The sequence below is a fragment of the Nyctibius grandis genome, chromosome 1 (genome assembly GCF_013368605.1).
Source record: "Nyctibius grandis isolate bNycGra1 chromosome 1, bNycGra1.pri, whole genome shotgun sequence".
NCBI lineage: Eukaryota > Metazoa > Chordata > Aves > Nyctibiiformes > Nyctibiidae > Nyctibius > Nyctibius grandis.
The window spans coordinates 21,119,443-21,191,531 of record NC_090658.1 but is presented as its reverse complement, the minus strand read 5'-3'; the positions used below and the strand labels follow the sequence as shown (position 1 = coordinate 21,191,531).

At 46.5% G+C, this 72,089-nt stretch overlaps 1 protein-coding gene across 2 annotated transcripts; it reads right to left on the bottom strand.

The window, feature by feature from the left end:
• Nucleotides 1–34,451: 34,451 nt before the first annotated feature.
• DUSP10 (dual specificity phosphatase 10) lies at nucleotides 34,452–60,880 on the bottom strand. 2 transcript variants are annotated; one of them, XM_068414854.1, is made up of 4 exons: nucleotides 60,784–60,880; nucleotides 58,324–59,169; nucleotides 39,151–39,528; nucleotides 34,452–35,759 (listed from the first exon to the last, which is right to left on the bottom strand). In XM_068414854.1, the coding sequence occupies exons 2-4, from the start codon at nucleotides 59,123–59,125 to the stop codon at nucleotides 35,494–35,496; spliced, it is 1,446 nt and encodes a 481-aa protein (XP_068270955.1). In that variant the 5' UTR covers nucleotides 59,126–59,169; nucleotides 60,784–60,880; the 3' UTR covers nucleotides 34,452–35,493. The 2 variants fall into 2 exon arrangements, with proteins under 2 accessions (XP_068270955.1, XP_068270962.1); XM_068414861.1 differs by lacking the exon at nucleotides 60,784–60,880 and adding an exon at nucleotides 60,624–60,663.
• Nucleotides 60,881–72,089: the final 11,209 nt, after the last annotated feature.

Genomic DNA, 72,089 nt, shown 5'->3' with positions numbered 1-72,089 from the left:
CAGGATTACACGATGATCTTCATGTAAATCATCCCGTGTAAAAATAAGGGTGTTTCATCCAGTTTTTGGAAACAATGCAGTCCGTTTTAGCTATGGCGATTGTTTGGATGGCTGAGAAAGTTTCTTGTGTCGGGCCCGTGGGTGGAAGCGTGGACAGAGGTGGGATTACAGGGTATTGTTTGCACTGCATTCAGCATAACCTCACCATGGACATCCACCTGTGCATGGATGCTTGGCTGAGTAGCATCCCATAGGGATCTCGGTTCAGTCTCTCTGTAATGCTGATTAAATACAACAAGCACCTGTGCCGGATCAAACCACCTCTCCTTTGCTCCAGGTAGCCAGTCTTCATCAAAATCCCTTCCCCCACAAAAAAATTCACAGTCAGCACCTGCACGCAGCAAACCACATCCCTCCTCCACACTCACACCTCAGCATTCAGCCCCAGGGACAGCTTTTCCCCATTTTCTAAAGGACAAAATGTTCAGGTGCTGGCAGACCAGGAAAAAAATGGAAATGCCAAAGCTGAGCATAAAATGGATGACATCATATGCCCGAGACGCATTACATTTTCACTGACTCCTTTGTCCGTTTTGAAAGGCCAAACTATAAAAATATTCACTTGGAAGAGATATCATGGAAGAGAGAGGAAAACTCTCTCTGCCTGGTTTAAAGCCTGGCTTTCCCTGGAGCTGGAAACCCTTTTTGAAATGGAATTGCATCATGCTAGAAAATAAACATCAGGGGATTCAAAGGCCAAGACATAGGATTACCATCTGGAGATCCTTTTATGAATCCCATAAACACTTGACAAGGTGGGCAAAAGTTACTGTCCTTTTCTGCTGTATGGCATTTCACAGCTACATTACATGCCCACACATCTACCAAAAGGCACTGAGGCTAAAAAAAGTGAAGTGTTCAGAAAGCTGTTTGGAGGGAGAAATTAAGGTAATCTTGTCTGCTATAACAGAGTCTTTAATTATACGATGCCACACTATTTTTTTCCCTAGCCTCTGTTTTGTTCAATATGTAGCTATTGACACAAACCTTCCTCTTCTCCCACACACCACGTGCCCCAGATCTCATCTACCAAACGATGTGACTGTTCACTTGTGATGCCCTGCACCAGGTCTCTTCAGTGAGAGTCAGAAGGATGCAGGCACCCAAGAAGGAGATCTCTGCCCATCAGCTGTAGAGGGGCACCAGTGGGTCACCTCATGGGGTTCAGCTAGCAGAGGATGCTAAGGCCCAGATCTTCACACTAGGCTCTGCAGCTGCTTTGTGGAAGCAGAGGATGAAGGCTTAGCCCCATTTCAGACCCTGTGGAAGACAGGCTTCCATGCTCAGGTCCTTCTGCCCTGTTCTTTCCCAGCGTCTTTCTAGAGCAGGTCTCTTTACCCTCTGCCTCTCACTTGCTGACTCCTTGCTTATCTTGGCTCTTTTCCAGTCTCAGTTCTGCCCCAACACACTTGGCTCCCTCCAAAGCCTCTCCTTATCCTCCAAGTTCACCATTCCTGTGCCATCATCCTCCTTTCCCCACTGAATCCTGGTCTCAGTGCCTTCCCCACCAGATCGTTGCCCCAGACTACCTACACCAGTTTTCCTAGAGGAAGAATTTGCCCCCCGTGAATATACATATACTCAGCCTATAGCTTATAAAAAGAGAAATCAAAAAGTGTTGTTTTGGGGTGCTTTTTTGAGGACCTTTGCTTGGGTAATATGGCAAGCATGGGCAGCTGCAGCTGTCCCTCAGCCAGTACTGCACGAAATAGCCTTCCCTTTATCCTCAAAGGTTCACATGGGGGATATCTTGTAAGCTGGCATCCCTTGAAGTCCCTACCAATAATAGGTGCAATGTGTTCCCCTTCCCAGAGCACTGCACAAGGCCAGGCGTGCTGGGGTCTACCTTCAACATGAGAGGTGGATCAGAGTTCAGCCGTTCCCCAGACGATAGGGGTTCTTGTTTTAGCAGCACCAGCCAGCGCTCCCACCGACTGCAACAGCTGCAGAAGGAGCCCACAGGAGCTGCGCCGAGCTCCGACGGGCATAATTAGCTTCACTCAGAGCACAGTGCTCTGCGCTGCATATCCCAGCGCATGCAAGGTACACGCTGGGTGAATGCTCAGCGTTCAGGGAATCTACGCCCACACAAAATCTGAGCATTTTCTAACCTGTTAATATGGCATATTTCACCCAGGAAACATATGAAATATTGGTGTTTCAATTAATCACTTTTCACCACCTCTGTTGCTATGAAGCAGCTGTGAAGGTGTCTGGCTGGACTGTGCAAGCCCACACATCAGGTTTTTGTTCAGCTTCGAGTCCAGAGACACAATATAAAAGAAGCAGTTGAGGATTAAAATGAGTGTATCACTGCAGACAGAGAATTTCCCTTAAGTGGCCAGATCACATCCTTTTCTTTCTCCCTCCACTCAGTTTCCTCATGCAGGCAGAAACAAAAGACCTCATTTCTCCAAGCACCAGCCTCACCTGCTTCTGCATTTCACAGAACACAAAAGCAAGAACCTCCATAACCATACAATCCATGCTTTTTTTCCCCCAAGACTGATTTTATTTGGAGGTTTGACTTCCAAAACCCCTAGTGTACTCCCTGTAGGCTAGAGTGTCTTGGGAAAAACTTTTTTTTTTTTTTTTGAGAAACTCCTGTAAGCATCTGCTAAATGTCTCCATGGCAGCACTCTCTTGCCAAGTTACCCACAGACAGCCTGACAGCTCCCAGGTTGCCAATCACCCTAGGTCCTCTGTGATGCTGACTAGCACCCTTTCATTATTTCCTTGTTGTCTCCTGCATGTCTTGGAACATTTTGTCTCAGACTATGGAGTTTCTTGGGAGTGAGGGGTTCATCCACACAGCACCCAGCACTGCCACGCTCTGGGTAGGAAGGGGGCAGTGACGTTACATCTCCTCCCCAGGTTTCGCATGGAAAATCTATAAGGGAACGTTGCAACTCTTCATTACTGCAAAAGTGACACCTCTCCATCGATATATTTCATATTTCATATTCAATTCCATCCAAGAGCTCATTGACACAGAGGGGCAGGCAACAAACCACTGTCCTCTTGACGTCAGGTGACGCAGCAAAGCTGGGTTGCTCCCAGGAGGGAGTGTCGCGCGAAGCAGCTCCCACCTTACCTGCGCTTTGTTATCAGAGCTGTCTGTTGACACTGCACCTGCTGCTTCTAAAAAGTGGTAGAGGAAATCTTATAATATACCCAGCTATTACATTACAACACGTGTGGCATGTAGCAAAGAATTGCACAAAGGCCCCAGCGACAGATTGCTAAGTTATAAATAGGTGCAGGACCTACATAACTGGAGTGACTTGTAGCTACAGAGCAGGCCTCCAAATTAATGACATTTATGAAGTTTCTTGCTGCAGCTGGCTTGCTGGCTGCCAAAGAACTAGCTTTGTGGACTGGGCAGCAGCAGCTTCCCTCCAAGTGCTGGCAGAGCAAAGCGAGCCGGTAACAAGCACATCCAGTCAAGAAAACTTGGTGGAACATGTGGAAACAGAATTGAAGGCATACAGGTGGGGGAAAACGATTTTATGTAAAACTCTCCACTTACAGTGAGTGTCACTTTCACAGCACAGCCTGTACGCAGTGCCAAAGCTTCTGTTATTTGTCTACATAAAGCCATGCAATGAGATAGTCCCAAAAGCAATATGAACAGAAAATGAAGGAGTTTGATCTATTTACTCAATCCAATTATCATCTCATTTGCCTGCTTCACATGATTCTGACTCCTCCTCATAAATGATTAAAAAAGGAAAAAAAAAAAAGTGATTTCTCCATAGAGTTTTAAGTATGTTTATATCATTGTTTATAGCAGAAATACCCACAACCCATGTCCAGGGCATGCATTCCCTGAATCGTTGCTCTGAGCCACAGCTCAGTACACCCTTCAAGCACTCCCAGAAGCACATTTACAGAATCACAGAATCACAGAATGTTAGGGATTGGAAGGGACCTCGAAAGATCATCTAGTCCAATCCCCCTGCTGGAGCAGGATTACCTAGATCATGTCACACAGGAACTCGTCCAGGCGGGTTTTGAATGTCTCCAGAGAAGGAGACTCCACAACCTCTCTGGGCAGCCTGTTCCAGTGTTCAGTCACCCTCACCGTAAAGAAGTTCTTCCTCATATTTAAGTGGAACCTCCTGTGTTCCAGCTTGCACCCATTGCCCCTTGTCCTGTCAAGGGATGTCACTGAGAAGAGCCTGGCTCCATCCTCATGACACATTTGTCACCCCCTGCACGGTGGCTGGGCTGGGAGAGCAAACCCATCCCCTCCACGAGGCTGGGCACATTGATTGGGAAGCCACCTACTCTAATCGACTGGTTTGTTTTCACATGAAGAGTCACTAGAGACTGAGCAACAATTACATCCACTGGATTCTTTTTTTTTTTCCAGAATGACAAAAACAGAATGTTGTTTTAAATATCAGTATTGTCACATTTCAGAGTTTATAATCCACTAAAACAGGGATTATTTTATGCCCGATGAGCTTCTCTGAGCAACCTGCAGACTCCAACACATACAGTACAGCATGCTAGCTGTTTGGCAGTACCTTTCCTTGGGCACACTCTCACCTCAAACAGCACACAGTGACTGAACTAGTTTAACTCTCCCTTAAAAAACAAAACAAACCTCCCCCAAAACCCCACTAAACTAACTTAAACCAGCTTGTATTTGCTGTGAGACAAGAGCAAGCCAGCAGACGGCTATGACAGATTAGCTGAGGAGAGGCAATCTGCAGTTTTCCAAACCTTATGCAATAAAACCTCACCCAAAAGATAAAGTTGTAACACCTTCCTAACTCCAAGAGTTTGCAGTAGCATTTTCCCCTTCATGGGGGGCACCCCTCAAAGCCGATTCTCTGCCCAGGGGAAGTAGAAATTTATACTGACATAGTAGTTGAAAGTCTCAGAGAGGATTTGGTCACGTTATGCTGTGTCCGTACATCTTTATCTTCCTGGCTATAGTCCATATCTTTATATTCTTGCTCTGAAATATTGATTGTCTAAATAGCATGCCAAATATACTCTGGTTTCTAAGAAAGTCTTTCTTAGGCATTTAATTTTCACATATGTTACGCAGGGACTATAGATAGCCGAATCATGCACAGAGATTTCCCATATGCCATGGATACATCCACTGCAAAAGGCAGATAAGGGTACTTAAGTCTCTTTAAAATTATGGGCCTTACTGACCTGGTAATGACCTATTGCAGGAACTTTTATGCCCCCTACATATTTGTATCCTATTTTACGCGATCATGGATATTACATCATACACATGCAGCCTGATCCCTTTTTTTGGATTACCCCAAACTCTTGGTTATGAGTCCTTCCTTTAGCAGGAATTGCCCTACAATGGACAGTGTCATAAAAACAAATGTAACAAATTCTTAGTTTCCCGAGTAATCAAAAACTAAAGAGGCTGCAAACTAACTCAGTTTCGTATCTCTGGTCTAGGAGAGAAATTGTGCTGCTTTTCCTTTTCGTAGCCTTTTCCCTTTTCCTTGCTTTTAATCCTCTTTTAACGTAAAATCCCTTCCTCTCTATACCCTCCTTGCCCACAGCTAATCCTTTTACCATTCTCTGTATCCTTCCAGCACTACCCCGCCCTATTTCTTTTTCGACTTCAAATTCAGGCTCAAATACCTGATCCTCTCTCTTTCTCTCTCTCTGCTTTCCATTTTCCTCCTGGCTCCCCCAGAAATGTTTTTTCTCTGGACGGACCCAGTGCTTTCAGCTTCCCAATCACCTCCCAAAGCCCCCACCACACATCTCCTGCCCTTTCCAACCCGCCTGCCCTTGGCTGGGTGCAAGATGCCTAGTAAAAGCCAGGACATATTTATTGAGTATTTTGAGTCGCCTACCAACTTTGGCTGTGTCCAGCTGGTTGCGTTAGAGGAGACGGAGCAGAGCTTGGCATTGCACACAGCGAGGGTGCCTGGAGGAGCTGTGCTGGGGGCATGCTTGGCCAGTCGTCCCAGGAGCTGGGCACACCAAGCCAAGTACCTCACTGGGCTTGTGAAGCCAACACACAACCAGTTTTCAGAAAAGCTTAAATGCCCGCTAGACAGTTGACAGGCTAAAGCTTGCAGTGTTAATGGCAGGCCTAAAAATACCCGCCCTGGGAATTCAGAGTGCATGGTATAATCATTAGGACTTCTGACTTCCAATAAAGTCGGAAGGTGTTTTATCTATAAAAAACACCTGATCTCATGAAAGTTTTCAAAGAAATCTTCTGGCAGTTCCAGCTGTTACTGAAGTGCTTTAGATTAGGTTTCATACAGAAGGTAAGAATAGAAATACACAAACAAACTCCAACCCTTTCCACAGAAATAACACCTGCAATGTCCCATGATAAATGTTGTCCTTCAGCAGCCTCAGCTCCTCATTCAATTCCTGCACGTACAACAAAACCGCCAGTGATCAGGGACTGGGAGTTGTGGAAATACCACACAATGCAATTTTTGGAAAGGTTAGGACAGGGCAGATAGAGTTTTGCATCCTGACTTTCCCCACAGCGATCAGCATCGCCTGGCAGCAGCCGAACACATCCTACAGTGGCTGGGCCTTTGCCTCCCTGTAGCTTGCTGGAGAGCAGCTCTCGGTAGCATGAGGAGCTGAAGATACTGACACTGTTTGGCATACATTAGGTTAGCAAAATAGCTTTTAACCTGCTATATCAACGTAGCATTTTAGACACTGGGATTAGAACACTTGGCCCTATTTCCAGTTCTTTCACTCATCTGCTGTCTGAAGTTGTCCATTTGGTGACTCGGCTTCCCTGCTGGTGACATTTCTCTTCTCTCTTAAAATCCCTGAAGTGCTGAGAAAAGTATGCGATAAGAGTGAGTGAGCTGCTAACTGGAACTAATACCAGAAAAAAGACGTAAATATTTCATTCATTACTATTTGCCCTGTTCTTTTAAGGCAACCTTATCTCACACATCTTGAAAAAGATGCAAAGATGCTGAAGTGAAATTGTTGTCTTAATCTGCAGCTAAAATATTCAGTGGGAAAAACCAGCTCTTTCAGGAGTGATTGCTGCTAACATCTCAGTGAAATCTTAAGCAGATATGCCCCAGTGAATAGCCCACCTCAAAAATACAAATTTATAATCATTTGGGCCTCGGGCAATGCAGGCTACAAATCTGGTGGCAAGAGCTGACAGAAAACATCATGCTGCTCTGTGTATGGAGGACAACTAAAAATAAAGTAGTATCAAAGCTGAGATGACAGTGTCATGCTCTTTGGACATTATTTCAATCTTTCAGTGCACTGGAAGTAAGGCTTATAAATTATAGATGTTATCGGGAGCGGCATGTAAATATCACAAGACAGAAACAGGTTATTTAGAGAGAAAGTAAGGAATAAAGAAAGATGGAAAAAAATTTGAGACAGCCTGAGTAAAATCTGTTCTTGGCTACAATTGTGTACACAGAGAGGTTTTAATTGGAAGAAGTTGCTTTTTCTGTCAAATACGGCATTATGTTGTCATCGACACCCCAGCAACTAATACAAATATATGAGTCAATGCTCTGAAAAAAAACAGAACAGATTAATGAGTCATTATCTCCTACAGACCTCCAAATCATGCGGGTGAACAAGGCGACGAGCTCCTAAAGCATCCCTCTCTAATACAGCTTTCTCATTCAGCATTACGACCAGGATTTCAATGTGAGGATCTTGTTTTGAAGGTGTCAAACTGCCAGAACTAAAATATACCCATATTTTTTAAATTATTGACAACAATTTCAACCATTTCCTGACTCAAAAAGGCAGTATCTTGACTTGATCTGGCAGATAACAAGGAAACACAAAACGAAAAGAGAAACCAAGTGGTTACACTTTGGTACACGCGAGCGCTTTGGCGATTCATTTTGAACATCACAAATGCACAGCCCAAACCACTATCTAACTCTACTTCCTGCCATTTCACACAGCTAAAAATATTTGACAGTGAGATGGAAAAAAGACATATAAAAACATGAGTTATCATTATTTAAGAGGATGTTACTAAATAACCTAGAAATAACATGCAAGAAAAAAAACCATTCAATAATTTTAAAAGCTCTCAGCTTAAAGAGAAGTGAGCAACTGCACACTTGAAACAACATCAAAACCCAAGCTATAACACATAGCCAAGTGCAGAAGTTGTTAACGGATAATACGGATTTAAATAGAAAATAATAGATGATTGAAAAAAGAAACTGAATTTAGCACTAAATAAAGAGGATTGGGGTTTTCTGAGGATGCTAAGAAAAGCAAATGATACAGAAACAGCAGAGTTATCAGTCGTAATGAAGAAAACATAGTAGTAGTCGATAGATATTTCTCTGCTACAGAAATAGGTAAAAGAGCAGCGGCTCATATCATATGGTGATGAAATACCCTGTGTTACAAAAATAACAGGAGAAGGTTTAATGAAAGCTAACATGGATTTAAGTTTCAAAAAGAGTCCCCTAAAGGGTTATTTAGATCACGGAGGCTGAATCTTTAAATCTCTGAATGCTGGGAAAGCTCCAGGAGAGTACAAGAGCATGTATATTGTACCAGAGAGGCTTGATTTTGGCCAAGACAAGAGGGTGGCTGGTGAGGGACTTCATAACAGAGTTAAAATAGTTTCTACCCTTCTGCAAACAGCTTGCTTTCTGGACCAATACAAACCCATGTGGCACACATCAAGTGTCTATCAACCTGGATAGCGGTCAGATCTCCAGCTGCAGCAGTAAAGAAAGGATCATTTCCTAACACGGGTGGGTTTTTGTGGGTTTCTGTAGGAACAGGTCCTCAACCTGGTGTTATTTACTACTTTTTGTCAGTGATCTCGCAGCACAAGCAAAACCACACTTGATCCAGGGTTACAAATGACAGAGAGATCTGAAGACTATTAAACAAGGAGGACAGGTACTGATGCTGAGTGGCCTGAATTGCTGGTGAACCGAGAACAAGAAAACAGCTCCTACTCCAGGAGAGTCAACCGAGCGGCTCTGTGTCCTGGAGGGAGGAACCCAGGCCACACTCACCTGGGAACCAGCAACTTTTAAAAAAGGCTTATGTTTATGGCAATAATCAATCCACTGTGACATACTGTGGTCAGCATATTTAAAGCATGCAAACAGAGGAATATCAAGAAGCCAAACAACCTCTCATTTGTTTCTGTTGCAACTACTGCTGTACTCCATTCTGGTATCCACATGTCTAGAAAGCAGCTGAAAAACTGTAAAGGGATCAATGAATAATGAAAACGGTTAAAGAAGGAGGAATGTACACAATTCAGTCTATTTAATTTATGGAAAAGAACATTACAAATGTTTTAATCGCAGTTTAATCACCAACTTCCTCAATTACCATAACTAACAGCTCTTACATTCAGCAACCAAAAATATAGTGGGAATCAACTGATGGAAGATGAAGCTAGGCAAATTCATCCTAGAAATAAAACACAAAGCGAGAGTGGAATAACTGATCATTGGGATTACATATCCCATACCTTGTGATGGATCTTCCCTTACCAGGAATCTTAGATCAAGAAAAAAAAATACCAAAACGTCGTCTGAAAGCCATGTTCCAGATCAACTATAAAGTAGACTTTGTGTTATAGTTAATTCTGAGCAATTGTTACGACCTTTGCAACACAAGAGCTGATCACTTACATCCCTATGTATTCTCCAAACAATTCTGCTTGTAACTGAAATTTAAAAATGGAAATTAACATAATTCCGCAAAATATATACTTTTAATCCATTTTGAGGCTTCTGTGCTATCCTCTGACCTCACAGTAGCTCCATATAGATATATCTTTCTGTGTCTGTTATGCTGATTGCTGAAAGAGTAGTTGGAAGCAGCAGACGTCAGAATTAGAATTCAATACTTGGCTCAACTCCATCTCAGCAACTGTATCTGAAAAGGCCAGGGCAAAAGAAAAAGGTGAACTGACACACATCATAAAATGGTCTTTCTACCAGTCTTTGATATTTTTTGAGAGCAAGTGGGGCAGATCTTTGAAACCACTATGGGCTGCTCTCTCTGAAGACAAGAGGCAGCTGTGTGCCTATGGCTCCTCACAAGCGAGACTGTGGTCCATGGCCAGCAGTTAGACTGTGCCATGGACTTCAGCAGAGTTGGTCCCAGCACCCTGTGAGCATGCTGTCCTGTCCTACTTCCCCACACCACCGTGCTGTGAAGCTGGGTGCTTGTGGCAGCATTGCTATCCATTCCCCCTGCTCTCGCAGGTTTTGCTGACGAAGTGGCCACTGCCCACATCTCCATTGCTCCCTAGTAGGGTGTAATAGAGGATTTAAGCTGCTAGACCCATTTTGGGCTCTGAAACTCTCCCTCTTTGCTCTGTGTTGATGGATGAAGCACAAAGGAAGTGACATCCCACTCTGATTGTGCATTTTCCCACCAAAGTGATTTTTCAGGACAAAAATCTTTTGGAGACTGGGGAGCACAGGAACAACAAGCTGTGCACCTGAGAGACAGCCTATATGTTAACTTGTTTATTGTAGCCTGGTCGCCCTTAACCTACAATCCAGCAGAAATGGTAACATCAGGGAAATGCTGGCAACAAAATTTCCTTTTTTTCTGTCCTTTCACAAGGCTGCAGTTTGTGCTGGAACATCTCCTTTCCTCCAGAGGGAATCCAGCAAACTGGCTTTATCGTGCCAGCCTGCCCAACTCAGGTTCTGCTCCCTCAATAAATCTCTAAGATTTGGTGCTTTCTTTTCTTGGGTACCTGAAGGAGACCCCTAAAGCTCACCGGAGACATTAAACACACTCAGGGCATTTCTGAGAGCTAAAGGCAAGCCCAGGGTTGCTGGGATTGATGCTCTGCTATCTTCTCCTCTCTGATGAGCCGAACACTTTGCTCTCCAAACAGCTGAACTCACCCTCTTGCACAATACTCATTTTTCCTCCCCCCCGCCAAGGTGAACAGCAGAGGAAGAACTGCTGCCTCTTGGTGGGAATTAGGGCACTCTAAACTCAACTGCGATAAAGGAGCTGGGGGAGAACTCCAGAAGCCTCCTGCCAGCTCTATCACTCACTCCTAGCATTTCCCCACATAAACCATTAACACTTTGTGTCTCCCTTTAGTCGTCTTTGAAACACAACTGGAAGGCGCCATGAGTTTGCCTCTAAATATTTACACAATGCTATGTAAAACTGAGGGACTCTCAGAGAGAAATTATTGCAGAACTCTTATCACTGACTGCCTCAATGACTGTAGAGTCAATAAGTCATTCAAAGTTAAGCATGAAATATTCAAATGGAGGTATCTTGGAAACAGCAGTCTCTAAAACATTAACAGCAAAGCAGATCATGATAAATACCACAGGAAGACAAATTTTCATACAAACAGTTGTCTTATTTAAACACGAGACTAACAAAAAATCAGAGGTAAGAGGTCTGGCAGAGAGACGGAAAGAAAGATCTTACCATTTTCTGAAGGACAAGCATGCGATAAAGAAAAAAAGCTCTAGGACAGCCCAAAAGACTACAGTTTGACTTCTGAAGGGACTTAGGCTGGAAAATGCCTTTATTATTGTCTCTAATCTATCACATTCTTCAGTGAGATGATGAAAAGAGCAAATTGATTTTGGAGCTTGAGAAAATGCTGTCGGTGTTTATCAAACCTCACCCATAATTGCTACTGTCTATAGCATGTCTATGTGGTTATTCTAAGGAGCGGGTGAATAAACTACTTTGTAGGAGGAAAGGGCTCATCACCAGTCTATTGGAGGTGGACCGACTCTGAGAAAGGTACATGGAAATGAGGACACACTTAGCAATTCCAGCCAGACAATGCCCAGGTTCAGGTTAGAGTCAAGAGCCAGAAAGCACATGGAAAGAAGTCGGTGAGCATCTATCCTCCAAAAGTGCCACAAGGGCACTGCCAAGACAGTTACGTTTCCACTGTTACAGACTGAAGGATTTCTCCTCTTTGTCAGTGGCAGCCCCATGTCCCAGACAGAGTTTGCACCTCTTTAGGTCTGATTCTCTGTTGAAATAATTCAGCTGAGCATTTGTTTTTGAGTTGCTGCAGAAAATAAAAGAGTAAAGCTATGGTATAATTGTAATCAGTAAAAAAAAAAATTGTCAGGATTATTACTTGCTTCTAAAGGGATAATTGGACATCTTAAAAATCAAGGCTTAGCTGGCAGGAAAAATAATATAGAAAACAAGACTCTAATTGCTTTATTTCTATGTGTTGAAGGGATAGCAGTGTCTTTAAGGCAGCCTTTTTAAGAGGGGTAGGTTCACTGATATGTATATGATGCACTGCTACTGTAGGTCACGTATGTACAGTCTGAATGTCAAGGGTAGAGGTTTCAGGTACACACCTAGCCTACTGCTTAAAAGACTTCTTGGACAGTGCAAAAAATGGGAAGGGACAGAGTGTATAAGTGACCACTGATCTCTTCTTGCCCTATTAATTCAAGATCATCCATCATGTTGGGTCTTTTTTCTTTAAAAAAGTGCATATAACTATGTATTTTATACACCCAAGTATGCTGTTTCCTCTTATCGTGTTGAATTCTTCTTAGTCACTTAAACACTGGGAGTGATTTGCTGTGAATGACCCAGCAGAGTTTTCTGTAGCCTGAAGAGGAAGAAACTTGCAAGAAGATCAGGATTCCAGTCTCCATTTTATAGTGGTGCTTCTGCTGTGTTTTGGGGATGAGGAAGTGCTATATTATTTTCTAATAGACTTTGAGGCCCAATATTGCAAAAGATGACCATAAGCAGAACTCTTCTCCAAGTTTTTGTGGAGTCCTCCCCTGTTCTTGCTGCGAAACCAGAACAGCCACTGCCATTTTTTATATCTGTTGTATATCCTCTGATAGTTGAAGTGAATTAAGTGCCATTTTGGGCAAATGGCATATACAGCAGTCAGCAAAAAAATAAAGCTTGCATCTTTATATAAAGCTTCATTTAATGTCCTTTGAAATCAACATAAAGCCTTGCATTGACGTCAGTGAGCTTTCAGTTAGACTCATACCACTGTAAATGTAAATTCAAGCTTTCCAGTAGTAGAACTCATGTGTTAAAACATTTTTGATGTATTGAACAGTGCAATCAGACTTTCCTTTGATCATCCACAACAATCTTCTTCTGTGGGTTTTAAAGTGTGTTACAAAGGGAGGCAAGCATCATCAGCCTCAATTTATAAGCGAGAAAGAGGAGGCAGGAGGAGATGAAATTATTAACAAGGCTGCCTAATACATCAGTACAGCGATGAGAATACAGCATATGCTTCCCAACACCAACCACTGTCTTAATCTAATAAATCACACTGATAGAGGATCTAGTTTATTACTGAGATATCAAAACAATCCTTCCTCTTTATCTTCCCAGGCAGAGCTTTCAGAAGGAATGAGCTCCAAAAGCTTCAGACAGAAATTCCAATCAATACGGAGGTTTAAAAAATCCAACCAACCAAGGAAAAAGCACCCAAAATTCAGAAACAAAAACGAAAAGGTGCAAAGTCCCTGTAACAACCTCATGTGACCTCTGCATGAAACAGGCTCATGTTCTCAGTGAAGTTTCACATATGAGCCTTACCTTTAACTGGGCAAAGGTTCATGGGAGCTATAATTTGGGTGTCTCCTGGCTCCTTTCTCCTCCTGGGGGTGGGCTCCCTGGCCGCACAAAACCTTCCATCACACACCACTATGTCCCTTCTTGCTGAACGGGTCATGTCCGTGCCTCATCACACATTCTCCCAAGAGGAGGTGGTCCCCAGTTCCAGCCAGCTGGCACTGCAGGGCAGCCATGGCTCTAATTTCCACCCAGAGGTTAACTAAAAGTCAGAGTGGGCAATAGCTCTGTGCACAGCCTTAGCCCTGCCCAGCTGTGGGGTCACCCGTCCCCACGTTCAGCTCCCCCAGCAATTAATGGCTCCTCTGTGGGCTTGTCTGCATGATGCTCTACCCATTGGGCACAAAAACCTGCCATTGGGCTAGTCAGCTACAGCACCCCACCTCGGGGACTGCCAGGGCCCTGCATGCCCTCAAAGTGGGGAAAATTAACAAACAAATAAAAGTAAAAATCCAGCTTCATAGTTGAAATTTTTCATATTGCTGTGGTCAGGTATAACACCATGTGCTGACCTTACCAGTGCACAAGTGGAAAAAGGAAGAAAGTCTGATCAATTCGTGTTAGGTCAAGCAATCACATAATTACTCAGTTTAAAAAGAAAAAAATCTAATTACTTCAAGTAAAGCACCTACCTAATGTTTTACACATCATTTCCTCTGCTCAAAACCTGCAGCACTGTCTTGCATCACTCTTAGACATTTGCAAGTACTTTGCTTTCCCTAAATATCAATGGACAGCATAAAGATAGCAAGATCAGATTTCTTGCCAGAAATCCTCATCATTTATGCAGAGAAGAGCCTGATTAATTAATCAGTCTTTATTTGAGCACGGCATTTAAGCACGTAACAGGAAGGGAAAGCGGAGATACAGAGCCACTCCAAAAGAGACTCTGTAAGGAAATGCTATTTTTAATACAAAAGATTGGCTCGCAGTGCAGTGTTCAGAGTCAGAAGGACTTAAAAACTGTTTGCTATTTCTGCTAGCAGAGCAGTCACGGTTAGGAAAGCTGGAGCCCACTGCTGCTGGTGCATCAGCAGCAAGCCCATTTATGTAAGCTGCCAAGTATGAATATATACAAAATCACAGCGCGCTCAGTTTGTAAACAGGCAGACAACGCCGGAGCACCAGGGACACAAACATGCACACGCTTCACCTCCCCTCCCGGAGGAGCGTGAAACGCCGTGCGCTGAAACTACCTGAGCTTTGCGTTCAGAGGCGCCTCTGCGAGTCAGATCTGAAGCTGCCAGATAAATGTTCCCTCGAACGTGTCCGCGCACATCAGTGTGACATCCCATGGCAGGATCAGTTAGTCTCAAGCGCTTGCTCTTACCTATGTTTCCCCCACACAGTACCACAGCTTTGGTCCTTGCCCTCCTTTCCCAGCCCCGGGGAGAACGGTGGGTGCAGGCGGCTGCTTCGTCACAGTGTGCCGTGCTCGAGGCCAGAACGAGCAAGAGGGCTTTGTTTTAATCAGCTCCTGTGTGAATTAACACTTTTCTGTCTTTTCTCTCTTTGTGGTCAGCGTTGCACCCCTTTTATCTTCTCCCTTGCTGGGGGATGAAGACAGCACCCTGAGCCCTCCTCTTATCTTCTCCCGCTTCCCTGCGAGAGCACAGGTTCTGCCGGGGGACGTGGGGCACTGCCACGCTGTTCGCTGCACATCACATCGCCTTTTAATGTTTCAGGCATGGATCCAGGAACTGCAGTGCATTTTTCTGTGTCACAGCACATAGACCACATGGCCAAGCTACCGTTACAGCCCCCTGTCTCCAGCAACCTGTGTTCCTCTAGAGTGCTGTTACGTTTGATCTTAAAATCCAGTCCCTCTCCTTAGGTGTTCCCCATTCATCTAGAGGACCATAAGCAATAGCTTTCCTCTGTGTCAGAGGAAAACCTTTGTTTTAGGTTTTTCAGACATGCCTCTCCCCAGAGGAGGTCTCAGAGGGCTTGGAGACCTGGCTAGCATCTTCACTGACATGAAATACATGAGGATCCTTTATGCAGATGGCATCTAGTATACCTCAGTCAGGTTGACTAAGTCTTTCCTAAGGAGGTCAAAACCTTAAAATATCTTAGAGTCTGTTGAGACGCAGCTAATGAACTAACAAAGTCTGGGGAGCAGGGCTGTGTCCCTTTCTCGCCAGGTGGTGGCGATGGTGGTGATAGGACCTGTTCACACCTCACGGATGAACAGTTTTTCCATTAAAAAAAAGGCATCTGTATTTATTTGTAGCAGCACTTTCATGAGAGCTGCCTGAAGCCATATTAGGTCTGTGTCTCCATGGAATTTACTAATCATGCATGAAATACACGTGTTCTTCTCCTGGGACTCGTTAACAGGGCTGGGGGCAGATGGAGCTGAGACCACACTACTTGGTGGCTAGGTGGGAAAGGGAGCTCTGCCTACTGGAAAGGATTGAGAATCGCTGCCGTAATGGGCTGTGATTTAATGCTAGGAAAAACTGCATCCCCTCAGTAAATGTACTTGGACTATATTTTATGTAAGTAAATGCAGAAAAACCTTACTCATTCTTATGTCACTAATCCACGCACCTCATAATTTGCATGGGGTTGGGGGAGGAGAGGAAAATCAGCACACTGCTGCTTTCCAGCCAAAATATAACTCCGATTTCTCACTACTCAGATTTCATTAGTTTTCTACAAGACAACAGCACAGTATTTACTAACACACACAAAACCACACACAAAAGGTATTTATTGCCTTTGCTCTTCAATATCTACTATGGATAACTAGATGTCTATGCACAGGCAGACGTATAGGCACAGCGTTTTTTTGGCGTGTTACATTTTAACAGCCATAATGAAATGAAAGTACGCCAGTGGCTGTTGTTTGGGGGCATCGTCCCTCTTTTCCTGTATGGTGGAAGCGAAATATTTTACAGATCAGTACTTTAAAATACATTAAGACACTACGTAAAGTCAGTCTTTCAGACAGCACAGTCATCATCTCCTCCGCTTTTCCATCCTTCCCTCTACCCACAAACACTTCAGAGGCATCGAGTAATTCAGTCACTGCTTGCTCACACCTGCCTCCTTACCCACTGCAAGAGTGCACATCTAAATGGGAGCAAATAATGGAAGAGAGCCTTTGAGGATGTAAGGGAGCCTGAATGCACAAAGTGTGGGGTCCCTTGATCAGCAGGAATACACACACGCTGAGCCCCACGTACCCCAACACACATCAGATCAACTGCGTCATACGCAGGGACTTGGTAAGCTTCCACTTCACAAAGCAATGGATGTGCTTTAATCACCCATTCACAGTACCCAAAGAGTGTCTGCATAAGCAGAAAAAGAAAATTAATTAGTTGCTAAACCTTTCCCAGGAACCACATTAGCCTCAGACTTAATGATCTCATCCGCTGGTTGCTGGCTTTGGGGTTCTTCTTAACAACTTCCAATTCTCTTGGTCCTCTTTCCCTGGGAACGCTGCTTTTTTCATACACAGGCACATAATTGTCAAGGCCAAATGGTAACATCCACTCTGTTCAAAGTTATTGCTCCACAAGTACACCATCATGTTATGAAAAAGTCCCAGCACCCACAAATCTGTCTCGTTCCTCCTTAATTGGGTTCTACAAGATTTTAGGACTACAGATAGCAAGAAGGAACTGAACAAACATATCCACCAAACAAGCCAAAATAGAAATATTTACCAACAAGTTTCTAACCATTCTTGCCCTTGGAAATTTTGCTACCAAGTACCTTGTGGAAAGACAAAGATAATGTCCTGACCTTACTGCCCTATCACTTCGTGTTTGGTTGGAGAGTCTCCCTGCCTTTTCAGCAAAGAGCAGCCAACCACCCAAATTTTGCTCTAGTGATCTCCTGCACATGGAGCTCCCTCCCACCAGCATCTGTCTCACCCTACCCAGCCATGGGAAATGGCCCGTACCGTCAGTCCTGACAGGTCCTGTTCAGAGCAGCGCTTTCACTCAATACAGACATTGCCATACTCATGCCATTGACCCAGAGGCAACCATGGCATTTCAGTTGGCAACAGTACTGCACTGCTGCACGAATAGCAAGATCTCCTCCCTCCGAGGAAAGGGGAAGAGGAGGACAAGGACTCCTTGCTCTGTGGTCATACTCTGTTGTAAACCCCCAGGAAAACACAGTATAAGCTTAGGGGAGCTTCAGCCTGCATGTTTAGCCATTTGGTCTCCACAAAGCTGGGGAAAATGTGGATTCAGGATCATGAGAACTTGCAGGAACATGACCAATGCTCACAGCTCTACCTAGCCACAGCCAAAAACTCATGTTTTGGAAGAGAATGAGTCATTTTGGAGACCCTCCTGAGGAAGCCAGCTCATTGTTTTCTGAAAACATGGCACTGGTGTATAATTACAACCCCAAACCCAGACACCTATGAGTAGCCCACACCTACCAGTCAGGCAGCTCTAAGAGATCTGTGTTTCACCACAGCTGCTGCTTCAGCCACTTCTAGCAATGCATGCATGAAGACCAACACCAAGTTTCCTGAGTTTTAGCCATGCTATAATTCACACTCTCCTGCAATTATTGTAATTTTATGATTTTTAATTGCAATATTTTGATCCTATTAAATTTAATTAGATAAGACATGATTTTATGAGACTGTACTTCACACCAGTCGCTGGCTATTTAGTTTTATGTGATAGAGCATTTTATGAATTTTAATTCCTTTTTAATTTCAGCTTTACTCCAAGTTCATGCCACAATTATAACGAAAGGCTGGATTCCCATATACCCTTGGGGCTTCCAGCCTGTAGGCTTGGGGAACACAGCTCACTGAGCGCAGAGGCAGGGTGGAAGCTGCATCTCATCATCCTTATGTCACTGAGGTTCAAGTCAGGAGTGCCTGCAAACTTGCCACAGGGACAGGAGGCAAAGCACAGGACAACAGACTTCTCTAACTTCATACTCGCATGAAACAGTATCTCACCCTCCATGAGCAGCTCCCTTTCCAAGGGAAAGCATTGGGAATGTCAGGATCTCTTGGCAAAGCTCACTCTTAAGTTAGGATGAACTAGAACAGTTATCACAGTATTTGGTGTAGACATTTTTGGGCAAGGTGCAGATGTCCTGGACTCAAGATCACTTCCAAGTCCCTTTCTAAGCACTGTGTAACAATTGTATTAACACATCACTCCTCTGGTGGAGATTCTCATTCCCAGCTGCCTATTTCCACCCTTTCTAATCAGTTAGAAAATGCTATTTCTTGTGCAAGCCCTGTCCTAACCTATGTCCTCTTAACCAAGTCCCTCCTTCATGATCAACCAGGAGCAGATGTGGAGGGGGGACCGTGGTTGTGCTTATTATTCAGAAAGCTATTTCTTTTTAAAATGTCTTAAATTTCCTTCATTCAAGACACTTAATTCAACCCTTTCTCACCCCAAATTTTATACCGTTCAGAAACAGTATTCAGCCCCGCCTGGTGGCAATTAGTGTGGCCCGAGTTTGTTTCAGGATTTATGAAAAGGCTTCTATAGATTCTGGCAGCAGATTTGTTTGTTATTTTTATGTAACATTCATAGACTGCAAGTGATCACTGAGGGCGAGAGTGTTATTGCCAAAGAACTTCCTCCAGGTTGTCAGTAGCACTATATTACTTTAAAACAAATAAAAGGAAAGGTAGCTCAGATTCCCTGCCCATGCACACAGACCAAGAACAACAATATCTTTGAATGGAAACTATGCAGGCTGACCCAGCACTCATTAAATGGCTTACATCGTAAAAAAGCAGGTTTTAACGGAGGACTGCAAGTTCCAACCTACAACTGGATTTCACTGATGCTGAAGTCCATTCAGAACTAACTGAGGCATTTCGCATATGCCACAGGTAACTCTCAGCTTTTGGAAACTACCTGGCTGGGCTGGATTTGATAAGTGACCTGACAATACAAATGGACTTACTTACCCCATCACTCTTCCACCATCTGATCACCACAAGCTACACAGTTAACACTCAAAGTCAAATTAGATTCTCAAGTAGAAACTTAAAGATCATGCTGTCCATTAGGAAGGGAGTAGATCACAGGAACACGGTGCTTCAGAAATTGAATTAGTCAGGTCAGAATAGCTTAGAAGCAAGGAATGAGGTTTACTTCTTTCTGACTTAAAAGTTAATTTAAGTTTTTCATTGAAATGTCAAAACCCAGTGCTGCTATCAGGATTGTAATGCAGTAAGGATACAAAAATCTCAACACAATTAAGGTAAAAAACAACATAACATTAATGAAATAATTACATTAAATAAATATCCCCTTATTTGCATTCAAAAAGAAATTCTTTGAAGGATTACTGAATAAGCTTGAAATAAAATTAGTCAATCAACCATCTAGCATGCAGTTAGGATGACAGAAAGCAGGCTAGCTAATTGTTTGTGGAAAGTTATTGCTGTAGCATTCAACCTCAGGGTCAGTTAAGGAGAAGACGATGAAGGAGGAAAGCTGAGCAAAGAGCAAAATAAACAGCATGAACTACCAGTAGTGGGAAAAATGTACTGTTGGTGGATTGAGGTGGGTCAAATTGTAAGCATGACCAATGGTCACCACCATCCTTGCAGTCAGGGAGTAAGTAAGCAAGTGATAAAAAGCTGGTGCTAAACATGACGCAGCTTGAAAATCTGGATTTGTAAGTAGCTACTTTCAAATAGGTACACAGATTTTTGCCTGAACTGCCAAAATCAGTGAGTAATTTTAAAAGCATGGGTACAGAGAGGCAGACTTATTTTGTAATTGCTCCCACATTGTGGTTTTGATAACTAGACTGGAATGTGAACTTTCACTGATTTATTTTCTGGGTTAGAGTGGGGCTGATAAGGAAGAAAAAAGGACCATCTTTTCTGAGAAATATTGCATTCTGTCTGGAACAGTGTAACTGAGTGTTCAAAACATAATAAGAGGGGGGGATCTAGAAAAAAAACCCAACAAATATTTTTCTTTACAAATTATCTCTAAGTTTCCATTTACAGAACACAACTAGAACCTGAGGAGATGAGCAACAGGAACCAGGTGTGTGGAAGGAGCATCAAAGCCTCTGACTCCCTGAGAGCTTCAGCTTCAGGCAACGTTCACAGGGCTTTTGAGAGGGTTTCGCTTTGCAGGAGCTTAGAAGCTTTGGGGACTTCAGCCCCAAGGCAGTCAAAAAGGAAAATAAGATGGTTAAAAGTAGGTTTGCAAACTCATCAGTCACCTGGACTTTGGACATGGAGCTATAAATGTAGAAGCACTAGACAGTCTCCCTAGCTACATCACTTCCCACCACTGAGTCTCACTGGGGTGAGAAATCATCTCTCTTGGAGAGCTAAGGATGCCCGTGCTCCCTTCGCTGGGTCACCAGCCCAACAGAAGGGACATCTCAGCCATATCCTCCATTTTCCTTGTTTCTGAACTTGTGTTTGCTCAGCTATGCCACACTGAGTATTTGGACAAGCTCTAACTGGGGTCTTCCAAGAAACCACACAGATCTTTCCTGAGGCCGCTGTTCAAAAACATGCAGAAAATGCCATGGCACTAAGACTGTGTGTCTCTCACTTTCTTAAAAATTTACTCAAACTGCTAATTGCAAGGATGCTTTATATTGCTAATGCTGTGATCACAGGTCCGCAAAAGTTTTGCTAGCAACTTCCAAAAAAATGCTATAAACTTCTATAAAATAAATCAGAGAAGGGGACCCTAGTTTCATCCACATAAAACCAAAACTGGTGCAAAAAAGACACGAAATTCTGAAATTTACATTTTAATAGAGAAATGTGGCTGGAAAATTATTTTAAATGATACCTTTTACCTCATCAGTGGAATTATCTGTATGAAATGAAACAAATGCCCCTGGCAGCTGTCTGGCAAACAATATGCAAATGCTTTTTAAAGAAATAAGAAGTAAATTACCAACTAAAGAATATATATCTGAATTATCAAGATATTAAAATCTCTTTTTGGCATAATTTGCTTGCTTCTAGCTTGACCTTAAATGAGACCTTCTCCACAGGACTGGTTTCATCATAATTATGAGCAATTTTGTTCTTTTCAGCACATTTTCAGCTAATTTTCTTATATTGTGTTGCAGGTCTTTGTACCAGCTTTTACCGCTTGTTCTCTTTTACCACACAGAAATCAACTTCAACATGTTGCTTTCTTCCTTTCACAATTTTCTTGACTACACTAAATATCAAGCCTTCTTTAGTTTAGCACTAATCATCCCTAGTGAATGCATCTCTGAATGACCCAAGATAATTATGCACAAAATCACGGGGGTCATATAGCTGAAAAGACAACAGGAACTTTTTTTCCCCAAGATGAATTAAATGCGCTGAATTATAAAAGCCATGTGTTGCCTTTATCTCTAGCCGATATTCAGGCACACCTTGATTTCTTACTAGCATCTTGCAATAGGAGAAATATGCTTTCACTCAAGCTCAGAACAAGCACGGCACTTCAGGCACAGGGCTGTCGGCACAGCCAAGCACTAGGAAAGCGGAGCCGAACGAGTTGATCGTGGGCAACGTGAGGCCCTTGGCTTTCAAGCGTATGAACTTTGATACTCCCTACTTCTTGGATTGCTCTTTGGCAATTCAAAGAACTATCATTGACTTCAGTTGCATAATATTGCTTCACAAACATATTAATGTTCTTGCTCTCGTTAATAAGCATTCCAATCCCATTACCACATGCAGCATCAAGTGCTCTTCAAGGGCTTTCAGGATGAATCCAGAGAAGTGCACCGGCATTTACTCCTTAGGCCACAGCTCTTCTTTGAGGACCCCCAACGTAGTTTCTTCCATGCACACTTTCTGCAAGGAGCACTGAGCCCCGAGACGTAAGCAATTCCCTCCCCTCATTTTACAGGCAAGGATGCTACGGATGAGAATGAAGATCACACTTCAGCACATAAACATCTGCCTGCCTGGAAAGAGGAACATAAACAAGGAAACCTCTCCTGACATAGCTGTCAGGCGAGATTGTAGATCAGGGAGAGCAGCCCCTGCTGTAACCCCTGCACCAGCTGATGATCAGCCTTGAGTCGGGATGTGCTCCAGGAAAGGACTGAAGGTGCTCGTACCCCTCAGAGTGGGAACACGGCATCACCCTTGGCAGCATGGTTTCTTCTTGATGTTGGCTGGGAGTCAACAGTTTCCAGGGGTCCCAGCTGGGCTGGACCTTCTCATGGAGATCCAACACAACGCCCAGCTCAAACACATGCCCAGAGCCAATAGCAGAGGAGGAGTCGCACTTCCCAAGACTACTAACTTAAAACCCGTGTAAGGCCTTCTCCTACTACTTTCAAAATATCAAGTGAAGGCTTTTCCTGGTAAACATAGCTGAGTGCTTCTAGCCTGAGTGCTCCAAAAGGGATCAGGCAAACATTAGGAAGGAAGACAAGAAATACCTGCATAGAGTATATTGTTAGAAAATGCCATCTAGAAGAAAAGCTTCACTTCCCTCTAAGTCTGGAAGTAGTAGTTTGGGAAAGCTTGAAACTCTGGGGACCCTCTGTAAGTCAATATTTTGTAAGAGGAACGTAAGAATATGTTGTTATTTTCTATAAAGCGAACTTCACCTTCACATTAAGACCCAATTCAGGGAGACATGTCTATTTGCCCCCTACCTTTGCAACCACATAGTCTTGGTAGAACAAAGATACTGTCAACATCTGCCCTCCAGGCAAGATGCAGCAGTCTTGCAAGTGCTGTCAGCTGTTGAGATGGACATTTCCCTTTCCCAACCATAGCCCCATAAAGTCTGGCTTAGCAGTAGCATGACTAGGAGTTCATGCCACAGAACAAACTGCCTGAAGACAATACAAATAGGACACAGGAGCCTCTTTCTGTTTTCTCTCTTCCACCAAGGCCAGGCTGGACCCTTCTCCTACCTGGCTCTAACCACAAGTGAACTCTTGGACTTACTGTAAGAGCAGTAGCCACATTTCAGGATGTCAGCACACCACTCTGACATCATTAACAGATCTGGGTCACACTCATGACACAGGCAGTGGAGGCAGGTGCCATGCACCAGCGGTTTCACCGGTGACCCACACAGACCCTGCACCAGCCCCCGGGGAGGCATCTCCACAGCCTCAAGGAGCTTCTAAGTCTGTAAAACAAATGAGGCAGTCAGTCAAAGCTCCTCTCTCTGCTCACATTTACTATTTGGGATTATTATCCACTGTGAAATATTAACATTCCTTATTGGAAGAAACACCATCATTTCAAAAACTGCCTGCACCGACCCATTTAAAAAATGGTTCATTTACAGATGACTGAAAAGTTTTGACAAAAGTCAAAGCATTTCTTTCCAACAGCTACTTTACTTCGTTTTAGATATGCATTCAGAAGATGAAGTCCTTTTTTGGGACGAGCAATTGACGGGTTTCATTGCTTAAAAGGTCAAAGTGACACACTCTGACCTTATCAAAAGGGTTTCTATCCAATTATTTTCTAAACAAAAACCTTATTAGAATTACGCATTCCATGCAATGCCTTGCTGTTAGTGAAACAAATCATTTTCCTAATGAAAATGACATTATTTTCATTTTCCTAATGATTGAAATCAGAACATCTTATTCCAAAATTTCTCTTCAGTTCAAGTTAAAAGACAATTACCTAAGAACACAATGGAAATAGAGTAAATCAGCTTCAGGTGACCACAAAGGGGTGCTTAGCCTCGACACCCACCCAGCATGGAAAATTTTAGCTCCAAATAGCTCTAGTTCAGCAAAGTTATACGGAACTGAAACCTGAGACTTCTCATGATAAGTGCAAAGAAACCACAACGAGACTGACAGAGTCAACAGGGTAATGACAAAGTGCCCAAGTCCCCTCTGTGAGGCAACAGAATTTAACCTTCGCAGTGAAAGGGTTGCAGGGAAACCAAGATGGTTTTCAGGTGGGCAAAGCTGCCAGCAGGCTGGACGTCCAGGCTTGTCTCCCAGCATTAGGATGACAATTGGATCCAACTGGCTTTCAGTCACCACGTTGCAGCTAGCCCCAGGTGCTCCCTGGGAAGCTGAAGACTCCAGGGGGATCTCAAACCCCTGGATGGGCACACAGTGTCTCCATTGCCTTCTGCAGGTATCCTATCTCAACCCAGCTCTCCCTGCTGCCCAGAGAGAGGGACTAATGTGGACTTTTGGGCACGTAGAAACTCCCTTGCTATCTGTGTCACTGTTTCCATCTCTCTGAAACATGCCAATGATATCATAAAGAAATGCATGAAGCAAGATTATTGTTTTTCTCCAGCCCAGCTCCCAGGACCCATTTCTTTCCCTGGTCAGCAGCTCATCTCAAAAGGTCCAGCCACTGACTGACAGAGGTGGTGTTCCTGATTCCCCACCACTCAGCAAAGATCACGCATCATCCCTCAAACTCAGGTGAGGACAGACTCTCACTTTTGCACCCAGTTTTCCCTGCGTGTGCCATCCTCTGTTTCTTAACATCTCCCATGCGTGGTACTTTTCAGCAAGGTGGTTATGCCTTTTCCACCCTATGATCATTAAAAGCCATAGTTTTTTTTCACCTAAAAGGTGAAAAAGGAAGCAAAAAGAAATACCATCTCCAGCTGAAACAAAAAGGAGAATTTTAATAGGCAGAAAATCATTATTCTGTGGATGTAGACCATGTGCCTGGAGTGCTACTGAAGGCATCTGGCAGACAGAAACATAGAATGGGAGAGGTTAAAGCAGCAAAAATACTATAGTATATTTCCTTGGGACCTTATGATGATCCAGAAATCCTTTTGCCCAGTTTCTCCATACGTGACCCTTACTCTGACAGATGGCAGTAAGTCATGGTTCCTCTGCTTCCTCATGTACAATGTGTGGTCATCCTAGCGAAAGCAAGGCAAAGGTAGCAGAAGTTTATTTACTTCATTCCCCAGTGGTTTATCTAGCCATGTCCAGCCCAGTCACCCCAGGAATTCAGCCAGAAGGAACATTAGGTCCAGCGTACCCTGGATTGGGTGGCTTGCAAGAAGCAGCTCTTTGCAAGGTGGTGAGTGGGAAAGGGCCCAGCCCTGCAGAAGCCTGCTTTGAAAGTGGGCTGGTACCGACTGAGTGGCTGGAGCTGGCTGCCAGCATTCAGCTGACGTTCCCACCACGTCAGGGTGTGCTGTAAGATGCTGCTGTCTAGCAGTTCAGCATTCAAAGCCAATAGGATGCGCACAACTCAAATGAAGAAAATAGATGAGGAAAACATTCCTAGCCTTCAACAGGCATTAGCGTGTCCCAAAACCAAATCTCCTGCCTGCACAATACTTAGCAATCTGCACACCATATGGGTGCAGAAGACTATATCGCCATGTAGCAGCCAAAACAGTGGTACCATTCCAGCTGTGCTTGCCCTGTTGCTGTGGTCCCTGTCTTTGCACAGCCTTCCTCCATCCTGTAACACCACGCCTCTCATGATGCACTGCGCAGCCTCGGCACTAAGCAGGAACATTTCCGGAGTTACAGTCAGACCCCAGCCTCAGCTTTCTCGTCTGTGTAGCACCTGACTCCAGGCTCCTACCACGAGGATTTCAGGATGATTGCAACAGTGCTGAATGCTATTAAGGACGCGGGTTCAGTTTTCAAGAGTAGCTTGTACCATCCCCTGAGACAAAATTTCTGCAAACACAGCTTATTCTGAAGTCACTGAGGACAGCAAGAAAACACAGACTTGGCTTGTTAACAGCACTCCTTATAGCCCCTGGAACAGCTTTGTGCAGGTCTCCAAGAAGAAAGGAGAAAACGAGAAGGAAGAAGCATGATAGCACAGGCCCTTTGCCCAACAGCTCCCTCTGAATTACGTCCTCTGGCTTTAAAGCTGAGGCTGTAGCAGTGTAAAGCCATGCCAGCCGTGCCCGGGGAGCATGGTTCCCACCACACAGGTGCTGTGCAGCTGATGCTCGCTGGCATGGGCAGCAGCCCCACCACTCCCTGAGCAACGAGAGACGTTGGTGTAATGGTTCACTGCGCACCAGCATGACCGCCTATGCTGCGGGACCTGCCAAGCCGGTGCTCTTGCTCAGCTTAAAGTTGGGGTTGCACAGACATCTGCATGCGCCCCAGTAGTCTCCAGAAATGCCACAAAGACCCTCACGCCCTGGGTCATCTCCACTGTGGAAAGGCAGCCCAGACAAGTGGAAGTCCCTTTGGGGCTGTGCTGGAAGCTTGTCTTTTCCAAATACGTCGAAAACAGAGGGCCAGGGCTGGATAGAGGTTTGCTGAGATCAGGGCTATTCTGGTGCAGACAGGCTATGTGCTGCTGATAGGGAGGATTAATGAGCCAGGCTGCTCATCCGTTGCAATTAGAAACAACGCTACAACTATTTTGGTGCCATTTCCCTGCAGAGTACTCAAATGGCTTATCAGGCCCTTCTATATCTCCATGTAATCGTGGCTTCGTTAAATATAGGACGGTAAACTGCCATACGTATGCATTGCTCTTCGTTCAGAGGCAAGGTGCAGAGGACCATTTGCTAATACGTGTACAGCAGTAGAAAGGGGTTTAGTGAATGGCACTAATAAGACTTCAGTGTCACTTCGCTGAAGCTAAAATTGCTCTGGCATTTTCAGTCCATATAAGACAGCCGGACACAACGAGGACCTAATTTGCTCCAGCTTCAAGGAGAAGGGCCTCAGTGTCTGAAGCTGTAGCTAATCACCACATTTATCAGCAACCAGCCGAAGCTTTAAGAAATGGTTTTGTGACATTAGTAAAGCAAGAGGAGTTCTAGCTCCTGGGCTCGGATCCTCACTCTGCTGTGACCATGGACATCCCTCTCATCCGTCCCAGCTGCAAAATGGGAGGGCATCGTCCGTCTAAAGGATGAGGTCTTGCCTCCTGCTTCCACAGTGTTATTTACAAGCATGGGTGATACTTAGGGGCAGAAAGGTACTCCCAGAGAAACCCAATCCTGTCTTACAGCAAACATACCAGGTTTCATACAGATCTTACAGAGCTGTAAACATTTTATCTGCCTAGATTCCCTGAGAAAGGTAACTCATGACTGTGCACCAAAACTTCAACATATAAAAAACTCAGAGCAGCAACTGGGCTCTCATTTCAAGTTTTTTGAGGTTTTTACTGGTGCTACATGGGCAGGAGTTCAGCTGAGTCAGCTGGCAGCAACAGCCCGCCCAGTGCGCTTGAGTTTCCCTTTCAGGCAGCATCAGGGACCCCAGCCCAGAAGAGCCAAGCCCAGAGGGGCTTCTCTGTAGGTCACACTCCAGCAGGATCAACATCTGAAGTGCAGCTGGATTCCATGCCATGACCTGATGGTCACCACAGCCCTCACCACTCAAGGAACACAGCTGAAAACCGAGAAGGGTTTGGAGAAGGAGCACAAACTGTCAGCGTGCTCCTCAGCACTCCTTTGCCTCTGCTGGAAGTGAATCCCCACAAGCTACTATCAGTAACTGCAAAAGTTTGGTCTCAGGTGCTGGAGTGTTAGAGCAAAGCAATGGGAGGCACATGCGCAGCACCGCATCCAAACTGGATGCCTTGAAAAGAGCTTTCAAATGGATGCTAGCGGGGCAAAGCTTTGTTCAGGACTGTCAGAGACTTTTGAAAATGTAAATGGCTCCAGGCAAGCTCCTCAGCCCAGACGCCAATATCTCACTGTATTTCACGACAGCATCCTCTCCCATCACCCTAATGGATTTTAACAAATGGGAAGAACATGCTCTTTGGGAAACCGCTCCCTACGCCTCTGGCTAGACATTTTGTAACCGCATGCGTCCTGGACCAGAGAGAGATCTTACAAATCCAGTGGCTCTCTATTCAGAGTCCCTGCATCACAGACAAACCTCTGTCCATCCTTATAGCAACTTACTACTCCTCTCTACAATGTGATGATCTTCTTTAAACGCTCCACTGGCATCTGCCAGAAGTGCAACTTGATACAAAACCCCCAAGTGCCAGACAGCTCCTTCATCTCTCCATGAAAAATAAATCTTCATGATAAATCCATGCTCTCCAATGTCACCTCTTATATATAGACAATCAAAAAAGCTAAGGTATAGCAAGTAGAAGTGTGAAGACAAGGCATATAAGTCAAACTATATATAACCTCTATTTTAGTGCTTTTGTCTATCAGAAACAGTTTGTTACATGTTTTAGCTTTACTCTCTGATTCATGTTAGGTTTTTTGAAGTTTTTCTGTACCGTACTGAACTCTCTCCCTCCCAGATACAGAGATTCTTATCCCCAGGACTAAAACTTTAGGTTATTTTTCCTCATCACTGAAATGAACCCAGCCCTGAGGCAGGAGCTCATGGGCTCTGTGCTCACTCTGAAAAACTCACTTCACAGCCTGGGGACATGCCAAACAGACAGGCACCTCACGGTGGAGGGTTTAAGCCAGATTGGATCCAGCCAAATTTGACAGGAGTTCAGACAGCTTCTGAGGCAAGGGACTGTATCTCTACATACTCCAAGGCACTGGCTCCATAAAGACACAAAGAGAAGATGAGCCGCTGAGTCACCAGTGGGATTTCTGGCTGCACACTGGGTAAGTCCTGCTACAGCTCATTGCACACCTGACGGGCCTTCCCACCCCAGGCAGCACCAAGTAGAGACCGGCATGCTACTCATCAGGTGATTGCAATATGTAATTTTGTCATCCCAGCAATGTCCCTTGTTTCTAGTAACGAGGTGGTTGCAAGCAGGAATTGCTGCAGGAGGAGGTCTCGGGCTCTGGCCTCCCTAGGAGAGATGCTGCCTGAATAATCCCCAAATCAAACCAGGAGCCCATCAGGGTGGCTGAAAACATTTGTCCCACTGCAGTACATCTTCAAAATTACTGGCTTTAAATTGCTTTCTTCTACCCTGAGGAATTACAGGCTTGGAAAAGATGCAGAAGACAGCTAAAGCAAGACAAGAAAGGAGCTTGCTCCCTCTGTCTCATGCTCCACTGGGACAAGAGTTCAACAGAGGGAGTGGAGACAGCAGAAGAAAGAAACCCCTCAGCAAAAGGAGCACCTGATTGAGCAGAGAGATTAATACTGCACCCAGCAGTGGGAGGATGTCGGGGGCTGGCAGTACCTGGGACCACTCCTGGGAACACAGCATGGCTTGAACCACCTCCCTTTGCTGCCAGCAGCAGCATGCTCAGGGGGAAAACCAAGGGCTCTAATTATCGGCCACTGATGTCAGGCTGTGCTCAAACCATTTGAAACCTGTTCATCAGTAACCTTCTCTGTGGTACCTACAGGAGCAGCAGGCAAACATGCCACAGGAAAGCAGATACCTGATAACGAGACAGCCATCAACTGCTTGTTATCTCTCTTTGATTACCTCCCTAACTCAGTCAATAGATAGCACACTTTATTTTTGTCCTCCCTACTGAATCAGCATCTTCAGTTCTCAGCGGATTTCCTGCTGCTGGCACTGCACACACCAGGAGCCAGCTCCACCGTGGATGAGAGGGACCTGAGGCAAAAACGCTCCCAGTCTGCTTGGCACTTTCCCACACCCCTTGTGTCTCCTGTCTCAGTCTCATCAGCTCCTGTGTGTGCTTTTGAACATGCCTCCCTACAACGAGTCGTTGGCAGATCTTGTGACCATAAGGTAACAACGCACTTCCTACACCACTGCTTCATCTTGAAACACTCCTAGCCTATATCTGTCAAGCGGGTAGGAGAGGGACCTTTGATTTGTCTTTCCCCAAAGGATGTCAGCACAACATTTGTGAAAGGCAAAGTCATAGGAAGCCTCAGAAAATCAACTGCCAAGACAAAAAGGGGGATTTAATTCAGACCCCGGTGTGACCCAGAATGAAGCATACGAGATACTTAGCACAGACAGTTAAACAATCTTGTGGGTCTGAAAGTCCAACCTTAAAATCTGGGTAGCTTGCAAGATCAATGAATTGAAGAGTTTTAACTTTAACAGCAGGTCTTAAAACTCTCACGCCTGACAGTTCACCATTTGTAGAGTTCCCAGTTTGTACAGAGAAGGTGGATTCACAACCAGAAGTTGCACCTGCTCCGAACAACCTGCCTGGCTTTGCAAGCTGGATCTCAGGGACCCACTCCTAAAACCCAGGTCTTGAGGGCAATGCTCTCAGAAACAAGCACTCGGGGGTCTACCCCAGGCTCCCCAAGGGGAAAAATGGAAAATAAGTCATGAAGTAATCTGGTTTTCCAGGACAGCACCTATTTTAGCGTACCACACACAAGCACACCGTGCTGAGCAGAGAAAAGCACCTGTCCTTGCTGATGCTGATTTGTGTTTTGTTTTAATCATGTCCCATCCCAGAGAGGCTGGGAGTGTGCTACAGTCAGCGGTGAGAGCTGATCAGTGATCGAGCCTCAATTCCAGCCTTAAAGTCAGAAATAACCTTTCTGGAAGTTTCTGTGGGCAAAGCAACACCAATGTCTGCTCAGACTCAGACTCCTTTGTGGCTGGGGCCCCTAACTCTTTAGCCTTGTTTCCTCTTGGAAATGAGGGCAAATCTCTTTTTTTTTTTTCTGGCTAGGAGTGTGTGGTGCTCAGATGGGGGCTTTCTACTGATACACAGGCAAATATTCAGTGTATCATACCACGTACCAGAACAGGAGGCATCTCCAACACATGCACACAGGCAGGGCTCCCAGCTGGTCTGACACTCATACAAACCCTAACTGAATTTCTCCTGCCCTCAGGCATAAAGATGTCAAGTGATCATTCACTGGCTTCAATAAATTCTGTCTGAAAAAAAAAAAAAAAAATCAGCATTTCTCCCCAGCCTGTCCCCCAGTGAAGTGATTCCCGGGCTGCCATTTCCCAGGATTGCCTTCAGCAGGACACAACTCTCCTGAGCTCCTCTCCTCCAGCCCAGCTCCAGCACCCTCAGGTCCGCACAAAGGAGAGGTTTGATCCAGCCAGTCTCTGCTACCAACAGACCCACAGCAAATTCCACTCACTCACAACCTTGCATTGCCCTGCCCCAACCTTTCCAGGTTCATCACACTGCAGGGCAAAATCAGGTGAGTTCTACCCTACGCTCACAACTTCTCACCATGAGCACAAAGGCTGGTGGGGTTTCTGCAGCAGGGAGCGAGCCCTCCAAACTCCACGTTCACGCATGCAGCAAGAGCAGCACTGCTCAGCCGTACCAAGGCAAATCACAGAATCAATCAGGTTGGAAGAGACCTCTGGGATCATTGAGTCCAACCATTGCCCTGACACCACTGTGTCAACTAAACCATGGCACTAAGTGCCATGTCTAGTCTTTTCTTAAACACATCCAGAGGTGGTGACTCCACCACCTCCCTGGGCAGACCATTCCAATGTCTAATGACCCTTTCTGGAAAGAAATTCTTCCTAACGTCCAACCTGAACCTCCCCTGGCGAAGCTTGAGGCTGTGTCCTCTCGTCCTATCGCTAGTTGCCTGGGAGAAGAGGCCAACTCCCACTTCACTACAACCTCCCTTCAGGTAGTTGTAGACTGCAATAAGGTCACCTCTGAGCCCACTCTTCTCCAGGCTAAACAACCCCATCTCCCTCAGCCGTTCCTCATAGGTCAGACCCTCCAGACCCTTCACCAGCTTGGTCGCCCTCCTCTGGACTCGCTCCAACACCTCAACATCTTTCTTGAAGTGCGGGGCCCAGAACTGGACACAGTACTCAAGATGCGGCCTCACCAGTGCCGAGTACAGAGGGACGATCAATTCCCTAGACCGGCTGGCTACACTATTCCTAATAGAGGCCAAGATGCCATTTGCCTTCTTGGCCACCTGGGCACACTGCTGGCTCATGTTTAGCCGGCTGTCCATCAGCACCCCCAGGTCTCTTTCTGCCGGGCTGCTTTCTAACCACTCTTCCCCCAGCCTGTAGCGCTGCATGGGGTTGTTGTGGCCGAAGTTCTTGTTGAACCTCATGCCGTTGGTCTGGGCCCATCTATCTAACCTGTCCAGATCCCTCTGTAGGGCCTTCCTACCCTCCAGCAGATCGACACTCCCACCTAGCTTGGTGTCATCTGCAAATTTGCTGAGGGTGCACTCAATCCCTACATCTAAATCATCTATAAAGATATTGAACAGCACCGGCCCCAGAACTGAGCCCTGGAATCCAAATGCATCGGATCCTCCACTGCCAGTAACTTACTCAGGGCCGCGAGCACTACTCTTTGGCTTAAATAAGAACCAAACGCAAGAACTTACATGGCTGCGAACTTGATCCTGATCCGAGGCAGAGGATGCTCTGCGGCGCGGCCAGCCCTTCCTCCCACTGCAGACGTTCACATCAGGCCATTTAGCACAGGAACAAGAAAGCAGCAGTAACAGGGAAGATCGATTTTGAATTTAGTCCTCCTTCCCCTCACGCTTAAGAGAGCTGTGTCGCAGGGAGGCAGCTCACATGCTCCCCTTGCTGAATAACCCGTCTCCCTTGCAGAGCATCGGCACTATTACACAGTGCTTACAGCCACGAACACGGGCTGCAAGGACCAGCTTTCCAGCCAGCCCTCAGCCCTGCTGCTGCTTTTGCTTCCTCTGGTAAGGAACAAAGAGGTTTTCTAACCTCCTCCCTGCTGTCAAACAACCTGCACCTGCTGGTCATGGAGAACAGCTGGAAGAGGCTGATCCCAAACACGAGGAAAGGGGGGCGGAAGGGAGGGAAGGAGGGAGACCATCTCTGCTAAGGGACCTCCTTCCTCCTGGAGCACATAGGCTCCCAAGCAGCAAACGGCGACTCCTCCATCCAGCTTCTCTCTCCCTAGCCCCAGGAGCAGTCACAGTCCAACAGGTTTTGCTGCCTGGGGAATGCTCGCTGCCAAGGGCATCTCAGCGAAAGGACCCATATTGATCGTAGAAAAGAAAAAAAAATTTTAAAAAATCAATTCCAGTAGAAAAATAATTTAATAAAGGGATAAGTTTCAAGAAAATATCTGCATAGTAACAACATTTTAAGTAAAATGTCCACAAAAATATACATGTCTAATGTGATTATACATAAGTTTTCCAACAGGTCCTGTTTTAAACTTGGTTCAGTCCATCTAGGTTTTCATCTAGGAAAAACCTTTGCTGCTACCAAACTTCCTGGGATATATCAGTTTGCACAACAGAATCATATGAGAAATGTTTTCTGTCTCATTTTAGACTCATACAAATAAACTAGAGTTGGTAACAGTCCAGAAGAGATCAGGTTATACCATATCATTAAAAAAAAAGTAAATACAAACAAAGCAAGCAGAGGTCAGCCACCTAAGCACACTGTCAGGCAGAAACATCAGCCCTATCATACACACCACACTTAACACTGACACAGCTGGAAAAGGAGAGGGATGGAGGAAAGATGAGTGAGAGGCAGGGGAAAATCCCAGGAGGAGGATTTCCAGGAATCATGGAACTGCTAAAGGAGTGAGATATAGAGAGGCCAGGGAAAAGCACACAGGACTCCAATGTATTTCTAGAAACTGGACAATTTTGTAACATAGAAGATAAGCTAATTGCAGGAAGATGAACAGGAATCAGTGGAGAATGTTTATTTCTTATTTTTCCAAATGGCTACTCAGCTTTAGAAATAACAGGTCTGTCCCAAAGAGCCCTCACCAATAGTGCTAATTCAGCTGAACAGCTCTAAAACTGATGTACTTCCAGGAAAGAAAAATCTGGTCACAGAAACTGAAGGATGCAAGAGTACAGCAGAAAATAAAGAAAACATGTTCTACCAGAAGAGGACAGGAACGAAACACTGAAGAGGAAATGCCAAACAAGAGGTACCAGTTTCCTCAAAGAGACATGTACACCGCAACGAAAAAAAACAAAAAAAAACCAAAAAGAACAGAACGAAAACCCATCCCACAGAAAGAAAATGGAAAATTGCTAAAGAAATAAATGGACACACATTTTCCAAAAGATTTTGTTTTATAATCAAATTTTTTTTACATAGACAACTGAAACACACCAATATTTTGTGCGAAAAATATTTTTAAATAAACTTTGCTTGTTCTCGATTTTTTGTACATTCTGATATACATATGTAACAAGGTTTATGGCACTGTAACCAGGATCAAAATCATATAAAGGAACGAAATAATTGCTCTCATCTATCCTTTCTGAACCAAGTTGGCTGCCCTTGCACTATTAAACTTTAAAAATTATTATCTTATTATTAGCGGGCAGCCAACTCTAATTGGTTTGAACACTCAAAACAACCCCCAAATTATTATTGCACAAGAAGCCAGTGAAGGCATATGGCATAGAAAGATCAAAGTCCCTTACTGTTAAAACCTTACACCCCAAAATAGAAAAATAGAACTGGAACATGAAACACACCAAATAAACTTTTTTTCTTCTTCCTTAGTTTGAGTCAGGAGTGTGAAAAGTGCCTTAGAGACTTTTTAAGCTGCTCCAGTTTCCTTTGCATCTGTGAGCGTTTCACTAAGTTATCTTTAGCAAAGCCTTTGCGGAACGAAGGCCCTTATGTTTCAGGGAGGTGGTTTTTTTTCTGCTTTGTTTTGCCTGTTTGTGTTTCATTTTCAACTTAGGTTTCTTCAGTCTATGAACCTGCACAGACTACTTAGCCATAGACTCTACAAGTAGCTGGAGAGGAGGGAAAAATAAAAGAAAAAAAAGCCTGATATTTCTTCTTCTTGATTTTAAGAAGTACTCCTTTTGCTCCAAAGCCTCCCTGCTCTACCAACGTCTGGGAAGGAAATCACAACAGCATCCCAAACACGGCAAAGTTCTCGGATTTCTTTTAAAAACCTTTCCTTACCAAAAAAAAAAAAAAAAAAAAAAAAAAAAAGGCTTTTATTCACAAAAAGTTTGCCAAAAAACCCTGCCTTGAAAGCTAAAAAGAAAAACCCACAACCCACTCGTCACTGCCCCAGATCAGGTGAAGAATAGGTTAACCCCTTCACTGACCACCTCCTCGCAGCTTCGCTGTCACACGACAGTCTCTACGCCGATCAACTTTGGTGTGAGGATTCGCGGTGTAACACCGTTGTTCAGATCTTCTTCGAACTCCAGTAACTGCCCCATGAAGTTAAGGTTAGGGGAAATGATTGGTCGTTTGCCTTTTACAAATTTATAGGCATCCGTCATGGTCATGCGCGTGTGCTTCATTAAGTACGCGATAACTATGGTGGCAGATCGGGAGACACCAGCCTGGCAGTGGATGAGAAGACCTTTTCCACACTGATGAGCTTCCTCTGGAAATGAGACAGACAGAAGAACGTAAGATTTTTGCCAGTTTGTAAGTTAGAAAAATCTCAGTGCAATGAAAAGTAACTTAATGTGAAAAGTCCCTTTATTTGTTTATAAGCACAGAACCGTCTCCTCCCCTTCCACTCCTCCTTTGGCATTTCAGATTTACTGAACATGAAACATACAGGCCAGTCTAACACTGAAGATCTCCATGTTCACTTGTTTCTCTTTATTGGATGAACTGCACATCAAGAGACTGCTGAGCTGCTCATGGGCACTGCCAGGGAGTGTCTATTTAAGAGGTCAAGGCCCATGACGCGGCAAGTCGGACTCCATCTCCACCTCTGTTGCAACGCCACTACGTTACGTTGGCCTCTCAACCTCCCTGTCTTTCAAAGCAGGACACTGCCCTTTCAAAACCAGGTATTTTCGGACTCACTTAATAACAATACATCTGTTTCAAAGCCCTATTCTTTGAGGCTTTTACAAAGCTACTTTTGAAATGAGCTTCAATGGGGCACTCTGCTGTAGTGTCTCTGCAAAAGCAGGAGCTGGATCTGGTTTATACCTCAGCAAGACTCCATCGGTAAGAGACCTCAAATTCTGACTCCTCACTTGCTGCATATCAAGCTCTGTGTGTTTTGACTTAAGTCACCTTCAGCGGTGTGAAACGGGGATTTGTCCACCCTGACTCTTCATGATTTGAGCACAGCATCGCATTCGGCTCAACGCTTCCCCTCCACAGCTTCTCACTGGGAGCGGTGGGGAAAGGACAAGGTGGGGAGGGAGGGAAATGACAACACACATACACACAATCACACACATAGGCCCTCCAATGAGATACATCACTTAGAGGGATGCAACCTGGGCAGGATTTAGGGAGGACAGAGCTCCTGGAACCATACGCTAATAGGACATGAGAAAGAGCTAAAACAGGAGATGAAACTTTCAAGATGTGACACTTCAATGTTTTTCTTTTGTTTTAATCCACAGGAGGAACATGAATTTAGTTTGCAAGTTTTGGCATGAATCCCACCCCACCAAGAATATGGTTCATCCTACCCCACATGTCCAACCTGTATTGTGAAAGCATAAATGAAGCCAACTTCCCTCTAGACACTTTCACCAGTTAGTATTTCAGAAAGCTGAAACTCTCTAATGCATTTTGACACACTTTCCCAGAGAATTTTTGATGATTTCACTTCCTATGGCTTTAGTCTTAGCTAAACCTGGGTTTGGTTGTGGGTTTTTCAAGACATATTTAAAGAAACGTAGGCCAAGGATCTGCTGTTTAAACATTTCCAAATCTCCTCAAATGCAATTTAAAGTTTACCCTGAGGAAGGGAAAGCTTTGACTAGTTACTTCCCCAGCTGGCTGAATTTGCTATGGCGAAAAACTCTCAATGGAGAAATATTTGTTTATTAAAACCAAAGACAGACCCTCAAGCTGTAATTACTAAAAAGGAAAGTAAAATGGGGTCTTGAAACACTCTCTAAACCTTTTCATAGTAAGGCTGCCTTCCCTGCCCTTGGTAAGGTCATAAGCCAAATACTCTCTTTTAGTGGTTTCAAGAGCTCTAATCCTGCAGTTCATAGGGATGCTGGGTGCAGAAATCTCCCTCCCACCACCAGAGGACCTCAACAGAGCTTCGCAGTTTCTTCATATAAGCTTAGCCTATTGTTTCTCCCCATCTTGTTGAATTCAGTGTTTAAGGTTTTACTGGATTTCTTGACCCAGCTTTTCCTCCCAAAGGATCAAAGCAAGGTTCCCTCTCCCCTGCCCTCAGAGAAGGCTCTACCTCTTCACCCAAAAAGGGGCATTCACCTTCCCACACACATAGCAATCAGCAGTTTGGGGAGCTGACAGCACCACGGGTAGAGCTGGGGTGGGGTCAAAAACCCTAGGCAAAGTTCAGTTGTAAGTAGAGATCCTTTGGTCCTCTAGACTGTAGAGGACAAGCCCAAGGGCTGCTGGTGGAAGCTCTCAGTGATAAGACTCAAGCTTTAATGTTGCACTCCATCTGAACTGCAGTGTAAGCAGTGATTTGCCTATCACCTTCACTAAAGCAGCATGGCTACAGACTACATGCATCAGCACACAACGACCGCCTGCCAACCAAAACAGAGACAGGCTACGTTGAAGAGCTGTCTGCTTCAGAGCAGCAAGCCCCTGCCCTGCTCAGGCATATGGCACAGGCAGATGGGCTCAAAAGAATATGCTGAGCTTGGACCTCCTGCCCTGGGACCCAGTCACACCACCAGGCCCTTGCCCCACAGAGCCAGCACAAGCAGGCTTGAGTTTCAGAGGAGCTGTGTACCAACACCCTGACTTAAGGGCCATAAACACCAACTATTTGAGGGCAGGGAGGAACACAGCTCTGTGCCCACTTCAAAAAGTCCACCTAAGCTGTGTCACAGCACAGAAGCAAGTTTCCGTGGTCTCATCCTCCACTATTGAGTCTGAATTACTGGAAGTGAGACTAGCCCAGCCTCAGCATGAGAAAAGAGAATTATACATCAGTGGTACCCCCCCAGCATATTTCAGAAAAACTTGCAGGACACATACATGTGCTGGAGAAGCACAAGTGGACATTCATCATCCTGCAAAAGGCACTGCAGGGAGCTGTGCCCACAAAGAGGGGCAAGGGAAGGTCCTCAAAAGCTTTCAGTATCATGTGCTGATGTCTTCACTGACCAGCCCTGCTGAAAGAGGCCCTCTGGCTTCAGCCTAGATGACCAAGCAGAATCGAACACACCCCTAAACGTGGCTGAGGGTTGTGCTGTCTGCATTGTAGAGAGGTTCAGAGCAACGCGGGTAATGTTGCTGGGTCATTTCTTCAGCAACCTCCCCAACATCAGATGGAGCTCCATGTCTGTGGTGAACTCTCTCATAGAGCCTACAAGGTTTTGAGGCTTACCAATACAAGTTTTAATCGCTATCCATTCATCCACACATATACTCTGAAGTTATAAATCCAATAGTAGAACAAGTAAAGTGTAAAAGTTTGTCAGTTTTCTCATTAAATTTAAGTTAGGAAAGACTCAGCCATCATTAAAAACAGTTACTATGAAAAATTGGCTGGAAGCCATGGTGGAAATTAAGAATGCAAAGGCATCAGGAAGAAGGTGACAAAAATCTCAGTTTTGTGGGGTTTCCTGAATTTTGAGGCCTGGAGGTTGGCATAAATTGGTAAAATTGTACCCTCAGGCTACTTAACTGGATATGCCAAAAATGAGAATGAGTAGAAGCATGAGGTGCGCAGCATTTCTGACAGCCTAAACAAAAGTCAATACGGCCTTACACAGCCTTCAGGGTAGTTAGTGAAGCATAACATTCACTCTAGAGTCTTACAACAGGTAAAAAGACCAGGAGTATTCCCAGTCAAGGGTAATTACCAATGAACTCAAAAGCCTCTTCAAAATACTGCCTGAGATTCTGCTTGTTGCTATCAGTGGCCGGGAGCCGCTTGTAGTTGAATACGCCTTTCTCATAATGGTACAGGGGCAGGTGGGTGGTCACATTGATTACGTAGCCGATGTTCATCCTTTGCATTTTCTCCAAGTCCTGAGCATCGTGCTCATTTCCGAGGAAGAGGAAGGGCAGGATGGGGGTGAGCTCAGCGTTCTCGATGTCCGGCGTGGTAGGGATGGACTGAGGTAGCGTGGGGGGCACAGCAGATGCACTGCCCCCTCCTCCCCCCTCCGGGCACTCTTGCAACTGGAGGGAGTTATCGCAGAGGTTTTCATGGTTCTGCTTGAAACCGCTGAGTCCTCCTGAGAAGAGAGACCAAGCAGATATTTTGGTTAGACATCCCAAAGGTTGGTGACACTTTGGACCCACCTTTCTTCAGAGCACACACTGGGGGCCACCAGGAATGGAGCTGGCTCTGTTGTCCCCCCCACCACTGTCACAGTGACCGATGCTGGGCATGGCCGCCAACTGCAAGGGTGGCATGAATCAGTGGCACACACTGTCCTCCCTTCCACGAGGCTGATGGTGCCAAGGAACAGGCCCACAGACAAACACGCCTCTGTGCAACATCAGTGCGCTGGGACTGCCTCACCTACGAGCCTGTGGGAGAAGGGGGAAAGAAAAAAGGCATTTTTCCAAGAAGGAAAACATTGCCAAAACTACAAGGAAAATGGGCTAACAGCACACCAAAGCAGAGCAGCCCTGCAGGGCATCCCCCCACCCACACCCCCAAGGAGGGACAGGTGCAGCTCACACAGGCATCGCTCAGTGGGACAGTACGTACGTACATGTTTGTGTGGCCCAACAAAAGAAAACTGCTGCCCATAACCTAACAGCGACTGAGGTGCTCGCTTCACATGTGGCAAACAGCTCTCCTTTTTCTGCCCCGGTTGCCTGAAAATATCTTGCAAGAGTTATTTTTAGGACATTAATATGAATTGGGAAGTGGATCCAAGTGGGGAGGGAGAAGTCCCTTTTTCGGCTCGCGCCTCCCCTCGCCCTATTGCACGTTTTGCTGGCTTTTTCAAGCAGCATTTCACCCGTACTTCCCCCCTGCCCCCTCCAGGAGGGCGGCTAGGCAGAAGTGGAGCAAGAAAAGCAGACCTTCTCTCTACACCTCATTTGGCAATTACATCAGCCCTGGGCTCCCCACCTGCCCGGTTTCCATAGCGATTACACAAAGCACACAATGACATCAGCTGGCATGACATCAGCTCTTTGAGCGCAAACAATGCGAGAAGAACTACTCTGTATAAGGCCTTTGGTAGGAGGCTGCGTTCCTGGGAGCCGCTGATGTAATGCTAACAGGTGGCTCCTCCAAGAGAAAAAAGGCGGAAAGAGGAGAAATGCAGTGATAAATCCCACCCCCCACAGCCTTGCCCGCAAAAGCGCACGTTATGTTGTACCAGGACACTCGGAGTCATGCACGGCATCGAGACAGGCCAAGTGTTCAGACTCAATCACACTTTGTTAAATGCAAGCCAAAAAAAAAAAAAAAGATCCAGGAGGGGGGAGAGCTATGCTGAAGTTACTAGAAAGAGCTACACCAGCCAAAATAAATGCTGAATGTCACCATCCTGCTATTTTTTTTTTTTTTTTTTTTTTTTTTAAACAGAGGTTATTTGTCTCTTCCATGCTCTTTCACGGTGATCTGGCAAAGGAAGATTTTAAAACAGTGCAAAACATGCTGTCACACAGGCTCTGATACAGCAAAGGGCTTCCATGCTTGCACCTCCAGTGCTGCAACTCCAAATGTCCACGCGCCTGCCCATAGGTGGGACACATCTCACTGCCCTACTCACTATGCGATAGGCACAAGGTACCCAGACCACAACACAACCACCTGAGCCCCTCTAATACAAGTTCCCTTTTTAACATCTAGACTTCTGGTTCTTCATGTGCCACTAGTAACTCACTGTCCCAGAAATCCTTGAATCGCCCACAAGATGCTGAGTATCTCCCCCACCTCAAAAGCATGCTTGTCTTCAGCCATTTCTGCTGTTTACAGGACACAGAGCAAACAGATCCGCCTTAAAGATCTCTACTCGTAAAGTTGTGATAACAGGGGAGCAGGACAGAAGGAAGAGCAAGGACAAAAATCTGTGCTTGACTGCCAGCTGCACCACCTGGCCTTGACAGGGTCAGAAAAGTCTTCTCAGTCCACTCAAGAAAACAAACAAGACTCTGGTCCCCAAGCTGAAGATGTTTGAAGTCTCATCCAAACCGACAGCCCCAGCCTCGAGTCTGGGCCAAAGGCTAAGCCCTAACCCACACTCCCATCCTTCTGCATAGGCAAGCAATCCATTCAGCTTAAATACTGCTGTTTAAACAATAACCAGAGCATGCTGGGACTCCCAAGAAAACCCCTGAAGAATAAGCTGCTTTAGTGACTCCAGAGTCAAAGCTCATGTTCCACCTCTCCTGAAGCCTTCTGGGAGTAAGCAGCCATAGGCAGAGGTGGGATCCCATTGCTTCATCACTCAGGTGTGGACACACTGATGGTGGGGTAGACACCATCCTGCTTCACCAGCTGCCTTGTAAGATACAACAGAGCTGGAGAGTCTAGAGCAAGCTCTGTCCTCACCACCTATGTCCTCCTTTTGGGGCCTCTGCCTGCCCTGTTGGCCAGAAGACACTATTACTCCTGTTACCAACTCTTCCTCAGTGCGAGCTTTGGTCGAGCAGATGAGAACCGGGAGGAGAGTACAAGAGACCATTAGATTGTGCAGAGCTCCTCTGTTATCACCATAACCAGCAGAAAGCAAGATGTACAGGGCAATCTCCACCCCTCCAGCAGGGACGTCAGGCCAAAGGATGGGAAGGTGATCCCAAATACGCCATGTGGAAGACACCCAAATAAGTAGGGTAGCCAAACATACAATAGCTTCACCCACAATTTCTTTCCCGACATTTGCCAGTGAAGGTCACCTTTCCTAACATCAGCCCACATCCCTCCCTCTCCTTGTTCTCCTCCCTCATGCGAGTAGGGAGTTAAAAAGTCAATTCAAGCAACACTTAAAGTACCATATCCAAGCAAGTCTCAGAGCAAATGTCCCTGAAACAACATGTTACTGGGGAGAGGATTACTAATCTGAACTGGCTCAGATGCGTGAGCAAGGGAAGACTGGGCAAGAACACTGGTACCCAGAAAGGATGCAGCAAGATGCAGTCACGGAGGGAAGATAAACTCTAAAGCCAACAGTAGGAGCTTGGCTTGGATCTGCACTTCCATATGAGTCATGCAGGTCCCAAAACAGGATCCAGACACCCTATGAGCGCTGTTCCCTTAACCCACACCCCCCACGCTCACCACACATGATCCTTGCTCCTAGTTGATGTATGAGGCACTAGTGTTATTTAAGTGGAGCTCATGCATGCATAATACTCAGGTTTTTCAAAAGTTTATGAGACTTCCCAAAAAAGATCCAAGGGAAGTTAATTATGACCAAAGAGGGATGGACCTTCCACGTGAAGGTAAATACAATACACAGGGTATTCAGATGCATCTGTATTCCTTTGGCAAACAGCTGCTATTTCACCATTCAAAGTCTCCATGCAGTGGGGGAAAGGAGGTGGGAGAGACAAGGCTTTACCTGGAGAAGATGTCAACACGCAGCTACAGCAAGCCTGGTCTAAGAGTTGATTCACTACAGTCAGTAAGGACCAAAACATATCACTGCTACTGACAGTAACTCCAGATCATGAAGAAGATCAAGGCGTGGATGCAGAGACTCCACTCATGGTTATAACAGAAGCTGTTTTGTGACTGAAGCTGCTCAAGCCTTCCCAAGACTGGGACAAGGAGGAAATGTTAACAGAGGGCAGTAAAAGGGAGCCTTAGGGAGAAGCAAAACCTGGCAGAAGCCTCTCACTAGCATAAGAGTCAGCTGTATTTTAAAAGCAACTTTTCAGCTGCTATTTGCAATATGCAGAAAACCTTTCATCATATATATTGCCTCTCTGCTTGGGCTGTCTATAACATATCCACCAGGAAAGACCATTAGCATGCACAGCAGTGCAGTTTGAACAACAGCCGTGAAGCCTAGACTCAGCTGTGTAGCCACCTTCAATGACAAACCGAAATGCCAGCAGCTAGATAAGCCACCAATGATCACTTTTACAGAAATGTCATGCTAGTAACCTGCCTTTTCTACCTTTAAACATACCACAGAGCTTTAATAACTAAAGTGTGGTGAAAAGCCTAAACTGCCCAGCCAGTTTGACACAGCTCATGCATGGATGCTGAGAACATCCCAAGTGCTTTTGCGCACACTCTGCTCCAAAATGGCTGCTGGGCAGGTTTTTAGGCAGGCTGAACCTACCCAAATCCAGATGAAGAAGGGTATGCAAGGATGCCCAGCACAGGGGAACCCATAGTACTTCTTCCATAAGGAAATCACAGAATCAACCAGGTTGGAAGAGACCTCAGGGATCATCGAGTCCAACCGCTGCCCCTACACCACCCTGTCAACCAGACCATGGCACTAAGTGCCATGTCCAGTCTTTTCTTAAACACATCCAGAGATGGTGACTCCACCACCTCCCTGGGCAGCCCATTCCAATGTCTAATAACCCTTTCTGTAAAGAAATGAATCAATAAATCAGGACCCTCCACGACAGGTGGCCTTGCCTGCTATCTAGTGAAACACAACAGAAGACCAAGGGCTTTTGCTCACCACTGATGTGAAGGGCCACAGACTTTTGCAGTTATCACTTCATGACATATTCCACCATCCTGACCTGCCAGAACAGTTAGTGAGCGACAGACTTTGGATTGTCCAAGACCTCAAAACTTTTAAGAAGTTTCAAGTCAGCACCATACATGCTACAGCTATTCATACTTGTTTGTTCGAGTTCTTTGCAGCCATCTGCCCATAAACATCGCTTAACGCTCCTCAAAATCCCTTGCTGAGCAGCACCCAAGCACCAGCTGTGCACAGATCTCCCAGCTCTGAAGCCACCCAGGAGCCTGGGGCTTGCACCAGCACTACAAGGCCAGGTGAGCAGCTGGACAGGAGCCAGAGCAGCTCTGAACAAATAAAAAAAAAAAAGACAAGCAGCACGGTGCTTGCATAAAAACCATGCCAAACACTGTATCTGTCATTTGTCATCAGAAGAGGGCAACTACAATGCAAAACAGGCACAAAAGGAATGACAGAAACTAGGCAACCAGCTTTTACAAGGGACCATGACCTTGCAATAGAAACAATCGTCTTCAAAGAAAGCAATAAAAACACACCTTACCTGCACACATTTTATACAAGTGATTTTTTTTTTTCTTTTAAGAGAAAAAACTAACGTTCAAGGAGTACAGTAACACCTGCCCTCCTTCCCTGTGTCTTCTTTGGCACCTCTTTCAACCCTCACAGCTGCTCTATGGCTGCATAACTATATATAAACTAGGATTTGGGTTTACAGTATGTTTTGGTAGATTTGCAATATGTTTCCTATCTGGAAACAGACTCTTACCACAGTGAAGGGAGTGACCTTGTTCCCTCCATAGTGAGGGCTTGGAGAAAGGCAGTTATCACGAAATACCCTCACCATAAAGCAATACCTTTGCATTACCTCATCGGCATGGCCTTACTTTGTTCTGAGCATGGCAGGTACTGGGTGTTCCTGTTAAGATTACAAACAGGAACATATTTTTATACACGACAGACTGCAGATGCGGGATCTGCATTTAGACAGAACACATGGTCCCGGGAGACAGACCTTTTATACAGCTTTCAAAGCTGTCCAGGCAGATTTCTGGATCCACTCATCCTTGATTACAATAGCACAAAGCCATCTTAAAAAAATAAAACCAAAACACAGACGCACATGCGCAACAAGAGCAGAAATCCTAGGACGCTGTGAAGTATCAGCAGAAGAGAGGAGTTCGGTCTGTAACTTCCCCTTCTCTTGGAGTTGCTGGGCTCGCACGGGGGGGGTGGTGGCAAATTTGGCAACAGTGGGCTTGTGGCCACCAAAAGCTTCACTTGCCCAGGAACAAAGCCAAGTTTTAAAACACCTACTCAGCATGCACCCTGTCAGTACCGACACAGCAAACCCAGCCCCTGCGGCTGCGTTTTGAGTGTGTTTAAGGTCAAAATGTTACAAGTGAGCATTTGCTGCACAGGACAGAGATATTGGGACTATGGGTGCAGATCTGTTTAAGATGACGCTTTGAATTTGTGCAAGTACAGCCTATTCCTTTAAACCTGTGACCTCATTTATTTACATTACTGCAGAAAAGCACTGCCAGATGCAACAGCTGATGACAGTCTCATGTATTTTTCCACTAAGACAACAATTAAACTGCTCCTGTGTTATTAATGAACAGATGACTTTGTGTCAAGTTGATTCAAAGTGCAGGATGCCGCAAGGTTAAACAAACATGACTCCAGCGTGTAAAAATAGAGGGCAGGTACTGCCAGCTGCTTCACCCATCTGGTACTGCACCCCTTCCCCAGCCAGGCAGGAGGGTCCAGGCCCCTGGGCCACCCCTGTGCCATGCTGCCATTAGTGCCTGGAGGTCCTCTGCAGGGTGGCACGATGGTGCTGAGCCACCACCACTTTACTGCCAGCATTCAGGGCTGCCTCTGCACCATAGCAGGGCATGCTGTGTACTTTAGCACTGTGCTCAAGTGAGACATACTTACCTTTGAGCACCTTGCTTCCTTAATTTTTTTTTCCCCTTACTGTCACGTATTCCTCCCCTTTGGCTCAGGCTACAGTCCCCGCTGGCTTCAGCGGGTAGGTAGCATTGCTTTCGTTGTGCCAACCTTCACACGACAGGTTGACAAAGGGCCAAGGCTGGCTGAGCTTATTTGGAGGCAGCGGCTTGTCCCCAGGTCACAGGTATATGGTAGGAGTGCTTTCCCACACAAGGGGAACCGGCAAGCTCCAGCACAGAGGCACCCTGAGAGACACCACTCACCATCTGACATGGGTTTGTTTTTAGCAGCATATCCATCACAGCTTGCTTGCTTCCACCAAAGAAAAAAAAAAAAAAGAGAGCAGTACAGGGCAAAGCAGAATTCAGCCAGTACAGGCCAAATCCACTCCCAAGATGTGGACAACCACCCAGACTATCTCTTCATACCACTGATCAACACAGCCATGTCTGCAGACATTTACGGCCATGCACAAAGGATCTTGTATCTGGGCCATAACCAAAGGCCCACCACCTTATCTCCAACACCACCAGATGGCATGGAAAGAGTAAAAGCAGGAGAAAAGCACCTAACTCTCCATATATCTTCTGCAGTACTCCCTTAGCCTTCAGCAGGGGTAGGTCTACCGGGTACCAAAGGCACTAGCAGGGAGGCCAAGGATGCCGTGGGGGTGCACCCATAGAGCACGAGAGCTAAAACCACTTTGTAGTGGAAGATCTAGCCATCACACTTTCCTACAGCTGTTGCTGACACCGTTTTAGCCATAGCAAAGATGGTTCATGGTGCATACTGGGGATCATTCTCAGCTCATCCTGAGGTACTGAAAGAAGGGATGCCCAAATTTCCTAAACATCACAAGGCAGCCATTTGCCTTGCCCAAGCACGTCTCCGCTTGCTTTGGCAAAGAACTGTGCTTCCTCATACCTCTTCTAGAGCAACAGGGCTAATCCAAGCAGGTCACTGTAGGAGCCTTCCTACTCTCCAAGAGAGACATCCTTCTCCTCACCACAGCTGCTGCTGCTGAGCAGCACTCAGGGCTTGCCCTCACTGCTGCAGAAAGCTTGACATGGTTGAAAAATATTGTATTTGGCCCACACAGTGGGAAACCGTGATGAGAAGGGCAACTCCCTTCTGTCAAAAGGGGTGGGGACCTATCAGACCACACTCACCTAGGTGACATTAAGAGTTGCTCCTTTGATTTCAAGGAAGTTGTGGTTTGTTTTTTTTGTTTTTAAAACACTGGAGGGAGGCTGATGTGAGGTCAAGCCCACAACAGAGGGGAGTCCATCCTTCTGCAGTACAAGGAAGGCCACAGTGACACCAGGACTGCTTTACACAATACTATTCCTGCATTAAAGAGGGGGGGAAATAAAAAAATCCATCCTTTTATAACATAAGTGTCCATATTTACCTCAACAACCCACACTGCCCTCCCTGTTTTCCAAAACCAAAGGCATAACTGAAGGTTTTTCTACTTCTATTGCTACTAGCAAGTAGAATACGCCTGACTTTCTGGTCCTACGACCTTATTTCTCACCTGTCCGCAGGATGTTCAAAAGACCCATCGTAGGGTTTCTTTCGCTGTTGCCCACACGGCATTCAGCATCAGCCTTGCCACAAAAGATTAAGCTTTAAACAAACATAAAAAAAGTAAACATAGTTCACAAAGAACAGCGTCCACCTCATTACACTCAATCTAATCTAGTCTCTCCCTCTAATCAAGCTGCCAACGGCACTTCAAAAAAAAGTCAAAACCCTGCATTCCAGAGAACTCGCAAGGTCCGGGTTTTTTCCACATGGGAACTATCCTGAGAGGTCAGTTTGTACACAAATTCTGGCCTAGAGGAGTTACAAGCACATCCTTGACACAACCGCTTTGAGGTCCCTTTAAAAGTCAAGAGCATGACGCGGGATGAAGAGGAAAGGTTTCCCCTCAGCACCAAGGCATAACATGCAAACATGCACGCACATTTTTAATTTCATCTCACTACGGCTCACATCCCTCGGCACAGCACATCCTCTCCCACTGGCCTTTGCAGTCCTTGGTCTCATCTACTTCCATTTTGTACTTTGACACCAGGCACAGCGGGACAGGTCCCAGGGAGGCAGGTGGGAGCTCACAGAAAGCACCCTCCCCTGCAGGGCTGTGCCAAGGGATGCTGCCTCTGCCCAGCTCCACGCAGCTCCTCCCATCCTCACTCAACCACACTGTCACCCCTTGTGCCTCCCATGCCTGAACACATGACTTGCTTCTGCCCACCATCAGCTCTCATCGCTTGGCTTTTCTGAGGACCACAAGATCATCCAAATTAGTTCCAATTAGAAACAAACAATAATTTGGGTTTGTTTTTTGTTTGGGTGTGGGTTTTTTTTGTTGTTGTTGTGTTTTGTTTTTCTTTTTCCTTAGCTGCTGCTAAGGAACCTTTCTTGGGATTTTTTTTTTCCTGTTTGGTCTTAAACTTAAGTTTTTCCTCAGACCCCAAGTTTGGGGCCCAGGCCACCCATCCAAGTCACACACCTCCCTTCCCTGCCTTCCCCATCAGCTCTTCCAAGAGATGCCACTAACACTTCTGGACTGCTCACCAGCCCATCCAGAAGCCACTGTGAATATTTCTAGACCACATCTCTGAATTCAAGACAGTGGTTGCAGCTTTGTAACTGGAAATCCCCCTAAGCTGGGTGAACGCAGAGTCTGCCCGTTTGAAAGAAAAGAGTATTCACAGGAAAATAAACCCCATGACAGCATCCTTCAAAGTGCTGAGTTATCACTGGGGAGCGGTCAGGAGGATGAAAGAGGAGAAGACCTGCTCTTAATTTTGGTGCAAGGATTAAGCTGTATAAGAATGTAATTAGGAAAAAGACAAGAAACCCCACATCCCAAACACACTACAGTGACGATTCTGCAGTGACAGAGTAGGGCTGGACTTACCCTCCCTGGAGGGCAAGCGTTTATAGCAGAAACTCAAAATTAGACACATTACAACTTCTCATTGCAAAAGTATGCATTCCCATGGGGATGTAGGCTAACATGAAGTCCAATTAAATAATCACTGGAAATGTCAGCATAAACCCTGAAGGAATACATACTTCTACTGTGAAACACTCCCACTGGAAATCATATTAACAAAAAGGTCATCAAGAAATGCTAAAGCTATGTACAAAGGAGGCAGGGGAAGCGAGGGGGGAGGGAACAGAAACTATTTTAATGCAATAAAGATACCACAAATGGTTTTATATTGACAAAGAGCTACGAGTCTCTTTCCACAGACAGAGGTATAGAGCAGACCACATCTGCCCAAAACATCAGGTTTGTTTTGTTTTGTTTTTTTAACCTATTACCAATTCTCTCCCTGACCATCACCACGTGCATCCCTCAGGCAACTGGCCCGCTTGCCCTGCAGACAGCCAGCGGCCGGTGAGATCGCAGACAAGCGCTGTGCAGAGGGCTTTGGCTCAGCACGCCTGAAGAGGGAGAAGCGTCCCAGCACTGTGTCAGACATCTGTAATCCTGGATGGTAGGAGCGGCCATTTCTGTTTAATTCGCATGTTTTAGAGAACACTGACATTTTCATGGTTCAGCCATTCATTTATTCACTTTACCCTTTTAAGGGCAACCTCTTCGGGACAGCTTCTTTCTAATGAGAGAGCAGGCTGCTTTGTTTCTCCCGAGGATGAACACAGGCTCTTTTCCAGTCCACTGCTCCTCCACATCAGAAACACCAGCAACATCTGCACTGATGTGAAAGGAAAACAGGGTGCTGATATACCATGCCAGCAGTTGGGAGTGCCATCCTTTCCTGCTGGATCTAAACTCTTTTTAAAGTGAAGAGTTTCTAACTTTTTCACTAAAAATAATAATAGCAGCTGGCTCTGATTTGACACTTCCCAGCAAGTTATTTCAAAGCACATGAAGAAAACCCAGAGAAAATAAAGGGTGCTGCTTGACATAACTCAGTGCCACACTGTCCAAAAGTAAAAGCAGCAAACTACTGGAACCAGCATGGTGCAAGCCAGCCCCCATGCTGACACAAACTTCAGGGCCAGCCCTGCCAGCACTTAAATCCCAGTCCCCATGGTCAGGGAGGCAAGACTAGACCCTAAAAACCCCAAAGAGCAAGAGAAAGATGACCCAGTTTGCATGGATATACTCCAGAGTCACAGGAAGGGGGCAGGGGGAGGAGAGAGACACATATTCACAGAATCCAGAGCTAAACAGCAATCAAACAAGGAATCTCTTCAGCCAGATCAAAACCAACCCAGGTCTCCTGGTCTCCACAGGTGAGTTAACACTAACGCTTCCCAGGAAGCATAAGCACTGTGTTATCCCTCAACAGAGATGTCATGCTGCCTCACAGGACTAACACAAACACCTGTGAACCTAAGATTAACCTCATGTTAAATGATCACATTAAGTGGTTTTGTACCTAAAACACACCAGCAATTTCTAAGCTAAGACATTCTTAGTTTCCATCAACTGAACAGACAGACTCCCATTATCTCAGCAGAGACTAGAGCCCACCACTAACACAGGTCAACTGCTTTAATGACAGCTTTTGATTTAAAACATTATTGGTCAACTTCTTACATAAGGCTTGATATCACACTTTGGCATAATAAACTGGAGACAACCGATTTGACTGATATGACAGAAGCTTGCAAGTTATCTTCTCTGTTCCAAATCTCTTTAAGCCATTGTAAAAAAAAAAATGTATATATGATAATTCATATGTGGACAAGGAGTAACATTTGTTCTTCTTATTACCTTTAATTAGAAGCTGTTCTTCTCTGTTACAGTGAATCAAGTGGGACTTAACATAGGCATCCTGTTTAAAGCTACAACATAGTAAAAAAATTGGAACCAATGTGTTCACATCACTTTATTTTAATCTCATTTTTCCAGTTTTCCTCCTTTGAAGCCATTATCTTGCAGAGTGATGCATACATGCAAATCAGCATCTAATCCTAGTAGGAGCAGTGGCTCTCAAGCCCTCAAACCCACCGAGCACATTTGTGTCTCCCCAGCAGAAGGTGATGACAGATTTATAGTCACCCCGACTGCGCTAACCCCAGACCCCTCCGGTGGGGACAACCCAGAGCAGGGACACATGGGCTGGCTGGACCCCAGCCATGGGAGCTGTGGGTGTGGTTGAGCTACATGAGCCTAGCCTTGCCCCACACAGAAGCAATCGGAGGCTTGTTCCTTCAGGACAAGAGGGACTAGGTAGCACCTAGACCTATGAGGTCCCAGTTGCTCCCCCCAGACTCGCTGGCTCAGGTCTCTCTGCATGTGCTCCCCTGGCAGTCATGACATGTTCTTGGCACTTGTTTTTACTGGTGCCCCTAAGAGATAAGCTTCTGCCTCTCCTGGATCTTGGTCTCCCTGGAAGTGGAGCTTTCCTTTAGAAAGGAAGTGACCTGCTCTCCCAAGCAGAGAAAGACAAGAAAATGAACCTTGAATTTTTAGAACAAAAATCCCCTAAAGGCAAATCAGAGCCTACAGTTTATCACTTCAGCAAAGATGCACTGTTAAGGGAGGAGGGGAAGGGGGTGCTTGCAAGCCTCTCTCCAACTTTCTGCAACAGGCAGCGGTGCTGTTCCAGGGCACCACTGTGACAATGGATGAACCTGGGTCAACCACACTTAACACCGACAGTGACAAGAGAGGTGAGCTCAGTGTTACAACAGTGCAAAGGACAGAAAAAGAAAACCCAGACAGATTAAAATGACTTGTCCAAGGCCTCACAGCAAGTCTGTTGTGTGCGCTTAGTCACAGAGCAAGAGCACAACCATTGCACGACCTTGGCCAGAGCTCCCCTGGCCCTGAGACTGTCCTGCTATCTAGGCAGAGTTATCCCTCTAGCCAGACTACCCCCTTCCTGCACCACATGGGAGAGAGACTGACTTCTCCCATCTACTCACCTCTCCTTCAAGCCCCAAAATGCTGCTGTACAGTTCCAGAACCAGGTCAGAGATGACCTTCTGGAGAGGTACATGATCCTAGTGAACCCACACCTCTCAGAGCAGGGGAAGACACATTAAAACCAACCTCCAGTGGGCTGAGATGCTTCCAGGCATGAGGTTGCCTTAATCATAGATAGCAAAGAGTTTCCTGTACTAAAAAGTCACAAGGCATTAAAAAAAAACCCACCAAACCTGCAGCTTCACTACTTAAGCTACTGGAGCATAGAGCATCAATTGACCACCTCACAGAGAGACTACGAGCACACCGGGACTTTCCAGCTGCAGAAATAACCCCACTGAACCCCTCCATGCCTCCTGCTCACAGCAGCCCCCTGCTCTGCCTCCACACAGGGTGAATTGAGAGGCACAGCCAGGGCTGGTGGCAGAACCTAAAGGCACCAGTGTATGTGTGAGCTTTGCCACCATAACCATCAACATTCATTGGATCGAGACCAGGTGAAAAGCAGCCACCTGAAAGACCTGCCAGCTGAAAGTGAAGCAAGTGCAGGGCTCAAAACCGCACCTTTATCCAGCCTCCTCCCAACAGGACTCTTTGCCAGCTCTGACTTTTAAGGGAGGAGGGGAAAGGTGACATCCATGATATCCACCGCTCTTCTTTAAGCCCCGGCTTACCAAACACCTTTGTGGTAACAGGAACCTCAAAAAAAGTTTAACTTCTACAGTACAGAGGTGTTTAAAAAAAACCACTGAAGACAGTTTCAGGTGAGTACCTAGAAACAAAGCTCCAGGCAAACAACTGCTTGCGATAATTCAGGTCAGCCTTGTGATTTCTGTAGCCAGCGCTCTCCCAGCCTCACCAGAGACTTCCCAACAAGGCCAAGGCACCACACACAATCTTATGCACAAAGGGACAATACATTAGGTCATCTTCATAGATTACCATAATCTATTTCTTTAACCAGCGTGAATTCTATAGTCCTGCAAGCCCACACTGAATATTTGAGAATTATTTCTCTTCTGGTTGGCTGGTAAACATACAAACCAGACAAATGTTAAGACTGTGTGCATGCTGCTCCTATGTATGGCATTTCTTCACTTCAGAGTTGCTTGCATAAATAAAAAACTAATTATAATGTGGCTTTTCACAGAGTAAACAAAAAGTCATAGCCTAAAGACAAGTGGTTGATTCCCCACTTTAAATGCATTGTAAAGCCAAGGTAATTTCACTAAAAACTTTTGTGCTCCTAAGCGCAGTAAAAACATTGGCTGCTGCTTTGGAAGGAAAACAACCCATGTATAGGTCCTAAAAAAAAAAAAAAAATCCACCTGTATTAGTTAACATCCAGACACCACTCAAACCTGAAATACAGCTACTCTTTTACCCCAAGCCTCTCACAAAGGCTGTGCTCACCTTAAGAATGAAAAGTCACCAGCAAGCAACTCTATAAAGATTTTACTAGTAGAGTGTCTCATCAGCAACAGGGTAAGGGCAGCACATGAGGCATTCAGCTAATGATAACCCAACATCTACCTACCAGGAACATTGCAGGGGATGTTCCCCCAGTTTAAACAGAGCTGGAGCCAGATTTTTCTTTACAAATACCAGAAATATTTGCCTAATGTAATAGTTTGCTTCATGACTCTTTGTTTGATTTCCAAGGGTATGAGAAGCTGGAGATCTAATTAAAAAAAAAAAAAATCTCCTTCCTGTTCCTCTCTTTCCAAGGCAGCATGATTGCTCTCTTCCCCTCCAAGGACAGTTAAAATGTGACAGGCACTGTGCAAGCCAGCACTTTGAACTCTCAAATGCCATCATCTGGGAGGAAATGCTAGACTATCCATTACTGTTGAATAGGCAAAGTTTAGAGGTACACTCCTCTGCAGAAGCATCCCCTCGAAGTACAGAAAAGACTGTGGCCTCCAACCACACTATTGCCCCAATTTATCTATATGCAAAAGGCATAGATGCACACAAGTAACTTCCAAGTGCTATGGCCAATAAGATTATCTACTCCAGTGGAGAAAGAGATACTTTAAGCTCCAGAAATCAGAATCCAAAAACTGAAGGTGAAATCTCAGCCCTAACAGCGCCAGCAGAAGTTTTCCCCCCTCCCCTAGTGACTGATGGGGCCAGATTTCCTCTGCAGCACAGAGGGAACACACTTTAGTTTTAAACGCACTGGACGTTTCACATGCATTACTTAACACTTAAAAATACACATTGCCCTATTACAACCATGACCTAATAATTATTCAGTGGAGATCTCTGGTGGAAATAAGTGCCAGCCACGTGTTTTGTTGGTCAGCTGGATTTGTTGACCATTGCATCAAGTTTTACTCTCAAATACACTTGTGCAGTGTAATCCAATTAGGGTTTAAAGAAAAACCAACACTGTTAGGTTATATAATTAATTATAATTAATAATGTATTTGCAACAGATGATGACCAGGTCAGGTATTCTAACGACAGTTGATCATAGTATTTTACATAAACACGGGACAACATAAAACAGGCACTTATTCCTTTTATAGGTGCCTTGGTCCCTCTGTAGTTGTTTCAACTTCACTGATACGCGACTTTGGTGCAGTAAGAGATCTGAAGCTATTCTTAGACCGTGGCAGAAAGCATGAAGTGGTTTGCTGGCAGGTCTTATACTCCCTGCTGTAACGACAGCGAGTCACTTCATTTCCCTGTTAGCTGAGCAATGAGAACACTGAAAGCCAGAGCATAAATAAGCTCCTCGGACCAGGAACAAGAACAGAGAAGCAACCAGTTGTTATTCCCACCAGCTGGTTCCTCCCCATCCCCCTTGCAGCAGTCCAGCCATCAGTTTAGAGCACACAGGGGAAAGAAGAAAAAAAAAAAGGGTTATTTGCCAAATTACATTTTGCACCTTTGTTTTTGAATTTGGCATTTCCCTGCAGCCAAATACAGATGCCTTTAAAAACTAAGCACAAGACTTCAGTGGTTTTACAAGGCTCCTGCTGATGGGGCTGGAAGGCAGAGGAGGTAGGGCAGGATGAAGACAATACTGCAAAGCAGAAGCCAGGGAGACAAAGGCAACTCTTCTTGTGTTAAAAGCTCTTGAAATGTGTTGGCACAGATGCTTCAATTCTTCATTTTTGTTTCATTTGCAGATTTAATTTAACTTGAGAAAAAAAAAAAAAAAAGAGATGCTCAACTCCAAACCTAACAATTTTATTCTGGGTGAAATAATACTTTTCATTTGAATGCAAATGAATTTCCCACTTCCTATTTTCAGGCCCCAGTAACAAACTCAAGCACACAAAATACCCCAGACCCCAGGCCACTTTCGCTATGAGCTGAGGTGTTCAAGACAGAAGTGCCTTGCCACGGGGTTTGCAGGAGAGAAAGGGGCACAACCCCGCCAAGGAGGGCCAGGGCTGCTGAGCCTGCCCGGGGCCGCACCGCCATGCTCTCCCTCCCCAAATTCAGCAACAGCTTTGCCATTGGCCTCAAGCAAAAGGGACACCGGGCTCACATCATTGGTTTTTCCTCCTTTCCTCCTCAATACTAAGCAAAAAAAACAAACCACATCCACAAAAAGGGAGGTTTAGGTTTCAGTAAGCATGCAATACCATGGTCTAGTATGAAGGTGTGTGGGTGCGAGGGGCAAACATGACTTCTTTCTATTTTGTATACAAACAGACTGAGCAGCAGCTCCAGCCCTGACAGCTGAGGCTGCTAGAGCCCATGTAGCAGTACTGTGAAGTACATGATTTTTTTTTTTTTTTAAAATAGGGGGTTTATGCCCATCTCAAATGCTGTTATGCCTTGTAAACAAAAAAATAAGCACATCTTTGCTTCTAAAAAGCTTAATTTAAAGTTATGCAAATGTTATATTTATGACAAAAAAACATGCTCTATGTTAAAGGAAGCAGCAAAGAGAGGCATGGATAGGAAGGGAGGAAGAGAGGTCTTAAAAACCCCCCATAGCAGAGCATACATAAAGCCCCAATGCTCTCTTGTCACAGTGCTAGTTTATATATTGGTCTGCTACATTAAAAATAAATCAAGCCACCTCTTTTTAACTTAAGCCTAATAAGGTGCCCCATACATACATTTATCTATAGATCACAGCCCAGCCTTTGGAAGCAGCACAGAGTTTCTCTGCTGCTTAAAAAGACTCGGGCACCTAAAACCTAAACTCACACAGGGCCCTGTCGCTACCCTGTACGCTGTAAGCACGCTGTAAGCCAAAGCTGTAACTCAACCCTCGGCTTTGCCGATTGGATTCGCCCCACAACATGACACCGCATCACGAAAACGGCAACGGGGCCGCGGGCTGACAGGCAGCACCAAACATGGAGAAGGTGGCACCGGATCAGGGGGACATAAACTTGGACGGCCAGGCTTAGCAACCAGTGTTTGCAAACACAACACAGGGGGGGATCAGATGGACCAGCAATAAATTAGGACCAGATTGCAGCGAGCAGGAGAAATGGCTCAAAATAACAAACGGAGGTAAAGAGGCCTCCCCAGCTACCCCTGGGTTCACTTCGGTGCCTGAACCCAAAGGCATGCACACACCAGCTCCTGGGCTGCTGAAGCATGATGGAAAAAAAAACACTATCTGACAAGTGAAACTAAATAACAAGCACCTCCAGCTCGGAACTTAACCACAGCCTTCCTAAATGCTGCTTTAGTGTACACTAGACTCCATTTGACCCCTGCCTGAGCCCCACTTCAAAGGAGGGGAGGGGAGTTAAGGTGATGGGGGGAGCTCCTTCCTACACACTTCCCCAGGTGAGGTCTGCTCAGACCCAGCCCATCACTACATCCAAAAAGCAAAGGATTTGGGCTTCCTCTGTCTCCTAGCACGCTTCCAGATCTGTTGGCAGAACAGTTTGGGGAGGGGATTTCTGCTAAGCAGGTCTTCGAGACAGATGCTAACACTGCTCAGTGGCTGAAAACCAAACACGGCCCAAGCAATCCCACAAACACTCTGTTAAACTCAGTGCAGCGCCCAGGGGCAGCAACCAGCGTTGGACGGTGGTAGAAGGGGCTGCCCACAACCTGCCCGTGGGCCCCAACAGTTTGGTGCTGCCCAACTATGGCTCTGCAGCTCCATCTCAGCCAGGGCCTCTTACTTCAGGTACTGAAAAACTGCCAGTTTGAGGTCCTCAGAGAAACAGAGAGGAAAAAGCCTTCAGCATCTCACTTTTCTAAGGCTAGGAAGGCTTACAGACTACAACCATATATCTAGTTGCAAGGGCTGTACAACAGAATGACTACCACCAGAAATGTGGGACTTCAGCAGTAACCTCACTCTGCAAAGCACCTCCTCTCCCTCTTTCACAGATGAAGGGCACCATCATGACGTGACAGACTCAAAAATATACTGGGAACCTGTAGCAAGTGTCAAAGCAAGCCCAGCATGACCATACAGTTGCTGGGAGCAATGAGAACGTTCAGTCTTTCCACGAGATACACGCACAGAGGAGTATCTCACAGGACCCTTAGCTCCTATAAAGCTGTGAAACTGAACAAAGGAAAGGGGATAAACTATCAGCCCAACCCATTCTCATGCCACATTGTGCAGGTTGGAAGTAGTAAGCTGTACAGCAAAATTAAGCTAATTAAATACATACAGTATCAGCTAAGCAACAAATCCTTCCATAGTTTCTCAGCGCCACAGCCAGTCTCCACCAACCATGGCTCTGCATGGCATAAACACCCAGGGGAAAGGGGATTCAATCTAGAGGGCAGCATTGTTATAAATAGAAGCTACAGAATAAAGTGAAGAAAGGAAAGTGTCCTTGGATGCTGCCTGAATTGGTGGGGCTCGTTTCCCTCAGAGCATTAACGGATAGACCAAACACCCCATCAAAACAGGAGCCTTTACAGGAAAGACATATACATATATAAGCATGCATATATGTAAACACAATACTTTCAGATCACTTTTTAGATGAATTATCTCCCTCTGTCCATTATTGCGACCCCATGCCACCAACACAAGGCTTGACTGCTTCTCAAGTTTTGCTGACTGGTCCATGATGCAATGCCTCAGACCAAGCGGCCTCCTTCATCTTTCCTCCTCCCTTCTACTCTCCCACTGCCCATCTCCAGCACCTATGAGTTCAGTTTTATACAGACTAAAATAAGACTGCTAAGTAAAGGTCAGTCTGATGAGCTAAAAGAGAAGTTAACCCTCCTGGACCTCTGCCCCTCGGGCTATAAATACTCAGAGCAAGTACTGGGGGAAATTCTTTGTCTGCACAGACAGACACCAGGAAGCACGTTTCCCCCTCCTTCCAGTTCCCACCCCCTCCGCCACTCAAGGACAACCGTCAGAGAAAAGCAAGCATCTCCCTGTTACCAGGTCCATGATTTGTCCATGGAAGGCATTTACTTTGCCACTGGTGACTTGAGGCACACATGCCTTCCTAGAGATAAGCAGACACTTGCAAAGTTCAGGCATCAGCAAGGCTGACCCCAGAGTACACGCACTGCAAAGCAAACCTTGAGGTTACATGTGGGCAGGGGATTACCTTTTAGGACTACGGGTTCCTTGCCTTCTCGCTTGAGTGACTCCAGCACTATGTGGAGTGGCTGGGAAGGCATTACTCTGCTTGGCTCATTGGTATTCTCATCATAAACTATGATTTCTTTGGAAAAGATCCTCTTGAAGGAGTCCTTGCCTTCCCGGCAGGAGATCAAGTCCAAGACAGTTATCTTGCCCTGCTGGAGCCTTCTCCGGCTGATCTTGTCAGAACAGTTAATGTGGACAGCCCCTTGAATGTGGCTCTTATTATACTCCATGAATGGCCTGCAGTCAATGATGACAGGTCCTTGGTTCTGTTGGTGGCTCTTACTGCATTTGGTCATCTTCTTCGCCAGATCATTGGGGTAAATGATTTTGATGCTAGCAAGTTGCTTGGTGGTGCCTGAGACGGGGCTCCCCACTCCGCCCAGCGGGCTCAAGCTGCCAGTGTTCTCATTGCTGTTGACCATTTGGTTGGCAGAACAGGTGGTGGAGGCTCCGGCGTTGGCGCTGCTGGTGCTCGCTTGAGTTTGGGCCTGAGCGTCCTTGTCGTACGTTGCCACAGTGCAGCAACTGGCACTGCTGCATCCACAACTCAGGGAGCGTGCAGAGCCGTTAGATGAGGGCATATACGTGAGATTAGCAGTCTTTATGGACACGACAGCTGTGCCGAGCAGACTGGAGTGGCTCTCACCAGCAGAAGAGGCAGATTCAAGATAGCTAGAGTCTAAACAAAGGTTGAGATCCTGAGGTCTCACTGGCCTTGAAAGTGCCACTACTACCCTGTCGTCTAAAGGAGATGGAGGCATGAGGAGGCTGAGCACTAGCAAGTTAAGAAGAACTCAAGATCACCCTGCAAAAGAAGAAAGGGAGGGGGAATGAGGAGAACAAAAAGGTCATGAAAACAGGTCATGAAATCATGTAAGCCTACAGATAGCAAAGTAAGTTGCTGTAACACCTATTACCCACGGGTAACAACCTAACAACCCCTTTTGACAGTTATCAGCTCAAGAGATTGCTAAAGAACCTTTTCCAATCCTGCAGCAAATACTTCAGCTATCTGCATGCATGCACATGGCATGCAGAGTACACGCAACTAGTCTGGACTGTGCAGCAACACCCAGGAGGAGGCATTTGCCTACATGCAGATGGTGCTGAGCTATTCTGAAACCCCAGGCTGCAAGGCATGCAACTGATAACGACAGAGAGGCACGTTCTCTTGTTCCCATTGCTTATTGCAAGGGAAGCAACTACTGGGCTGACTCTGCTACTGGGAGGAACGCACAGAAGCTGAATGTGTCAGTGGTGATATGCAACTTTTCCAGCAAGATGGAATAAATTTAGCTCATGAATAAATTCTCTGAGATGGGTACAAACTTGAATACATAAAGCTAAACAAACAAACAAAACAAACCCAGGAAAATCAGGTTCTGGAGATCTTTATAAGAAGTAAGCCTTGCACTTCCAGCCCCCCATTACAGAGGTTAATCCAGCCCCCGTTAAGCCCCCAGCTCCAGGCCCATGAAGGCTGCTGTTCCCCAGCAGTCCTGGAGCAGTAGTTCCCTCCTCCCCAGCACATTCCACAGCTTCTAGAAAGAGGGGTCCCCTCTGCCCCAGCCAAGGTCACAGCCTGCCCAACCTTTGGCTTGCCATTTGCTATGAGACAGCACACGGGATTAGAAAATCCCCCCTCCACCCAGGAGGGAAGGGAGACAACACGAGCAAAACACCCTAAGCAAGCCCAGACAGTGCCTCCCCTTCCCCAGCAACCTTCAGACCAGCTCCGGCTCTCCCTGGAACACACACTCTTAACAGCAACTTCACCGAACTCCACCAAATCCCCCAAACCGAGCGACCGCTTCCAACGCCGCTCCGCCTCCCCCTCCAGCCTTGCACCGGGCCCGTCGGTAAGCGGCACGGAGATGCCCCATCCCCAATACCGAGACCTCCTCCCGGGGCAGCCCGCAAGACGCTGTTTCCCCACCCCAACAGCCACCGGAGCAAACCCGCGGGCACCTCCGGAGCGAGGGAAGGTGCCGCGACCCACCCGCCCGGTGACGGCGGAGGTGTCGGGGCCGGGCGGAGCGGCCCCGGCTCACCCGGGAGGTTTTCCAGCCTGTTCTCGTTTTCCCAAACCTCCCCTCGCCCCTTCTCGCTGTTTAGAAAAAGGATAAACAAGCCCTGAGCGCCTTCGCCTGATGCCATTAAAAGCAATTAAACAAACGAGGGAGACAACCCAGCTCCTCTGGCCGGGGACGGGGGAAACAAGGAAAAAAGCACGAGAGAAGCGGGAGACTGAAGTTTTACCCTCGAGCGCAGGGACCCGGGGCCGCCGCCGCCGCCGCCCGCACGGCGGGGCCGGGCCGCTGCTCCGCGCCGTGGCAGCCCTGCCCGGGCTCCCGCAGCCCCGGCACCCCCCGCCCGCACTCACTCACTCACTCTCTCCCTCCCTCCCTCACTCACTCACCGGCGCGGCGCGCGCTCCGGCCCGGTACGTCGCGGCCCCGCGCGGCCGTCGCTGCGTCTCGCGCCCGCTGCCCCGCGCGCCTACCGCCCCGCGTCCCGCGCGCCGCCCGCACCATCCTCGTTACTTTCTCTTTTGCTACCGCGTAAATGTACGGCTCGGCGGGGGCGGGGCGGGTGGCGACGGGCGGCCTCGCCGGCCAATGGCAAGGAGGCGACGGGCGGCGGGGCGGGGACGGGGGCGTGGCCGACCCGCCGGACGCCGGGGCGGTGATGTCATCGGCAGCCAATCAGGAGGGCGCGGCGCCGGCCCGCGCCCCGGGGCAGCAGCTGCTCCCCCGTTGACAGGAGGAGGCGGCCGGGCCGCGCGCGCCCCCGCTGCAGCGCCCCCCGCAGGACGGGGCGTGCGCAGGCGGCCCCGACGCGGCTGCGGTAGCCGCGCTGCTGGAGCGGGGTCTGAGACGCCCGGTAACGAACCGGCCCTGCCGGTGCTCCCCGCCTGCGCACCCGCGGAGGGAAACTGCAAAAAAAAGCCCAAACCCCTAAACGTCCCAAATCAGCCCCGTCGTGGGGAAAAGCCGCCTCCTGGGCTACGCCACCGCACCGGGGAGCCGCGCCTCGGAGGGATGCGCCACGTCTCCACCATCGCCACCCCCTGAGCTGCCCTTCGAAGCAAGCAAGCTGACAGAGAGCGACAGCAGGCGCCCACCGTCCAAGCACGTCCTGCCCCTGGGCAGAGCTGTTTACACAGCCCACGGGAAGGGGCCGGCGAGACACCGACTGTCTCCGAAGCAGGGCAGGGAGAGCAGAGCCCCCAGCTCCCGAGCTTCGGGGCGGTACTGCGAGTCCTCCCCAGCCCTGCCAACAAGCAGTTCGATGATGTACAAGTGGCGTCAAATCAAGGAGGCTTTGTTTTAGATGCTTTTCCAAACAATCCTCTTCTGACAAAAACAAGCCCGCACAAGATAGTTTGAGTACAGAAACAATAACTTCCCTGCGCGGCAGCTGTAAACCCTGGGGAGGGCAGAAGCTGTCCCTTGCACGCGGCTCGGAGCCGGCGAGGCCCATAGGTCTCTGCCTGCCCGACCTCCATGGTGAAGGTGGATCCAGTTGCTCCGTGTTATGCAAATTCAGATCAAATCCAGCTTCTGGCATACTGTCAGTCCATCCTTGTCCGGCAACGATCATGAATGTTCAGATTAGACTCGACTCTTCCAGTGTAAAAAGGAAAGCGATACAGGCTTGAGGACAAGATTTTAGGGACCAGTTACAAGGACAAGTATAAATCCCTTTCATCCTTTCTGTCAGACCTTGACATGGGTGAAATAATGAGGTCTCACCCTTGCTATGGGTGCACTACAGGCAAAAGGTGAAAATTTATTTTCGAGCCATATGCATCAACTCATCAAACACCAGGAGGGTACCTGGCAGCAGCATAAGACTTTTGCACCCCTTCCTTCCCCACTGTGCAAAACCCATTTTAGTATTTCCTGGTTCAGCAACCACATCCCATCACCTATCAATCCATCACGTGTCAATCCGTCATGTATCGATCCATCATGTCAGAGACATGGAAAGTGGCATCGCCAGAACAATGCACCCCACCACGTCCTCCCTGATGGAGGGAGTGCTGGAGAGTTTCACCTACAACCAGGAATGCAAACCCTTTGGCCTAGAGGAGGAAGGGTGAAGTTAAAGCAGATAAGTTGTTGTCAATATGATAACATTAGCCCCCAAAGATTTTGGTTCTGGAGCGTACGTGGAAAATTCATTTTTCAGCTGGGATTTTCAAGCTGTGACTACCAATCCAATCAAGACTATTACCAAAAATAGTGTAAAATGCAGTAACATCAGCATTCAGCAATTCAGAATAAAAAAATCTCATGAAAAAAGATAACAAGGTTTCAGAAGTGGTGAATACTTGATTTTTTTTGATGAATAGTTCTAACTTAAACATCAAGCCGAGTCATTCTCCTCACAGCCATCCCTTAAACAATCAGTTGCTTTCCCCTAAACGTTCCTCACAGTACAGTGACTCACCCAGCACAAACTCAGGCTTTTGGTTTCCAGTTGCGATGCCACAGTAGGGCACCAGTTCTCCTGCACGCTGGAGAGGAAAGGGGAGCTGGGGCGAGGCTCTTGCATGCAACAGCTTCACCTCCAGCAACCTGCTCCCACCGAGAGCAAACACGTGGGCAAAGACTTTGAGCAAGTAAGTCATGGAGTGGCTTCACCCTCACACCAGCAAAGACTGCAGTCTGGAGGTGTTACCTTCTGAAGACTTGGAAAATGTAAGTCACCACGACACCCAGCATAAAGGCAAGTTGAGCTTGTAATACTGGCATGTAATTACTGCATTAGCAGTTACCCTCCCCAAAGAGACAGCGAACAGATCAATGGAGAAATGCACCAGTCTCAGACTCCCGGAGGTGCCAGCATGAGACACCACTGGCTCTTTTTCATGCTCATTATTCCTCTTTGTCCATGGCTTGCTGCGGTTGGCACCAGGCTCACCGCAGAGAGGAGGGTTAGCTCGTGCTTCACTCAAAACTGTCCTTTCAAGCCACAGTTGGGCTTGGGGAAGGATCACTCCATGGGCTTGTGCTCAATTCATGGCCTGAAATGGTCCTTCCTAGCAGGTGAGCTGGAAATGATGTTTCTGTGTTTGGGCATCCTCCCAAAGCTAGATGTGTCCTAAAGCAAACATTTGCTAGAAAACGCTTGGACTCATCGATTTAGCTATCTTTTACTTTCTGACCAAATTTCTCAGTACTAACAACGTGAACCGAGGAAACGTTTTGTGACTCATTTATGGAGGAGCTCACCTCACAGAAGAGCCATGCGGAGCTTACCCACAGCAAGCACTGCTCCCTTCTGAATGATGCTCAGCCTTTGCCAAGTTCTCTTACAGTACAAAGGGAAGGCAAATGTAATTTTTGTCTCATATTTGACTTAACTTTATATTTTTATAAGAATGTTGACTGTAAGTTGCTATTCGTCCCTGGTTTCAGAGGATTTCCTACAGAACTTTTACTGACTTCATCCTTAATACATTTTATTAGCCTATGACATAAGATTGGCCTTTTTCCTGCTCTCAGAAACCACAGCCTGCTGTGATTTTTTTTCTGAGCCTGTTCAATGAACAGCTTTCTAAATGCTTTTGCTTTCTGTAACTCAACACCCATAAGAGACAGGACTTATCTATCCCCTAACAACTAAACTTCTATTTTCTGAAAAGCATGCAAGAGCTCTTACTATGAAAGCTGGCACATCTTAGTTAAATTCCCACTTCCAGCAGTAGCAGCACATGGGATTTTGACATTCATTTTCCTCAAATGCTTTTGCCATCATGGTGTTCTTGCTCAGATATTTGTAAAAAACCACAAACAGACAAAGAGAAATCATCCCAGAATTGAAGCAAATCCTCACAAACTCTCACAGTATACTAATTGCATAAAATCCAATCAAACCTGTTCAACTTCACAAAGAGGGTAAAGATTGATGGAAACACACACTGAATATTGAACAGATGTGAAAAAGCAGCCATCAAAATTCTCGCCAATAACACAGACATCCCTTAAGTGCTCTCAAACTAAAAAGTTCCTTGTTATTGAAAGACTTCTTCCATGTCAAACCATTCTTATCTTCCACTCTACGATCAGGGACCTTTTCTCTTGTTTGGGATTAAAAAAAAAATAATTACCTTCGCCAACACAGTCAGGTACAGCACCCACCCTGCGCTTAAGTAGGGAGGAAGGTCTGCTGTCCTGTTCCCCCCTTAACATTCAGGTCTCCTCTGAAGTGATGTATGAGGCAAGGATTTGACCTGATGTACGAGATGGTGTGTCCCTCTGCTGTGACCACCGCACGCTGTGTGCTCTGTACGATGGCAGGACCAGGCACTCCTGTGTCTGCTTCTGTCAGTGCCGCCCTCTCAGCAGTAGCGTTATTTCAGTTTTAGGAGCAGAGTAATATCCAAAGTTAGATGTTCACCATAACAGGCTGTGTAAAGACAATGAAGGACAGTCGCCTGTCCCTCCTGAGACTGGGATTTAAACAGACCAAAGAAAATTCCCGATTTTACCGGCAGAAATGGGAAGCAAGAGGTTGAATGACTTGCCCAAAGCTACACAACAGCTTACACCGTGAAGCAGAAATTAGGGAAACCTGGGGAAAGCAAAGGTGCTAACCAGCACAGTATTTAAACTGCAAACCAGCATCTTGCACTTCATCAGGTATTGCATGAACTGGCTAAAAGCAGATCTCCCTGGAGCCAGACTGAACTTCTGAGTGTTCCCTACTTAAGTTTGCCCATTTGTTTTTTTAAGCACTCTCTGATTCTTGATAGGTTTTAATGCACTGCATCGCACCCTCGTTTGTCCTCATTAGGAATGTCAGTTCACTACACAGGCAAAGCTAAGAAACCATTTGATTTAGTTTCTGTTGGCCTTTTGCAAGAAAAGGATACCTCCTTTTTCTTTCTTTTTTTTTTTTTTTTTGGAAGTCTGTTTTCAAGACACCTTCCTTGGTAAAATACAAACTTCCCTCTTAATTGATCCTCTAGTACGAGAGGAAACATAACCCCTTTTAGACAAACAGTTCATCTTCTAAGGAAGGGTTTGGGTTTAAAACTGTGCACAAGATGAGTTTATAAGGAAAATGGGATCCAGTAGTAAGCATAAAGATGTATCCTTGTACTCCTGCTTGCTTTTTATGGCTTATCTCACAATGGGGAAGCTGCTATAAAATGACCTAGGTGAGAAATTAAAATGCAATCGCTTTGGCACTGTAGCCCCATGTGGATGCTTTTGCGGCACAGTAAGCAGCCTGCATGGGTTTGGTAAGCCACAGGCGATGACGGGTGTCCCTTCCCTGGGGTGTGCCATGGGACCATTCGGGCAAGGTGGTCACGGCAGTGAGAAGCATTGCTTAAACAAAGCAACAACACGGGTGGTCAGACGGGAGAGGTCAACTCATATCTGCTGACCTCCATGCCTGCTCCAGTTTAGCTCTGGGCCACTGCTGTGGGACTCTGGTCAGACTCGCAGCCCTTGCAGACATCCTTGCCTTCCTGGTGCTTGGTGGCAGATCTTGGCTGGAGACCACTCTGCAAGTGCCCTGAGCTGCTGCAGGTGGGATGGGTTAGGTTGAACAGCAGCTGAAGTAGGGGACAAGCTAACCTGGGGGGAATTTGCCTCCCACAGCCCTGTGAGCACCCCTGTGAGCACCCCTGTGACCCGTTTTCCTGCAAAGCGTGAGGACAGCTGTGCACTGGGAGGAGTGGGAAGTGGTTCAACACCTTTAAGACGCGGCGCTCGAGTGAGAAGATGATCTGCACTCACAGCTTTGTTTATACAATTTCATTAAACAAATGCAGCTACAGATTGACATTTTAATTCCTCTACAGGACATTTACCCAGGGCTTCAAAACAAACATATTTCCACTTACCTGGCAGTATATGCCACCTTTAAAGCAACAGAGGAAAGATTAAATAGGAGTTTGCTTCGGTAAAGTCAACTAGTTTTTCAAACCTGCCTGGGTCCCACTTGCTCATTTGTATTTAAGCTTCTCCAACCATCTCTGGCTGCAGCCTGGCCAGGAACCTCAGTAGGACAGACACAGATTTTTTTTTTTTTTTAACAGTCCTTTTATCATTATGATTTCTCTATTTAAGCAGCAGCTGTTTGGGTGAGCATGCAGTGCCTGACCTCCCCAGGGTACATGTACCCTGGGAGCAGAACAGACTCAGGTCACGAGAAGCCTTCAGGTGTGCTCCTGGAGCCCCCACACCACCAACAGGAAGCAACGCCAGGAGCACGACAACAGGAAGGGACAGGCGGCACATCTGTGCCACGCAGGAGGGGACATGAGGGCCGAGGAGGGAAGAGTAAGAGAGTGTGAAAAGAAAAGGGGAACTGCTTTCTGAAGATCTTTATTTATAAATCGTGTTCAGGCCAGACACGGTCTTACTTCCTTTTCTTAGAGACTGGGTGAGATCCCTTGCTCTGTCTCTCCTTAGGAGAGCCAAAGGGGAAGACACGGTGATGGAGAGCACAGCTAGGAAGCAAGAAGACTGGAGGAAGTCCAGCTGGAGTCACTCCTACAGTGCTGTTCAGCAGTTTGGGGTCATAAAGGCTAGTCCCTCCTGGCTTCAAAAAGAGATCAAGGAAGGTGAATTATTCAAATCAGCTCCACTGGAAAATAAGTTGCATGAATAGTTGCTGCCCTGACAATAACTGTGAGCTGAGAGAGCTGAAGCGCTATTGACAGCCAGCTGGGCCAAATCACGCTCTCCATCGCACCCAAACCACTCTATTGATTCAGTGAGAGCAAACACTGCCTTTTGGTGCACTGGCACAAGGTCTCCTTCCCAGAGGCAAATATCTGATTGTCCTGTCCTGGCAGCCTGGGAACTGCAGACAGACGTGCACGGGGTAGGTGAAGGCACACCACAGCTGACACTGTGGGACAGGGGCTTTTGAGGGTCCCTCCAGGCCACCCGGCTGAGAGATGCTGTAAGTGTGCTCCCAGGCAAGCCTAAGCCCTGGTGCCCCTTTGCACAGATGGGTAAGACCAAGCCCCTTCCTCCTCATGCCAGGGAGGATGGCTGCCTGCCTGCCAGAAGTGACAGCTCTTGCCTTTCATGTGCTCTCCCTCCTGGCTTTTCTTTCACAGATTGATGCAGCTCCTCCCTCCTGAGCCATAAGAGTGAGAATACTCTGTCTTGCATATTTCTGCCTCCAGCCCCGTAAACAAAAGGGGAAGCAGGACGGGAATATGACCTTTATGGCTTACCTGCACTTGGAAGCATACCACAACAGATCTTCAGAGATGCTTGTTTCAACTGCCGCTGTAGCTGCTTCAGCAGCGGCCCCCATAGAGCCCCACTTCGGGAAGGGCAGCTCCTGTCTTACGTGAGAAGGTTCTCACCTTCCAGAGCAAGCTTCCACATCAGACCTTTCCCCGGACAACAGTTTTGGTCCTCCTCGGCTGCAAACACCAGCCAGGCTCTGAAGGTCAGGAGTGTGAAGAAGTGCAATGCTGTGCGGCCGGATGAAGCCCTGCTAGACAGCAGATGTGTGTCCATAGCAGAGCTGAGCTCTTACCAGCTCCACTCACTGCCATGAGCGACCTGACTACCGGGGGGCAAATCGCAGCCCAGATAACCGGCGCTAGCCATCCTGGTTTGCAAGCAACTTTTTAACCCAACATTTTGTGCTTGTGTCACCTCTGGCTGCTGTTCCTGCCTCGCTGCCTGCTCTACACTGGCCTGTGCGTGTGTGCAGACACGTGGGAGCTCATCCCACCAAGACAGGAACTAGCAGAAGAGGCATGAAGCCCCCTTCCTCTACCTCTCCTCGCACCAGATCAGTTCTTGAATTTGACCCAGCACTTGTGCCAAAACAGCAGAGGGGCAGCAGGAAGCAGCCACCGGGGTGGGCACCTCTGTCCCTGCCCAGGGGCACCGAGATGAAGAGCTTCACCGGCAAAGCACCAGCCATGCAGGGAAACCACCGGCTCCGCTCCTTTGCTCGAAGACCACCTGAGCCTGCACCAGCCTTTCTCAGAGGCATGAATGACACGGCTCGCTCACCCACTTAACCAGGGAGAAGGACCCTGGGCTCCCAGCCCTCCCTCCACCTCAGGGGAGACGAGGGGACGAAGGACACTTGCGGGCAGGCTGCAAGGTAAAGTGCATCAGTCAGCCGTCAGCAGCCCTGCGCTCTGGCATTCACAGGTGTTTTGAAGGAAACTAATGGAACTATCAGGAAACCACTCCGAATGTTTGTCCTAACAGAACATCCTAACTAATTTGTTTATGGCAAAGGCTTTGTATTGTGAGTTACTGCTCATTTGGATTAGCATTCAGTGCCAGTATCCACCCCACCCCATTTCCGTCTGTATTAGACTGAGCTGTCAGCTTCTCGCCTCCAATGAAAAGAGCATCAATATTCCTTGGCAGCAGGCAGGGGAGGCTCTGCACAAAGCCAGAGTTGTAACAGTTTAATGGATGTGCAGATTTGTGAACCTGGAAACTTTTGCTCGGCCAGACTAGATAGTTTAGCCCAACCACCTCCTTCATTTGGTGCGGCTGCTGCCAGAAGGGAAGGAGAACAGGTCCTCTTCTGACCCATATACCTTCTGCATGGCCACACCAATGACTCGATGGGAGCAACTCCTGAACTGCACGGACAGTCCCTGTGGGCCAGAGACTCATTCCTCAAAGCACATTTTTAAGAAACTCCTCTCCTTCTGCCTGGGGTTCAAGCAACTTCCCCTCCATGGGACAAACAGCCTCTTCCTTAGCTTGATTACAGCAATCCTAAAATTGGAACTGAGAACTTAACAGGAAGAAGGAGCTGGGATCTTATTGAGATGAACTCTATTTCTGTCACGTTGACTGAAACAGGCAGTTGACCTTGTTCTACTTATGACTATCACAGTGCAAGCCACGGCTTGCTTTATCACCAGCGTGGGGTGAGCAGGTACAGCAGAGGCTCCTCAGCACCTCTGCCTGCTTCACAAATCCCATGCCTTTCACCAGCGGTCATCCCCGTGCAGCCAAAGTCAGGCAACAGGGAAAGTGGAATTCATATTAATGGACTCCAAATTTTCATCTCGTTAGTCAACAAGCAAAGTGCTCTGGGTCACAGGATGAGCTTGTCTCCCTGCATTTCCCTGAGGTAGTGAGCAGTAATTATGTTCACCATCTTCCTTATGCTGATACGACAAACCAGTTTAACTAGAGGGTGCTTCCCTTGCCAGTCTATTGTACCAAAGGCCAGTGAGCCCCACGCAGGTTTGTGCAGCTTTCATTGAGGAGATTTTCCCTTTGAAAGGGATGACAGTTTAAACAAAAGCATCCCCTGTCTCCACAGAGCCACCCTCCCACAAGAAAACCGCTCCTTGCTTCCTTCTGCTCTCGCAGCTGCCAGCTGGGTCCCACAACACGCCTGTGATCCCCCTTAATTTCAACCCATTGACTGTGATGCCAGGGGCTGCTGGGACTTCCCAGAGGTGCAGAAGGCCAAGCCCCCGCTAATCCCTGCAGGTGAGGCGAGGTGATGGGGGACACCAGCCCACAGGTTGCTGCTGCCAAGTTCTTTCCTCAGGAGGTCACTGCTGCTTTTAGCTTAGCATGATGTGCTGGCCTCGCTGAGCCTCTAAAAAGGACGTTGCTCCAAGGGGAACAGCACATTCTCTCGCCGTGGTTCAGGTGTCTCCTCTTCCTTTGTGAGGTGAATATACTAAAGCCACCGAGAGATGAGGGAAGCACATTGAGGGTTAAAGATGGTAGGAGAAAACTACAGATCAATTTGACTCTTATCGGGTGAGCCTCTCTCTGGTTATTGTTTGCGACCAAACCTCAAGCAGGTAGACTATGCTCTTACCACCTAAATCAGTGCAGGTTGTACAGGTAACAGAGCAGCGGGACAGTATAACCAGCTCATCAGTATAATCAATGTTTGCAATTGATAAGAATTTTAAGGCAAATCCTGCTCAGTTGACTCATGGGATTCAGGGACTTCCTAAGGGACTTCTACCACTCTTGGTAGAAGGAAAACGACATGATGTAATCGAGGGAGAAGAGGAAGCTGGCTCCCTCATGCCCACTTGTGAGAGTACAGCAAGCAGTATTTCGCTGTAAATATAGATCTTGTGCAAAATGCTTATCCTTGCTTAGAAGGTAGACTACCCACTCTTGGGTTAGGCTGGCTGCTCCTAATAGGAACTCACAGTGCCCTTCTCTTAAATAGCAAAGTACAAAAAATAAAACCAAGTTTATTTAGGGTTAATATTAATGTCCCAGGCATTTCTTACAACTTCTGTTTTCCCACGCTGATGATCCTGTAGCTGACGGATTGTGAAACCCCAGTGCAGGGACTCACACAACAGATGTCAGCGGTAGAGATTACACACCATGGGCTTGCTTCCCCAGCCCACTGAGGATTATCACCACACCTACCATCTACTTAGATACCTCCTTGAGAGATTAATTTGTTGGTTGGACCAATAATCTTTTTCTCCCTGCTACCTGCTGAAAGCAATTCGGCATGCAGCCAACAGCTGACCAGTCCTTTTTTCTTACTCCAGTCCAATTCCTGTAGTTCTCCTGACCTAATGAGCTCCTTCAGTCTTTAAAAGTATCCCATTCTCACTAGGCAGCCACATGGTTGCTCCTGAGCTGGCTATAAAATCCCTATCAGCAAGCAGCAGCCCTGGCTCCAGATCCCAGAAGCACTTTGCCCTGCAGCAGGTGCAATGTGTTGGAAAGACATCTCTTAGTGAGATGTTCATGTCATAGTTTTGGGCTACCCAGTTTTGCTCTGCCAATGGTAGTCTCTCCAGGAGCACAGCTGTAGCTTCACTTCAGTGTCTGCTTGTGGTTTTGGTCAGCTCAGCCCTTGTTTGCCTGTTCGGCAGCAAACAGCACGTACTGGCAACTGGACGGGCAAGCTCTAATCACAGCCCCCTTCGTTTCTCAAAGCAGCACCCGAACTAGTATGCCTGGTGGTATTCAGGGAGGTATGGGACTGGCTGTCACTACTATAAGGGTCATTAGCATGCAACACCATATTGCTCCATTACTCCACCACGGTGGCTTTTTGCAGGTGATCTCTGTAATTCACGGGTCATCCTTTGAGCTCTGGCTGGAGAGAGTCAGTACAGATGAAAACAGTGGTAGTGCCAGTTCTCCACAGCTGAGTCAGTGTTGCCCATGTCACCCACATCGCAACAACTGCACCAACCCCAAGGTTGACCTCCTTCCTCGCCACTGAAGGACAGTTCAGAGTGAGCTCATAGTAATGGACCTTGTGCATCCTCAGAGCGTTGTCAGCACATTGACCAGTCCTCCATGCCACTTGCATGAGACGAGGTAAAGAGGACCTGGCACTTTGCAAGCAGTCAGATGGTGCCATACCCAGAAGTGGCCCTACAAGCTCCAAAATGATCATCTGAGTGATAAGATCCTGTCCAAGGGGTGAGGGGGCATGGTGGCTTGGAGATCCCAGGTGGCTTAAAAATGGACTCTTTGGGATGTAAAAGGGTTAGGAGCAGACACAGAAGGAAGAATCCAGGGCAGATGTCTCTCGGCCCCAAGATCAAACCAGTAAGAGCATGACAGGACACGTGTCAGAATTCCAGTTCTTTGTGGATCCTGCATCAGCAACAACACACTGAGATGGGCTGATGGCATAAACAACGCCTGGGTGTTTTTCACCATTGTTTCCAAATTCTGCTCTTTTTCCTAAAGCCCTGCTCAATTTTGCTTTTATAAACATGCCCAAAGAATGCTGCTTCTCCTC

Excerpts from the sequence above, each read along its gene's own strand:
- DUSP10 (XM_068414854.1), bottom strand. The coding sequence starts at position 59,125 with ATGCCTCCATCTCCTTTAGACGACAGGGTAGTAGTGGCACTTTCAAGG. Across the intron at positions 39,529-58,323 it reads GGAACCCGTAGTCCTAAAAG|GAGGACTCAGCGGTTTCAAG; the intron begins GTAATCCCCTGC and ends CTCTCTTCTCAG. Across the intron at positions 35,760-39,150 it reads AGAGGCTTTTGAGTTCATTG|AGGAAGCTCATCAGTGTGGA; the intron begins GTAATTACCCTT and ends TCTCATTTCCAG.